Source organism: Pinus tabuliformis, chromosome 9, assembly GCF_031772625.1.
Source record: "Pinus tabuliformis cultivar Carrire ecotype Pingquan chromosome 9, CPIR1, whole genome shotgun sequence".
Lineage (NCBI taxonomy): Eukaryota > Viridiplantae > Streptophyta > Pinopsida > Pinales > Pinaceae > Pinus > Pinus tabuliformis.
In genome coordinates, this window is record NC_142307.1 from 89,166,124 (window position 1) to 89,238,212 (window position 72,089).

Consider the following 72,089-nt stretch of genomic DNA (forward strand, 5'->3'; position numbering starts at 1 on the left):
ATGAAGTTTTCCTTTCAGGTTCACCGCGAGATGTAGATGTGTAATTCCTAAAATGCAATCTAATGCGATAAACAGTCTTTTATCTTCTTTGTGCAATGAAAATCCTAGCTACTAAGGAAAGAGAGACAGTATTCTTTCACAAAGAGCAAAGAGCACACTCTAGATGCACTTTCCTAAATCAAACCAATCAAACAATCTAAATGCAAATGCACATGCATGTATTTGTTTTTGGCTTTCTTAGTACTTGAATGGAGAAAAGAAAGCTAATGCACAAATTTGAAATAATTTTCAAGCAACAATTACCAACAAGTTTCTTTTCGAAATCAAAAAATGGAGACAATCACAACACTTTACGATTTAGAAATGAATACTTGCTTTCGACACTAGAAAAATTACAAATTCAGACCAAATACAATAGTAACAGGATAATCGACTATCTACAGCAACCAAACTCTTTCCTATGACTGAAAACGACACTTGCGACGCTTTCAAATTAAAGGACGACAGTACGATTACGTTACTTTTTCAAAGGAGAACTGAAAATGACTCAACAAATACACAAAAACATTTACAGTTCTTTTGTACAAAGGAGGTGGAATAATAGCAAGGAAAAGGGGTTTCAAACATAGATATACTGATCACAGGTAGCAAAATTCATGAATAGAACTGGAAAGAATGAATCACGGAAACCAAAATTGAACAATGCCTAGTCTGATCAGCGCACCTGTAACACAAGGAATTTGAAATGCAGCGCACCTACTACACTCCGGAAGTGCGCTGAATTTCAGATTCACAGAACAGTACCTGCCCTGGGCCAGAGACGAGACTTTGCTTGGGTTCTAGGTCATAGTTTGCAATTCAGTTCATGGGTTTTGGCTGAGCAAATGGTAATCAGTAATGCAACAATCAGGGGTAGATCTAAGGAGGATCTAAGAGCTATCACAAGGGCAATCAGAGAGTTTGTAAATCAGTTGTTTAATTTATAAAAAAATCCCAGAGATTGACTGAAGCGACATTTATCTACTTTGCATTTGCATAGCAAATGCAGTTCGAAAGCTACCTGGCTCGACTTCAGGCTCTGTCTATAAGTTTATAAAATAGACAACAAGGAAGATAAACAAACAAACTAATTCGTCCCCAGTATGGTCGCCATTTTGTTACAGGGAAAAGTGTCTACACATAACTGCTTATCCCACTAAGGTGTGATAGCTACCTTAGAAACAAACAAAGTAAAGCTACTTTCATTTTTCCTTTACGAAGTATAGATGAGACAAGAACAAAGAAGACCAACCTCTGTCTTGCGCTAATCTCCTAGTTCGATTCCTCTCTCTCTTGATAGTTTTTCGCTACTTGTTCCCTTGTACGTCCAGCTTCACATAATACCTGTAAGATCACAGTAGCATAGCACTATACAAGAACATGGATCTATAATCATAAACAATCTAGGATCAGATGTAAATTGACCATACAAATGCAGCAAACATAAATGATACAAGAGTATGGAGGAAAACTTGAATAGCTTTTATTGATAAACAAGAAAGAGCCAAGGGGAGTTACAACCAGTTGTTCTGACCCAGCATCATCCTCTCAGCAAGGAAGCCCCTCTTCACCTCATACAAAGCTTAGATCACCCAACAATCTGATGTTGTCTCAAGAAACCAACAGCAATTCCTTACAATATGCAAATTTCCAGCCTCTGGATCTCTGGGATGAGGGATCCATATATAGATATTTGTAAGGGAGATGAGTCAGCTTGTGATTTGATTAGTGTCTTCCCTCTGATAGTTCTTGCTTCCACTTGGAGATTGATGATCTCTTAGTCATCCTTGGTCGAATTCAGAGAGGCAAGTGTCACAGGAGAAGTTTCTGGAAGTTTCCATGCCTCTCCACCTCGTGGAATGACACTGCCATTTGTCACTTCTCGCCCATCGCACCCCATAGAAGGGCTTTTTGAAATGAAACACACCCACACAGTGTGTTTAGGTGAGATGCAACGCACTTTGCCTATGGAGCAGCTGAAATGATCATGTTTTGACCAGTTTTGAGCAGTTTTTCATGGAGAACTTCTGGGAGAAGTTGTAATCAGTTGACCTTGTTCCTTTAGGGGTTAGAACAACACTTTTAGGGACATGATGGCAGGGGGTTGTCCAGGAGTGAAAATGGACATGAAGGCAATAATGATTTCATCAACATACTCACCGGTGATTTAGCGTAAGACACTAGATATCAGTGATATAATGTCTCGGCCAAGCTTGGTATGGGGTAGGATCCTTTGGTATGTGTTTTTCTTCCATAATGAAGGTCTGGAATAATTGAGCAAGTTTGGCAAGGGAAATCTTGGGGAATCTATCTAGCAGGTCTCCAATAGAAATGGGGGTCAGGTTTTGCCCTGGTTGCAACTATAGAATTTCATTGATGGATTCAACATTGATGGTGAAAAGTATAGTATGGTCAGGGGTCATCGCTGCTCTTAGGGTGGGACTGTAGTTCATATGGAAATAGTGGACAATTTCGAAGAAGATATGGACTCTAGGGAATTGGTATTTTGGCAAATTTGATTCCCAAAGACCTATTTTGTCTATGTGGTTTAAGTACTGGTCTTTGTACCTGCAACACAACTTCAGTGGGGATTCTTCGATAGTGGTGTCCTTGATTTGAAAATCTTTGTCCGCCAAAGGGAGATGGTCTAAATCCAGGTGGGGAGTGGTAATTGGTCAGTCATTCATTGCAACTGGAGCGACCATTGTTGGTTCTTGTGGATTCAACAATGGGGAAAAGGGTTTTCAGCTAAATTGGGGGCAAATTGGTTTAATTCAGCGCTGTTTGGGGTTGTTGGGTAATTCTTTTACTTATTTACTTGATAACTTAAAGCAATTGAGTAACAAGTTTGGGAATGAGACAGGGTTTCTTGGTGAATTCGAATAAATACCTAGTTTTTGGCCCTAAATGGGTTGATGGACGATTGTGCACAGTTCACAAGAGGTGTAGGTGACTAAAGGGTGGACTGGAAGTTTCAGTAGCTTCTGCAAGTTGGCGGTTGGACGTGGGTCGACAGTTGCACGTAGTCTGTAGCTTGCATAGAAGTCTGAGAGTCTTTTTCACGATAAAACCAAAAAACAATGAGTTTTTCAGTTTTATTTGCAAAGTCCACTGATTTGGCGGGTACATGGGGAAAGGTACATTTGACATTTAGCAAGGGACAAGAGGTTTTTTCGTCTAGCGGGAGGCGGTAAGCGGGTTTGATCACGCCGCTTTGGGCTGGAGTGGTTTCGGGGGGAGGCTGCCTGATGCCATTCATTGGGTGCCACGTAGCATCGGGGCCCAAAAGTAAACCACCCATATCAGGCAGGTAAAGGTCGTACTTCGGAGGCCACTCGATATGATCGATAGCCGTCGGATTAAAGAGGATCGATCGTACGATGGTCGGGGTTGAGTTTTGACATGACGTTTAATGGAGGGGCTCGACGAAGGTTTTAGAGCGGCGAGATTAAGTTAATCAATGGATTATAGTGGATTAAGGGCGTCGGAGGTGATTTCATTGGCGGAGGTTGATTATTAATTAACCGCAGATCGGTTAGTTAATTTCTTTTATCAGGATAGGGTTTTTATAAAGTTTATATTTCAAACTTTTCGGGGCGGGATATTAATATAGGGGTTTTATTTATAACTATGCGGGAAGGATTTAGTGCTTTTTTGGGATTTAATAAATATATAAGTTAGAATTTAATGTGGAAATGAAAGCGCTAAGTGTAATGTTGTTTATTTTATTGTTTATAACACATTATACTTAGGCTTGAAGTGTTTTTTGGGTTTTTTGAGAAAAGGGGTGTTTTGATGGGGATGATCACTTTTTCTAAGGTTATATCCTTAGAGAAAGGGGTTTTTTAGGGGAAAATGACTTTTCCTTAGAAAAATGATGTTTTTTCTTAGGAAAATGGATTTGTTGGGGTATATGAGTGAATTGAAGAGGGAGAATGTTTATGAGGGGACTTTTAGTCCTTAGGACCTATAAGTCATTAGGTCGAGGGTTCGGTCCCTCCAGAAGTCAGAGAAATGTTTTGAGCCCCTTTGACTTAAGATTTTAAGTACTTAGGACTTTCTTGGAAATTAGTTAAGTGAAAAATGTAATGAGTGAGGGAGGTTAATCATTTTGACTTTTTGAACTTTGATACATGCTCAATTTTCATCCATACTTAGAACTTTGATGATGAAGGTGATTAATATGCTCTTATCTAATAATCATCACAATTCTGCAACCATTCTTCTACTTACCCACCTACTCATCCTACCATTTTTACTTCTCTTTAATAGGATGCACCTAAGCTCACAAACCCTTATCAAAACATTTTATTTTCTTTTACAATAGTAATCTATCTAAGTCTAACCTTATTACATCCAAGGGCTCAGATTAAATAGTTGAGCTCTTTTTATTTACTCTACCTATCTACTTATCTGCCAAGATTAAACAGTTTGATCAGATTTTATTCTCTATCTCTAAGCATAAAATTGAAAACATGAAATAGCCAAGTTTAAACATTTTGACTATTCATGGATTATGGCAAAGATAACAAGTTGCACACAATCTTTTATTCTGCATCAAAAGTACATAGTAGTGGCATTTTGACTTGCATACTTTCATGGTCTTTTTTCTTGGGGTTCATTTTTCATCTTCTTTTACCCTTTTATTCTTTTTGTCCTTTGATTTTTCTTTTAGGACATACCCTCTTTACATTTTTTAATTTTTTAAATATGGAAAAAATTTGCAGAAAGCAAAGATATGTTCATATTACAAGTTTAATCTCAGCCATTCAAAAATTATGACTCCTATTGCTATAGGAACCTAACACTCTAAATAGACGGGAGCAGATTTCTACCAATACCACCACAAGCCATATATAGACCAGGATTACCATAGGGTGGAAAGGCCCTAAATATATATTTTTGTTGTTTTATCATAGCTTTATCCAAAACATGTATATATTTATTTTTGCTGATATATAGACAAACAGTCTGAATATGTACAAGAAATGGCTTGGCCATTTATATTTTTGACACAGCTAGTTTCGAAATGGTCATGGGCCAACAATACTCGCATATGCCTCGGGCATCTACTACATGTAATTTTTCCACATAATGAAAGATTACGATTTTTCCATTGGAAAAAAAATAATAATAATAAAGGAGCCTTTAAATAACAACTTTAGTTGTCCAATGCTAAGGATTTCCTCCCCTTGAGAACATAACTAGTTCTCAGTTGCAACTCTTCCTCCACTACTACTATCACTTTGTTCATATTTTTTTCATTAGACATGTACTATTATAACTACAAGAACTTTGGAAATGTTGTTGGATCTTACTTCCACCCACATTTTTTTTCTTTGTGGAAGCATTTACCAACCTACACAATTCTATTCATAACTTAAATTTCACTTCTATTGAAGTTTTTTCTTCCCAAAAAGAATAACTGCTCTGATACCATTTGACACAACCCTTCTCACTTCTCCCAGTTTCTTCCCAAAAGAATAACTGCTTTGACACAACCCTTCTCACTGCTCCCAGTTTAATCACCTCTCGCCTTTGCTATGTATTTCAAGGAATATTCCCCCCTGCCATTTATTTGTGGTTTCATTTAAAACCCGCAAGGGCACTAACCCAATACTCAGACCCAATGTACACAACCATAGCTACGGGGTTAAATACTTTATATTTTTATATATTTATCATAGACATGCATCAACTATGCTTCTATTTCTAAGGCCTTAGCTACGGGGTTAAATACTTTATATTTTTATATAGTCATCATAGACATGCATCAACTATGCTTCTATTTCTAAGGCCTTGGCTAAGGCCTTGGGTCTCCAATTAAAATATTCCTAATGGTCGTGCGCTGGTGGTCATGTGTTCTACTAGCGTTCTCCTAATTTTCTATGAGGATATGATATGTATCCACATCAAAAACGAACATTCATTGCCCTTTCGTGTTTATTCGGCTAGTTCAGGCTATCCATGGCTCTAGCAACGAAATGTTGGGGTCCACCTCTGTTTCAGGGCTCCAAGCTTATGCGAGGGTTAGACTCCATTTGGGGCTTCGAGCCAGTAAGTACTAATTTCCTTGTGACCTTCCCTAAATGTCAAAAACCATTTAATAAATGACCTTCCCTAAATGTCGAAAACCATTCAATAGTGGAGGGTGAGTGCTGAGATCGATGATAAGCAATGATTTGGGGTTTCAAATCGAAGATGGTTTGTTACCTTGTAACCTCTCAGAATGGTCGAAAATGATCCAATGGTGGAGGATGAACGATGAGATCATTGGTTACCAGTCCAACAGGAACCGACCAACTATGAGCTTGAACGATTCATCTCTCATGTGATTAACGGGGATTGGTCGAGCGCATGTGGCCCAACCCTTTTTCGATGACTCTTTCAACCTTTAAGAAATGTTTCATAGTGTTACAAAACGACGTATTAATTGAATAGGTGCCACATGCCTTACTCTGCTTTCCCAAAAGCTATAAACTCCTTTGAATGGGAATTAAATCCTAGCTTTGGTTGACAAAACTTGATTCATGAGACTCTCATGCAAAGTTATCAACTCATGTCACTTCTCTAATATCGGTCCCCTATGGGCGTTCCTTTGAGATTTATTCGGTCGCCTATTCTGATGTTCCTCGTCGATGTCCTTCATTCCTTTGTGATCCCAATTTGGGCTTTAACTAAGTGTGTACATAGAACTATGCAATCTTAATTTATTAGGACTCAATTTTCCAGATAAAATGTGAACAAAATTGAAAAGAAAGAGATGTAGCTCTCAGGTGTGGCCTGCACCTGGAGACTACACTCATAAAACAGAGAGATCACTCTCGTACACTCTATTATTCATCAATGAAAGATTACATCATTAAATACAATACTAGGAATTAGGAAGTTGCACCCAAACCCCTAAATTTTAGGAACTAATCCTAAACTAGGGAGAACGTTACAACAATGTAACCATTTTCTCCATTAATACAAAATAATATTAATTATTTTTAACTCCCCCCCTTAATGGAGAAAGGGTTCTCCTGGACTCCTGGCATCCTTCTAAACAATTCAAATTTCACTCGTGCAAGAGGCTTTGTAAAAATATCAGCCACATTGTCAAAAGTTTTACAATATTCAACAGCAATTTCTTTTGACTGTATTTTCTCTCTAACAAAATGGAACTGAGTGTCTATATGTTTGGTGTTTTTGTGAAACACTGGATTGTATGCTAATTTAATGGTGCTCTGGTTGTCGCTTTTGATGGAAGTGGGATTCTTCTGTTCTTTTTCTGCATCTTTGAGAAGCCTTCTCAACCAAATCGCTTCACACGTTGCTGCACACAATGCTTGATACTCAGCTTCACACGAAGACAAGGCTACAATACTCTGCTTCTTGCTGCTCCATGCTATGACCCCGGATCCTATGTTGAATGCGTAACCTGTGATGGACCTCCGATCATCCAAGTTACCTGCCCAGTCTGAGTCTGAAAAACCTGCTAGAGTAACATCAGATACATCAGTGTATAAAATACCATAATTAACAATACCACAAAGATACCTCAACACGCTCTTTGCTGCTACCCAGTGACTTTCAAGCGGTTTCGACATGAATTGGCTCAACACACTAACAGAGTATGCCAAGTCAGGTCTGGTTGTTGTAAGATATATCAAGCTGCCAACCAGCTGTCTGTACATTGTGGCATCAACCTCTTTAGTGCCATCATCACTGCTCAACTTCAGATTCTGCTGCAAAGGTGTCGCTACTGATCTACACTGATCCATACCAAACTTTTCCAACAGATTTCTGGCATACTTCCCTTGGGTAAGAAAAGTTTGCCCAGTATATCTGCATACTTATAATCCCAGACAGTAGTGAAGGCTTCCGAGATCTTTCATCTCAAAAACTTGTGCCATAAGCCTTTTGATTCCTCTGATTAAATCATCTGCATTTCCTGTTATAATCATGTCATCCACATACAAAGAAATCAAAATAATCTGCCCCTGATTATTGTACTTGGTATACAAATTTGGGTCATTTAAACTTCTATGGAAGCCATGCTCTAAAAAGAAAGAATCAACCTTTTCGTACCAAGACCTAGGTGCTTGCTTTAAACCATATAAAGCCTTTTTCAATCTACAAACAAGATGTTCCTGCCCCTTCTTTACAAATCCTTCTAGCTGTACTAAGTAAATTTCCTCTTTTAAATCACCATTTAAAAATGAAGATTTAACATCAAGCTGGTGTAATTCCCAATTACATTTAGTAGCTAAAGCAATAAGCATTCTGATTGTATTTAACTTTGCTACAGGTGCAAAAGTATCATCAAAATCTATACCTTCCTGCTGTGAATATCCTTTTGCAACCAGCCTAGCTTTTAATTTCTCTATACTTCCGTCTGCATTCATTTTTGGTTTAAACAGCCATTTACATCCTATGGGTGTTTTATTCTTAGGCAGCTCAACTAAATCCCAAGTATCATTTCTAAGAATTGATTCCATCTCTTCATTCATTGCAGCTCTCCATTCCTTAAATTGACTAGCTTCTTTGTAATTAGAGGGTTCTACAATGTTCAAAACCTTTGACATCAAAGCATAGTTTCTCAATTTTAATGGTAATTGAGTCTTCCTACCTGATCTCCTTGGTAGGGGACTTACCTCAAATTTGTTTTCTTCTGCTATAACTGGGCTTGCATTATCACCTTCTTGTTGTTCTTCTTTTTGCTCTTCTTTCTGCTCCTGCTCTCTTTCATCCTCGCTGCTTTCCTCCAACAACAATGGAATGTGCCAATCATCACCAACGTCATCTTTCCCTTCCTATACATGTTCATGAAACACTACATCCCTACTTGCAAATGTCTTACGAGACTCAGGATTGAATAATTTATATGCTTTAAATTCTGTGCCATAACCAACAAAGATGCATTTAACTGCTTTAGGGTCTAATTTCTTCCTATCAGCTTTGGGTATATGGGCAAATTCTTTTGACCCAAATGCTCTTAGATGGTTTACTGCTGGTTTAAATCCATATAGAGCTTCAAAAGGGGTTTTGAAGCCAAGATACCTGGTAGGACTTCTGTTCTTCAAATATACAGCAGTGTTGATAGCCTCTACCCAAAAACTATTAGACAGACCCTTACCTTATAGCATACTCCTTGCGCACTCCACCAAGGTTTTGTTTTTGCGCTCTGCAAATCCATTCTGCTGTAGTGTTTGTGGCACTGTATACTGCTGAAAAATCCCGTGAGATTTGCAGAATTTCATGAATTCCTTTAGCTTGTATTCTCCCCCTTGATCAGATCGGAGAATTTTTATACTCTTACCAAACTGTTTTTCCACCAAGGTTTTAAATTCTATAAAGCACTGGAAAGTATGACTTTTCTTGTTCAAAAAATAAACCCATGAATATCTAGTGCAGTCATCAGTAAATAACAGAAAATAATATGCTCCTCCTAGTGACCTTATCTGCATAGGTCCGCATACATCAGTGTGCACTAGTTCTAAAATGTCTGTTTCCTTCCTCCTATCATGCATAGGAAATTGTTCTCTATGTATTTTTCCTAAGACACAACCATCACAATTTAACTGAATATTATGAAAGATAGGGAGTCCCTCGACCATATCTTTCTTCTGCAATAACATGAGGTCCTGCAAATTCAAATGACTGAACCTCTGATGCCAGAGTTGTTCGGCTGTCGATCCTCCTGCAACCATGGCTTGCTTTGGTATACTTTTTGCATCCAGTCTGTATAGGCTTCCAACTCGCATGCTTGTTGCAACTATTTCATTCCTGCAATCCTTTATCACACAATGAGTCTTGAAGAACTCGACTTGCATATCTTGATCAACCATCATGGATAAAGATATCAGATTTTTCTTAATTCTAGGTACATATAAGACATTTGTAAGGTGACTAATTTCTCCATTTGGTAACTTAACTGAAATCACCCCATGACCTTTAATCTCGTATTCACTATCATCTCCTAGATATATTTTTGATCCATTTATACTTTCTTTAAGACTATCAAAAAATTCCTTTTTACCTGTCATGTGAGAGGATCCTCCAGAATCGACATACCAAATATCGTCCTCAATAGATGTTGAAAGGGCATAGTCGACTGTGAACTGTCAAAATTCATGACTAGATTCCTCTTCTTCAACAAAGTATCCTCTGTGCTTTGCATTTTCCTGCCTCCTCTTTGCATCATCAGCCTGCTTCTTATAACATTCACTCTGTATATGACCCTTCTTTCCACAATAATAACATTTCTTTTCAGAATGATTTGCAAGCATACCTTTATGAGAATGTGAATTCTTATGTGATGTTCCTCCTTTCTGCTTTGATTGCTGTTGTGACTGCTTTCCTTTGAATGATCGTCGTTTCGCCATCAGCGCAAGATCATCACTCTGGGGGTTCAAGTTCTGCCGCCGCTCCTCCTCTTGCTGCAAGATCCCTGTGAGATCATCAAATGTGGGCGCTTTCTCCCTTGCCGACACTCCAGTGATGAACGTTTGAAAATCATCTCGCATCCCGTTCATTGTGATTGCAACAAGATCTTCATCAGACACCGCCACTCCGATGGCCCCCAATCTGTCTTTCACATCTTTAATTTGCACAGCAAATGCAGTAGCAGTCTCCCTTTCGTCCATCCTCATTGAAAATAGCTTGCTTTTAAGTGCCAAGACTCGGCTTGTATTCTGGGTCTCATACAGATTTTTGATTTTCGTCCAGATGTCCGCGGACGTTTTACAGTCTCTGATGTGCGCAATAACATTGTCCTTCACAGACATCTTCAACAAGACTTTGGCCTTGTTCTCTCATTTTTCCCAATCTTGCTCCTGTGGCCCTGCGTTCGGCTTCTGCTCATCGCCTGTAACTATGGACCAAGCATTCGCACCCTCGAGCAAGGTCTGGATCTTAAACTTCCAATTCATGAAGTTAGATCCATTAATTTTACCAGACTCGTTAAGGTAAGATTCCATTGTATTACTCATTCTGATTAGATCTACAAAATGAATCTACCGAACAACAAAAAACAATACCTGTCAGATCGATCTGTCACCTCTGCCACCGATCTACAGTGTCTGGAAATCCCGCTCCAATGAGCAAATTCGGCGTTTCCAATACAGCCGAAGAATTGATCTAATCAAAATTGATTCGATCAAAATTGATCCGATCTGCCTCTCCCGGATAGATCTGCAACTTCGCCGATCTGCACCCCTTGCAAACCGCCAAATGAAGTTGAGGCTTCCCGCAGATCCCCTTGAAGGAAGATTGGCACGTCCTCCTTTGTATCGGCGCTTTCCCGAGCGAAAAATCCGCGCCAATTAAAAATCGGTTAGAGTAATTTTGCTGGCGCGATTAATCCGTAAAATTCCGCGCCAATCGGATGTTCTGGCGCTCTGGCGCGATTAATCCCAAAACATCCGCGCCAATTCCCCTCCTGGCGCTTCTGTCAGCGTGAAAAGCGCGCCAATATCCTTTCTACTCAGAAAAAAATATCCGAGTCCGAGCCAGGTGTTCTGCAGTCCACCTGCTCAATTGAGCACAGAGCTCTTGTGTACACGCGGCCACAAAGGCACTTCAAGCCACACAGGCAATTCTACCACACAGGTAAGCTAGCTACAAAGGCACTTCAGCCACAAAGGTGACAAAAGATCAGGCTCACCCAATCTGAGCTCTGATACCAAGATAAAATGTGAACAGAATTGAAAAGAAAGAGATGTAGCTCTCAGGTGTGGCCTGCACCTGGAGACTACACTCACAAAACAGAGAGATCACTCTCGTACACTCTATTATTCATCAATGAAAGATTACATCATTAAATACAATACTAGGAATTAGGAAGTTGTACCCAAACCCCTAAAATTTAGGAACTAATCCTTAACTAGGGAGAACGTTACAACAATGTAACCATTTTCTCCATTAATACAAAATAATATTAATTATTTTTAACTTTTCCATCACTGTGTTGATGCTTGGTTAATAAGATGTGATTCATATAGACTCTCATGAATTAAACATAATTAAACATACGCATATGTGCAAACATACATAAAGAAAAATAGAAAACATTATATTACTTTAACAGGTGATATTTACATGGGTTCTATTTGGTCTCTTTGCCTAAGCTCACTAAGGCTCCTTTAGCTTTGTTCCATCGAGCTAATTTTTATCAGACCTTCCCGAACCTCTATCTCACTCTACTACTGAGAGTGACCCCACACCATTGAATTTTAACTATACATGCAGTTTTTCTGCTAGACAGGAAAATATCCTAACAAACCGAGACAAATGAACATTTGTCCTAACAACTCAAAAACTAGCTAACACCTTAGGTTGTCACTTGGCATTATTACAAAGGCTCATTTGACCATAAAGCTCCAGCTCCACAAAAAAATTAACGACCATAAGAATCCAAATTCTTTTGAGCATGGACACATGTAATTACATAAAATTTCTAGATTTTATACAAATTAATGTTGGAGAAAATCTCTCCCTCTCAAAAAATCTTATGACTCCATTGGGTATAAAAAAAATGGTTTCTTGAGGTTAATTCTCCTGCATCACATAGGCCTGGTGTCGAGTTAATTCCTCGTAGACTATTGTTTCTTTTTCCTTCTTGGAACTTGTTTGAAAGATCCTTACTTCCAAATATTTTGAGAAGATATAGATGGTTTAGAAAGTGGTTGAGATGTTTGAGTATTAAGACAACTTTTGGCAAACTTCCCATACTCATAACAAAAATTGCATTTGAAAAGAAATTGCTCATTATCCATAGTGTATAGATCTCTCCAACACTTCAAGTCAAATTGAATCACCTCAGGATTGCCTTTTACAAAATCTATTTCTACAAAAATTATGTCACATGCGAAGATATTATCCTTAAGCTCTACATGACTAATATAATAGTGCAACTAGTCATTGATAACTTTGATAATTGTCTTCTAGCTGAATTAATTGCTTTCCTCCAAGCCAAGGGTCAACATACCTTAGCACAGATTGTTGATGACAATAACATCACTTTATGGGGTCAAGGATGGATGATGTGTCAATAACTTCATCTCCCTGATCATTGGTTTTGCATTTGGCATAAATTCACTGCAAACCTTAACGCGACCCATTTCTGAATAAGAGAGTGAAGATGCACTGATCTAGGCTCATGCCTTTGGAATTTACTCTATGAAATATGGTTATGTCTATTAATTGAAGAAAAGAAACCACCAAATGTGTTTTGGTGGTGGTGGAAGCTCTAGAAAATTGCTTGCTTGGCAAAGGCGAGGCTATTTCAGTGGTGCTTACTAAAAAATAGGTTGCCTACAAGTGACATACTCTTAAGGCGTGGCATCATTGGATATTTTAGTGCCCTTTATGCAAAAGGAATGTTGAAACTATAAATCGTCTTTCCTCCTACGTCCCTTCACTGCCACTGTTTGGGAGTCAACCATAGCGGCTTTAGATATAATATTTCAGTGGAAAGGTGAAATGTATAATGTAATGTGGGAGCATCGGTGGTTTTTTGTTCATCCATAAAAACAAAATTCTTCCTTTACTACTATCAAGGAGCATACGGTTAGCCTGTAATGCAGAAGTATTCTAGGATCGATCCATGACTTTGGATAAGGTGACTGTGAATGCCTTGCCCATATATGCATTAATTTCAAATTCAAAAACTATTACTCACCCCTGCATAATACCTGAAGAAGTCATTGATCGTTTCTGCAGAAGGAAGTAGCGAGGGAGGAGCAGTTCTACATTTGTCCAAACACCACTCATTTAGGATGAAATCTGGTCTAGGATAGGGAACAAATAATTATGTAGAGATCATAAATTTCCAGATACCATATATACACTATAAATCCTATATTAGAAGAGATCCTCCTCTTAAAGAAATCATTTAATGCCATATTTGTATTTCACATTTATAGGGAGAGAAATAGTGAGGTCAATGCTCTGTCTAAAGACGGTGTTGCATTAGATTTGGGCACAAGGTGTTGCATTGGATTTGAGCACCTGGCATAAGGTGTTGCATTGGATTTGGGCACAAGGTGTTGCATTGGATTTGGGCACCTGGCATATAGTGGATTGACACAATGATGTTGAACAAGTTTTCAACTCCATAGGTCCTTCAAGGAGGGAAACCTAGATGCAGTCTAATTATCTCTCTTCTTCATAGTGTTGGCAATTTATACAGGACAATCTGCATAGAGCCAGTGTTTTTATTTTTTTCTCATCACGGACAACTTCTATATGATGTATTTATGCATGGATAGATCTCTGGTCAGTTTCGATGTGGGAAATAGTATGGTAACATGTTATATGAAGCTCTTATGCTTACCTAGTTTGGATGAAAATGATGCAGATAACAATATGGTAACATGCTATGTTCTCTCTCAGTAGTCAGATTGTATCAACTATGGTTTTGCGACAAGCCTTGGTGTGGACAAGGTGGCTTTTGACTCAGTCATGATCTTCACAATGGGAGGGTGCCCAAATTTATGCTTGACTATTGATGAAATGGTCTTTTCATGTATTTTTCTCTATTGTAAGATTATGTTTCATCGCAATGTATCTATGTTTATTTTGATAAGTTATACAGTTGGATGGACCCTACAGAATGCTTATGTTACAGTTACAGTTAGAATGATTTTCTAAATATAATAGAAAATTACGATTTTTTTTCCTTGAAAAATATAATAATATAAATGTAACTCAGTTATGATCTTCACAATGGGAGGGTTGTAGGTTTTAACCCTGTATAGAAATTACCTGCATAGGAATTCTTAAACAAAGAAAATAAACAATGCGAGAGCATAACCCATAAAACACATATGCACAGAGATTTTTTTCCCTGGATCCCAAAACAGGGACTACCGGCTTGATTTTTCATTATGTTCCTTTCAATGTTACAATACATATTTATACATGCCGAAGCATCCAATACCATGGACCGAAAACCATCGCGTCCAATACCATGGACCGAAAACCATCGCGTCCAATACCATGGACTGAAAACCATCGCGTCCAAAAAACATGTGCGAAAATCATGCACAAAACCATAGGTGGGTCTGCCCAACCTAACATATGGTCCAAAACCAAAATTTTCCGGGGCGCTGCCCCAGACCCCATAAAGTGGGGTTACGGGTGCCCTTCAAACCCCCTATTAACTACGTGGAAAGAATATAACACAACCCAACAATCTCCCACTTGTTGTTTTCTTTCCACGGGGGCCACAGGAGAGCTTAGTCATTTTTTCAGCTCTGAGATTCCCATTGCTTCTCTACACCAAGAGAACTTCTCAGAGCTCACATATTTTGTCAATGCATCTGCAATATTCTTCAAAGTGTCCACCTTTACCAACAACACCTTTCTGTCTTCTATCATATCCCTCACAAAGTGATACTGAACATCAATGTGCTTTGTCTTTGAATGATAAGCAGGGTTCTTTGCCAAGAAAATTGCACTTTGGCTGTCACAGTCTATTCTTATAGCTCTCTGTACTAACCCCATACTTGAACACAATCTCTGCAACCAAACTGCTTCCTTGCTTGCATGAGTGGCTGCCATGTATTCTGCTTCTGTAGTTGATAGTGCCACTACAAATTGTTTCTTACTCATCCAACTAACTGCACCTCCAAATAGGTTAAACACATACCCACTTGTAGATCTTCTCTGATCCAGATCTCCAGCCCAGTCTGCATCAAAAAAGCCATGAATATCCAACACTCTGTCCAATCCTGGTCTTCCTTGGTAGCACAAACCATAATCACTAGTGCCACGCAAATACCTGAAAACCCACTTCACTGTTGTCCAGTGCTCCTTCCCAGGTTTTGACATAAACCTGCTCAATACTCCCACTACATGTGCAATGTCTGGTCTAGTACAGACCATTGCATACATCAGGCTACCCACTGCACTTGCATATGGAACACAAGACATGTCCTCTTCCTCTTCTTGTGTCTTGGGACACTGTTCAGCATATAACCTCACACCTACAGGAATAGGAACCTTCACCGGTTTACTATCCTGCATATTAAACCTCTGGAGTATTGTCTCGACATACTTCCTCTGGTTTAACCAGAGCTTCCTCTTTGACCGATCTCTTTTCATGTCGATGCCCAAAATATAGTTTGCAGCACCAAGATCTTTCATGTCGAATTTGGAGGACAATTGGGTCTTCAAATCCTGGATAATTTCTTTGTCATTTCCAACCAGCAACATATCATCCACATACAAGACCAGATAAATAATACGGTCACCAATTAATTTAAAATACACACAATGATCTGCTTTGCTTCTGGTGAAGCCAAGTCCCCGTATAAATGTATCAAATTTCTGATACCACATCCTTGGTGACTGTTTTAACCCATACAGAGACTTCTTTAACTTGCATACCAGTTCTTTCTTACCCTTCACCGCAAAGCCTTCAGGTTGCTTCATGTAGATTTCCTCTTCCAAATCCCCGTGAAGAAATGTTGTCTTCACATCCATTTGTTCTACCTCAAAATCAAAAGCAGCGGCAACAGATAAAAGTAATCTAATAGAAGTTACCTTGGCAACAGGAGAAAAAATATCACCAAAATCAATTCCCGGCACCTAGGAATAACCTTTTGCTACCAACCGAGCTTTGTATTTCTCCACCTTTCCTTCTGCATTTGTCTTCTTCTTGAACACCCATTTGCTGCCAATGGGTTTCCTTCCAGCCGGCAACTCCACCAGATTCCAAGCCTCATTTTTGTGCAAAGATGCCATTTCATCGACCATGGCCTCTTTCCAGAGTTTTCCATCCTCTGAATCCACTGCTTCCTTCACAGTTCTGGGATCATTATCAGTAACAGACAAAGAAAAATTTGAACTGAAAGCAGATGGACTATACCTTTCTGGCTGCCTTCTTTCTCGAACTGATCTTCTCACAGCCGGAGTTTGTGGTTCTTCATCTTCTAATTCCTCCTCTGCTGCAGAGTCTGATTCTTCCTCCTTTGGCTCAAACTCTATCTTCTCAGGTTCCTTTGGTTGGACTTCATGTTGAATAACATCTTTTACCTCTCTGAACAACTCATCTCGGCTGTACACAACCTTCCGTGTGACTGGGTTCCAAAGCTTATAACCCTTTAAACCATCCTTATACCCAATAAAGATGCACTTTTCAGATTTACTATCCAACTTGGTTCGTTTCTCCTTTGGAACATGTACATATGCATCACATCCAAATACCCTTAGATGTGAAAGAGAGGGTTTCTTACCAGTCCATACTTCTTGTGGAGTCTTATCCTCCAACGCTGATGAAGGTGATCTGTTGATCAGGTAACATGCAGTATCCACCGCCTCTGCCCAGAATTCCTGTCCTAACCCGGCACCACTGAGCATGCTTCTTGCCCTTTCCATCAACGTCTTGTTCATTCTTTCTGCGACTCCATTTTGCTGAGGTGTATATGGAGTAGTCTTTTGCCGTGCTATATCACACTTCTTACAAAATTCTTCAAATTCCTTGCTGCAAAATTCTCCACCATTATCTGTCCTCAGCACCTTTATCTTCTTCTCTGTCTGATTTTCCCCTAGAGCCTTAAATTCTTTAAACCTGTCAAAGACTTCAGCTTTCTTCTTAAGAAAATATATCCATGTATTCCTTGAGAAGTCATCTATGAATGATACATAATACACAGAGTTACCCAGTGATGGAACCTTCACAGGTCCAAACACATCACTGTGCACAAGCTCTAATATCTATTTCGTCCTCTTACCACCAGAGGGGAAACTCACCCGATTCTGCTTCCCATATACACAATTTTCACAGAAATAAAATCCAGAGAGCTATTATTCATACCTTCTACCATACCTTTACCATGAAGTATTCGAAGGCCCTTCTCTCCAATATGTCCAAGCCTTTGATGCCACAACATGATCTTCTCTCCATAGACCACTAGATTCTCTACTCCATTTTCAGGAACCATAGAACTATTGCACCCATCAACAACAGTGCTACCTTGCAGCTTGTACAGAGTTCCAATCCGAACTCCCCGCATTAATATCAGTGCTCCTCGAACCATCTTGCAAGTATCTTTCTCGAACACCGTCTTCACACTTGCATCATCCAACTTGCTTACAGAAATCAGATTTCTGGCCAATGCAGGAATATGTAGAACACCCGGAAGTGTTCTAACCCTTCCACCTTGCAACTTCAACTTTACTTTTCCCCGACCAATGATTCTAGCCTTCCTATCATCTCCTAAGAAGACATCACCACCATCGTATTTCTCATACTCGCAGAACCACTCTCTATTGGGAGTGAAGTGAAAGGATGCACCTGAGTCAATCAACCATGCCTCATGATCTACATGTGTACTTGAAGAAGCCAGGTACACATCCCCACCTTCATCTGAGGTGGTTTTCGCCTCTGCAGAAGGAGCATCATCAGATCCCTTTCCTTTATCAGGAGCTTTAGATTTACAATCCCTTCTGAAGTGCCCTTCCTTTCCGCATTTCCAGCACACCACCTTTGTAGGTTTTCCTGGAGATTTAGATCTCCCTCTAGATTTAGATCTCCCACTCGATGACTTATTTTTGTTTCTGTTCTGGGACCGTCCTTGTACAGACAAGGCATCACCATTCTGGTTGTCCATATTTTTCCGTCTCATCTCCTCCGTCAGCAAGGCTGAGACTATTTCATCAAACTGCAAAGCAGTTGCATTGCTACCTATTGCAATAACCAGACTATCCCACGAATCTGGTAGAGAACACAACAGACTGATGCACTTATCTTCATCTAAAATTTTGATATCAACAGATAATCACTGACTTACCATAGTATTAAATGCATTCAGATGCTCTGTCACCGAGTCTCCATCTTTCATCCTCAGGTTATACAGCTTTTTCCACAGGAACAGTTTATTCACCAGAGACTTAGATTGGTACAAAGTCCCTAACTTGACCCACAAAGCCTTTGCCGTAGCTTCCCCTGATACATTTAGCAATACTGAATCTGAGACACACAATCGTATTGTGCTCTTTGCCTTCCGATCCAACTTCTTCCATTCTTCATCGGTCACTCCCGATGGTTTAGTACCCGGATTTACCGCGATCCACTGATCTTTATCCACCAACAGATCCTCCATCTTGAGTTTCCACAATTCATAATTCTGACCATTGAACTTCTCAATCTCTATCTTTCCACTGCTCGCCATCTTCTTTCACCACCAGAATCGATCTCGCAGATCTCCCACTGAACAGGGTCTACCACAGGCCCGAGCGAAACCCCTCAGCAACAAAGGCGTCCCCTTGAAGCCAAAACAGCTCTGATACCAAATGTAGGTTTTAACCCTGTACAGAAATTACTTGCATACGAATTCTTAAACAAAGAAAATAAACAATGCGAGAGCATAACCCATAAAACACATATGCACATAGTTTTTTTTCCCTGGATCCCAAAACCGGGACTACCAACTTGATTTTTCATTATGTTCCTTTCCATGTTACAATACATATTTATACATGCCGAAGCATCCAATACCATGGACCGAAAACCATCGCGTTCAATACCATGGACCAAAAACCATCGCGTCCAAAAAACATGTGCGAAAATCATGCACAAAACCATAGGTGGGTCCGCCCAACCTAACATATGGTCCAAAACCAAAATTTTCCGGGGCGCTGCGCCAGACCCCATAAAGTGGGGTTACGGGTGCCCTTCAAACCCCCTATTAACTACGTGGAAAGAATATAACACAACCCAACAAGGGTGCCCAAATTTATGCTTGACTATTGATTAAATGGTCTTTTGATGTATTTTTCTCTATTGTAAGATTATGTTTCATCGCAATGTATCTATGTTTATTTTGATAAGTTATATAGTTAGATGGACCTTACAGAATGCTCATGTTACAGTTAGAATGTAATTTTCGAAATATAATAGAAAATTACGATTTTTTTCCTTGAAAAATATAATAATATAAATGTAATCATTCAATATCTAGGGCTTAAGGCTTGTTGCAGATCCAATGTCCAAAACACTTTGGGCATAGAAAATTCTTCGAGTTGTAGGTGCTCTAGTTAGGGATCCAACAAATATATGGGAAATTTGCTCAGACTTTCAAGGTAGTCTAGAAGAATTCACCACTATAGAACCTTTAATGTCCATCCATTGATCCATGGTCATTGCTATATATCCATAGTCTTAAGTAGAAGTTGTAGGTAATCCATATTGGGAGGTTGTCATGGAGGAGGAGTATCAATATCTAACGAAGAACCAAGCCTGAGAGTTGGCTCCCCTACCTCTTATTAGGAAACTTGTTTAATGTAAATGGATTTATCAAACAAACATGGCAATAAATGGACTTGTGGGTGAGTACAAAACACAATTTGTATAAAATGATTCTCACATGTTTAAGGCATAGACTACAATGCAACCTTTGCACATATCGCAAAGATGGATTCCATTGAACTTATGCTTGCCATTGTAGCTACTCATTGTTGGAAGGTTCATTCTATGGATGTGAAGAATGCATTTCTTCATCAAGATTTTGAGGAGAGGTATATGGAACAACCAAAGGAGTGTATCTAAAATTCATGTTTTGTATGTAGAATGTGGAAATCTTTGTTTGGCCTCAAGAAGGCACCATGAGCTTCGTATGTGAAGATAGATTCCTCCTTTTTGTCCCAATATTTCCCTCATTTTAATTTGGATTCTAATGTTTGCGTATATTGACAAGCGGACTCTTTCTTATTGACAATTCTTTAAGTAGATGATTAACTAATCATAAGGAGTTTAACATCATCTATTGCTATGGTTAAATCTTCCTTCATAATAAGTTTTCCATGAGTGATTTGGATTGTTGCATTCGTTTATTAATCTTGAAATCACCCAATCTGATTTAGAAATCAAGATTCCATAGCCCAAATATGTACTAGATCTACTCGCTAGATTTCAGATAACTAATTACCAATCTATTGTAACACTTTTTCTTTCAGTAGTCAAGCTTAAAAATGGGAATGGTGGTAACATCCCTTTGGTGGACAATGTATAGTATAAATGTTCCGTTGGGAGTTTGCTTTATCTCACCCATACTATACTTGGCATCTCTTAGGTTGTTAAAGTAGTTTCGAGATACATACACGAGTCTCATGAAATGCATTGTTAAAATGCAAAGATAATTATCGTTTGTGTTAAGGGTACTTACAACTTTGGGATACATTAATTGGAAGATTGCTCTCTTGATCTTGTTGGGTACGCACATTCTGATTGTGCTAGTGATGCCACAGATCATAATTCTACTTTTGGTTATGTATTCAATTTTTGTTTGAGTCCCATTCTTTGGTCAAGCAAGAAACACTTAACCATTTCTATATCAATTATAAAGGTAGAATATATAGGTGCAACCAATGCAAAAACACAAGCCATTTAGTTGCATCATATTCTCACTAAGTCTGACATTTAGTATTACTATCCTACAACCATATTTTGTGACAGTTAGAATACCATATAGTTCTATAGAGATTTAGTTTAGTGGTTGAAGACAAAGCACATCGATATTGAGTATTGATTCATAATCAGATCCTTGATCTGTAACACTATCCATCTAGGGGGAGGTTGGGGGATTTCCATTGGGTTTTCCCTTTTCCATCTTTTTTTCTGAGGATTTTTTTGGTACTTCGGTACCTAACATGGCTTGATATTGGTAATTTGGTACCTAACATGGATTCGCATTGGTGTGTTGATGTACATGCATCATTTTCCCTCACATGCATAATGATCTCTATGTGAGAGTGCATACCATGGGAAAATACCATGGGTAGCTAAAACTATGGCTTCATAAACCGTTGTTGGTAAAGTCCACTTTATCTTAGGTAAATTCTTGTTTTCTAGGTATAAGTGTGCACTTGATGAGGAGTTAGAACCTAGTTTCTAGGAATGAAAGCACATGACCTAGTTGAGTAATTGTTCTCATGTTTGGATAATTTATTTTCAACATATTAGTGAGAAATACAACAATAAACATCCCTTTATTTAACTTCATAGATTAATCTTTCTTTTAATCTAAATCTTTATCTTAGATTCTAGCATATTCTTGTTGTCTCATGTACATCAATTGATGAAATTTCAAATATTAACTACCTTGCGTCTCCAAATTCATGTTTTCTTTTTTCACATTTACTTAATCCAATTGTGAAATTACCATACAAATTATCAAATAACAAATGAAACCATGTGAATACCTGAGTCTATAAAATTAATGGTTGACATGACCTTATTAAAAGGTTAAACCAATCTTGAGCACCTAACAACCAAAAAGTAGGGGGTTGTGTTAGTTATATTGCTTCTCAATTAGATTCTAGATCCTTTTGTAGATTGATTAGCCAAATACGATAATATGAAAAATAATTTTAATGAAAAAATAAAATGTTTCTATTATAATATCAAATTTATAATAACATTTAACTTATTACATTATATACATGAAGCTGGTTTTGAATGAACGAATAAATAAATAAAATAAAGAGAATAAATATTATAATCCTTACATAAAACAATTTTTTTGAAAAGGGTACTTTAACTTTTCCTTTTTCAATTAAGCTCTCTAAAATTACAAGATTTTAAAAACTTAATAATCTACCACTTTTTGGGCATCCATTGATGAGAATGCTATATTCTCGATCAGTGTGGAGGAGGATGACTTCCAAATCCATGGAGATGGAGGATGCACTATTAAACTAGTCAGAAGCACTGACATGGAATGGAATGTCAAAGTTAACTTGTACCTTAGGGTGTGACGCTTCCAAAGTAGCTGCTGGAAGTAGATGCGTCGCACTTGGGTAGCCACTGAAGGATCTTAGCAAATTTGTCCATCATCACGTTCCTTTGTCGCTTGAGGGTTTCTTCGAGCAAGATTTTGAAAGGATCTCCTCCACCCTCGTCTTTCTTTTCTTCCCCCATGGGAGGCCGTTGGGATTTGCGAGGTTGGTCTTGCAAATGTTCGACCAGTTCAAGCCCTAACTCCTTATATCCCGACCTTGTTGGGGACATGCAAAGAAAAACAAAGAAAGAGCAGACCGCTCTAATACCACTGATCCAAATTTAAACGGGACCACAACAAATTACAAATATAACCATAAATGCAAAGATGCAACAAAAATAACTACTTGGGTGAAGGTAGCTTATCTCTAAGAAGAGATGTGGTAGCTACATGCCTTTGAACTGTGTTACAATGAGGCTCAACGACCTATTTATTATTGAAAAACATGAGAAAACCCTAAACAACCAAAACCCTAACCCCAAGAGATGTAACACCAAGACTCTATGGGCCCCATTGGGGTTAGTTGGGCAGCCAACTTCACGGGGTCATAACTTGGTCATATAATCTTCATTTGGCGCATACGATACCTTGTTGGAAAGGTCTCTCAGAGTACTACAAGATTTTCTGCAGGCTCTACCTTTCACCATGGGCCAACAGTGGGCCTCAAAAAAGCGTCGTTTAGGAGGTCAAAACTGCTCCGAAAGTTTAGGACCCGAAAAACTGCTAAAAATAGTAAATGTTGAAATAAACATGGAAACAAATGAACCGACTGAAGGTCTAGGTGGGATAGGTGGGTCGCTACCAATATCCACCTAGATCAAAAGCAATGCCCACTGTTCCTTCAAGTGCTTCCACAATACCAACCACTACAACTTCTACAGCAAAACCCCCATCATATAGCATTTCAGTCACTAGGCCTAGTAACACCAGCTCATGGAGACCACAACAAGGTTAAGCATTTTGGGGTCCCTACTAGGAACAACCATAGTCCGACCAAATGCATTCATGTTCCTCTAGATCCCGAGCTCATTACAAACCCACATTACCCACCTTGCAAGGATGAACCTCCCATGGAAGGAGAAGCCATACCCCCTCCTAGCACTCCTTGTGCTCCTTCACCAATTGGGCAAGGTTCTCCCTTTCTACCTCCTACAACCAGCCCACCTAAGGTAGTGCACCTCCAAGGGGCTAGCTCCCCTTCATCTGGTGGTTCTCCAAAACCAAAACTTCCGCCATTTCCACCAATATTTCTCCCACCACCTACTTCTCCTTCCTATGGTGGCTCTCCAATATCAAAACTTCCACCATCCCCACAACTATCACCCCCACCACCTACTTCTAGGTCTAAACCTGCTCTCCCTTCTCCCACCACCACTTCGTGTCCTAATCCTCCACAGAGGCATCCCATCAATAGACCCCATTCTCATCATAGGTCGTCATTGCTTGCATCACCAGCACCAACAAATCCTGAAACTCTTATTAACCACCTTACACCGCCAACCTACACAAATCTGCCATGACCACCACCACCAACAAATTCTGAAACTCCTATTAGCCACCCTTCACCATTACCCTACAAAAATCCACCACCTCCCTCTGGTTCTCAGCTTCATTACCCACTTCCATCATCGTCATATTTGAAGCCATCTCCCCGCCTCAGACCTCCACCTCAGCCTCCTTCCAATCCCAAGATGCCACCAAACTCCTCACCACATCCCTCCACCTCAACCTCCCTCCACTACCATTTCCCCACCCACCTCCACCATTCTAATGTCATAAAACCTTAATACAACCTCATCTTTCCAATTAACCTCTCAACTCATTCCCACTACCACAAACACCACACCACATCCCTCCACCTCAACCTCCCTCCACTGTTCCACTGCCACTTCACAAACCTGTACCATCTAATGTCACAAACATTAATATAACTGCCAGTCCGAAGTGTCCAAATTCCACCAACTCATTTCAAATACCGCTCGGCAAGCCTTAATGCTCTAACACCCTCCCCACTTTTAATGTTTCTCCACTCTTTGACACATAATACCTCATGGCAAGCTCTTTCTAATGAAAATTTGTTATACCAATGTGTGCATTGGCATACGTGTGGAGCAGCTGAACGACTATTAGTAGAAAAATTTTCAGAATTTTTGTATTAGTGTCTATAATGTTAGTATTTTAAATCAGACCGTATGTTCTGAAAGTCATTATCACTTGCACACCGATAGAATTTGATAGCTACTAAATACTGTTACTGCTATCACCAGTAACAGACTAATGGTATATGATAGTGGTGTTACTCCGATCACTCTGTGTGTTGTATATATACCTGCACTTAAACCGGACTGAAATATCTATCTATGTTGGCATTATGAATTTATTAAAGAAAATCTGCAATAACTTAACATGAATGGTTATCACTATTTAGTTTCGTTGGTTTCATAATTCAAAATCTAAATGCAAGTAATATAAAATATTGGTTATGTTTACAAAAGAAAAAGGATAACAAATTGTATTGCACTCTGTTACCGGGAATTAAAATCAACAACTAATTTACAAAAGACAAAGGATTATAGATTGTATTGTACTCTATTAACGACATGAAATATATCCTATCAAAATAAAAATCGACTTGAAATAATCTATCAGAGATGTTCTAGTGTCACATCCCATCGATAACTTAAGGAACTATAAAAATCGACTTGAAATAATCTATCAGAGATGTTCTAGTGTCACATCCCATCGATAACTTAAGGAACTAGAGTGTAAGCACAACTGATGGAAATCAATGAATGCAATGCTTCCCTTTTATGGATGTATTTCGATTCTGGCCTGACATATTCCTTTTGGAGCTTGGGAAAGACTAACGTGTTTGTATTATATGGCTCTCGATAGCGTAGATTAAGGAATAACATAGCGCTCTCAATTCCAGTTGTTCAAAAAGAGCCCGGATTTATTCGTTGTTTTCCCATGGGGAATCATTTCACTTGGGCCATAGCTTGTTATACTTTGTTTAGAGGGGATTAAGAAAGAACATGACCTACTTTCTATGGGATTAAGGAAAAACATGGCCCTTGATCCCACTTTGTCCACGAAAATACAAGCAATTTCTTAATAGAGGATTAAGTCAAACATCAATCTCCATGTATGCAAATTCAATAAATAAAACATTTCACATATCTCCATGTTTTAAGAAAATGTTTTACGCATAGTATTGAGATTTCCAATGCAATCAGAAGAGAGTAAGATTAAAATGGTTTTTGATGATTGAAAAACTTCATTAATAACTTCATAAACTCATTCCTATCATGCGTGCTAAAGATGGCATACAACCTGAGGAAACTGGGTTTGGGGAAGAGATGATTGCGTTTGGGTTCATCTTTTTGGCTCTAGTTGTGTCTTGGTCTCTTTTGGATTTGCCACAAAGCTTGGTCGTCTCCCTTGTTAGGTTATTCTGGCCCACCATTACTGCGAAGGCATGATTTTAAGCTTGGGTTTCACTGGATTGGCAAGGTTAGGATCTATTGGGTTGCTTTTGCAATACTCTTTAAGTTTGCAAAATTGAGAAAAAACACTATATTCATAAGGAAGCACTACCATGAATAACGAACAACATATGGTGAAAGAACAGAGCGAGCAGTATTAACATATGAAGAAATGCATCTGGCATTGCCCTATAGGGTACAAATATTTCTTGTCTAAGAATAATGTAGTGTATCTGGCTTTATAGTAGAGGCCATTTCCTGAAAAAAGACAAAGGCAATCCTTTGATGAACGTTGAAAGCTCTGTACAAATTCAATGCAGTATTAACATATGAAGTAATGCCATTGCACTACAGGGTACAAATATTTTTTTGTATAGGAATAATGTAGTAGTTTATTTGGCTTTGCACTAGAGGCTATTTCCCGAAGCAGGCAAAGGCAATGCTCTGATGAAAGATCTGTATAGAGTCAATGCTTCAGATGGTTTACTATATGGAACCTCGTGTCCTGCACCCTTGACTGTTGCGTAAGTCAAAATACTCTCAGTTTTGCCGTTCACTGAATGTCCGTATGCTTGAGTCCATCCTGCCACCTGCTCAATTTTGAATTTTAATCAGCGCTATCTACGTAAATGCCGCTTATAACCAGAGTTCTTACATAAAAAAGATGAGAGTTTACCTGTTGGTGATTGTACCAAGGGGCATATGAAATGACTGTGTATAAGTTAAGCTCCTTGGCCAGGTTCTCGACAATGGTTCTTGTCGCTGTAAATGGCACCTTTGAATCTTGATCTCCACTGTAGGTTTGACTTTACTTTCAGTAAATCCAATGTTGGAACATAATATAGTGTTATTAATAATGCTTTCAAAAACACGATTTACCTGTAAAGCGTAATGCGTAGACCTGCCTTTAGAAGATCAGAGAGGACTGGTATCATACTGATTCCTCTGTTTGTTTGATCATAGAGGAATTTCCTAAATCCAATTTTAGTGTTAGCTATTGCAAAATTTATCAGAATTCAATAGTTAAACTTTAAAAAATATAAATTAAGTAGCACAAAGCAGAAATGTTAATTTTCTTGTGGGGGAGGGGAAGTGGAGGGGGATTCTCTGTGACTGAATTTTGGCCCCATGATGCATCTTTCTTGATATAAATTTTGGATTGCTTAGTAATGAAATAAAAATGCATAATCCTAAATACAAAACCAAACAAATATATAAATGCTATAAAACATACCGAGAGCAGGCTTCCCAATGTAGATTAGTGTTTGCATGAAGTGCCTTCTTCACCTCTTGCTTGTTCAGATATTGGTTTATTTTGAAGTGTATGCACAGGTCAATCTTATTGAATGTATGTTCAACCTGTCAAACAACAACAGAGATCAATCCTGAAGAATTCTGTCTAGCTGAAACAACAGTGGCTGAAATCAATGCTACCACATATTGATTATCAATCTCAACATCAAATTGTATTTATGATGAGTAAATGACTTACCTGATGTAGAAATTTCCTTGGTTTTCTAGAACCTGTTGCCTGGGATCCTCCAGCATCTAGACATAACCCCAAGGAAACATCTTCCAAATTTATATTTCTAGTTTCACTTCTCACCTTGCTGAACACATATTGGCAATCCTCAGACAGATTGTTAAGAACATATGTTTCCCTCCACCTTTTGGAATTGTTGCACATAGACTGTGTCAGTTGGTAAGTTTCATCTGAGATGAGACTATTTGACCACAAGAATTCATCGTTGCTTATGCTGATATCTATGTCTAACAAAGGATTGCCCATCTGCAAGCAATTTAAGGGGCAAAGCAAATGTCAGTACAAAGGATTGAGCACTGATAGACAAACAAATAGATTAGATTTGATTACAACAATAAAAACAAAAGCCGCCCATGAGAAAGAACTCATTGTTTCACGATGAAATGCACATTCTCTCAACAACATAATATTACTCAAATCTCCTTGGTGATTTTACCCTTGGTACAGGCCTTACAAGACTAACATGGAATGGAGTTACATTTCAAGCTGGACCTTGAGCCTAGCAAGCTTAAAATAGAAAGCAAAACCCATGTTTAATAGGGATTGCCCAATAGCACGATTAGAAATGAAAGCCCTTAACCTTTTCATTAGCTACATTCATTATGAAGGTTGTCCCGGTTGACTGACCCTTTGTAGTTAATGAATGCCATAATCACATGAGCTTTAGGTAAACAAAATCTACATCATTGGAAGAATCCTAAAATGATTGTGAAAGAAGATAGACATACAGCAATTCCTTTGAGGTTAATGGGCTTGATGTTGGGCTTTTTGTTGTGCTCCATCACAAGAGTTGCTAATTGAGGCACATAGTGTCCTGCAAGATTACATCAACCAACATAGTTAGTGTTAAACAAGATACACAACAACCCACATGAACAGCTTTAAAGAGCTCAAAACTGAACAAGTGAGCATAAATATATGTTAAAAGATAACGCTAGGTCATACCTCCATAACTCTCCCCTGTTATGTAAAAATCTACACCTCTGTATTCCGGAAATTTCTCAAACCAATTCAAAAGGAAAGACAGGTTGTCTTCAGCTGCATTAGTTGACACTTGCTGTTCAGTTATCATCTTATTCAATATTTTGCCCAAAAACTACAGTCGCCATGATCATCAATCTAAGAACATATTTCATTGCAGCAATCAAAAAGAAATATGGATAACAAATAGCATACCAGTCATTGCATCGTTATAATACTGGTAGTCTGAACTAGTGTTGGAATAAGAAAACCCCACACCAACTGGGCTCTCTAGATATAGCATGTTTGTTTCTGTCATCAATAAAATTGCACATGGTAAATGTCATGGTATATAGTTAGCTTCTAGTTATGTTTGAGCCTTCAAGTCATGGAAATTTTTGCTAATCAATCCAAGAAAAAACAGAGTTGTTACCTGTATTCCAAGAGTACTTATTTCTCAACAAAAGTTCGCCATTGTGACCCCCGGGTTTAAAAGGACCATGCTCCATGAATGCTCCATACCCAAGTGATGAGCATCCAGGCCCTGCATTGTCCTCCATATCCATATTCAATTCAAATTTCAGCAACGTCTTAAACTTTTTTCAATAAGGAAAAACAACTTACATAAAATAGTAGTAGTTACATTTGCATGATTTTATATCATCCCCTTGCATCATGATCCCCATATTCTACCCCTCCAAATAAAAAATGTTGTCATCTTTCACTCTAATTCCTTGTAAAATTCCATCTATCTATTATTCATATGATCTACTTTCCTTAAAATTTCATCTGTTAGAGCCTGTCAAAGAGGGTGTGCATCCTGGGCGTATTAACCTCCTGGGTTTGAGGCTCTGATTTCTTGTTGGAAGGAAAAAAATCGTTGCAGAGGAGGCGAGCCAAATTAATGCGCGTCTTCCTGATTTCCGCTGCATTTAGGAAGGTGGACCCGTAATCGGAGGTGGGTCCTTCCGAACACTCCTCATTCCACAAAATCGAAACAGAGACCTAACGTGGGTCCTGCCGGTTTGTCGGCAGTCGAGTGAAATTAACGGTGGAGTTTAAATTCGATGCAAGTGTGTCATGGAATTTGAATTTATGGTTTTCTCCAACCGCCATACAAAGAAAAATCCATCCTGGGAACCCAGTATTGTTGAACCCTAAACCCATATTTCTATTTCTAGTTTTTATTGAACCCATCCGTTAATAGAAAGGAAGGAAAAGTGAATGCATGCATGTTTTTTCACCTCAAAAAATTACCCCCTTTTTTAGTTATTCAACAGAATTAAAATACAATTTTAATGGTATGATTGGCTGATTTCTAATTTCTGGAATTTTCATTCACCTTACGGCAAAACTGTATCTGAGAATTTGAAAACTGTATCTAAGAATTTGAAGTGACTAGTAACTGAACACTGGTTTTTCTCCAAGTTTCTAAGAGATTAACCAACCGTAATGTCTTAAACTATAAACGGGCTATATAACCAACGGTAATGTCTTAAACTATAAACGGCCTATATACTAGCATTTGCACCACATGTTGCAAAAGAAACGCCGTAAGGCATAAATGTAAATGGTCATTGAAAATAAGAAGCAATAAATAAAATTGCATGGTCATTGAGAATAAGAATCAATAAAGAAAAATGCATGCAAAAGTGGACGATAAAGCATAGATTGGACACTTTCATCTATATTCCATGAGTTAAATGTGATATTCATTTGCAATTATGCTTTCTATACATGGCTGCAACATTCGCAGAAGACCAAATTATTCATGCCAACCATGTGATTCCATTGTGGGTGGGAGAAGGGCTGCTGGCACGAAAAGATCACCATTAACTTAGCTACAACCCATTCACAGTGGGAGGGCTTTATCTCAACCTTTTGGCAGATCATTGTTTGATTGAACCCATTGTGAGAAGAATTAGCAGGTGCAGTCTTCTTCAAGATACACAACTTCCTGCACGATTTGGGAATCCGTGTTGCCGAGGCCAAAGAAACTTTCTTTTGCCATGTGGGTCAGGATTTGAGCACATTGAATGAAAATGAATGTTCTGGATGCAATCAGATTTTATTCACTAATAACGAACTGTGTTTAGTCCCTGAGTCAACGAAAGTTCCGACAAAATGTTCATTGTTAATAGATGGTAACAAATGTTTAACAAAAAATCCAAAAAGAGTTATTGGGAGAATGGTCTCTCTTAAGGTTCTGGATTTGAGTGGTACATTAGTGTAGTGATTACCGGAGAGTGTGGGGTGTTTGAAATAGCTAAGATGCCTCTTTTTATCAAGTATGCCCATCAACTTTCTACCTGCATCTCTTACAAATCTTGGAAACCTGGAGATCCTTGATCTAAGCCGCTCTAGAATCACAGAATTACCATCTGGCCTTCATAATTTGAAATATTTAAGGCATCTAGCCATGGATAAATGTGGTCATTTGCAGTATCTACCTTGCAGCATCTCAAGGCTCACCTCTTTACAGGGTTTGACAATATATGGATGCACCAATATATGGGAAAAAGGTGAGCCCAAGAAATGGAAAAAAGTGTTGACAATATATGGAAGGACCAATCTATGGGAAAAAGGTGAGCCCAAGAAATGGAAAAAAGTGGCCAGCATTAGCGTGTCTGGCCAACTTAAATCAACTCACCAAGCTCCATTTAACAAACAATGGGGGCGTTATTAGGGAAGGCACATTAGGGAATATGATTGAAATGAACACCCTCGTGTTAGAGCTCACAAAGGTGAGATCTCTGCCGAGTGACATGAATAATATGTCAAAGCTAAGAAAATTGTATATGAGAAAACTGTACATGGAGTGTCCTGACTTGGTTAGAATGGAAAATAGTTTTTGTGCTTTTCAGACTATGACTAGTCTTATATTATACAAGTGTAATATGTTGGAAGAACTTTCACATCTGCATAAGCTCAACAATCTACGACGATTGGAAATAATTGAATGCTCTAGATTAAAGAGGTTTCCTCGGGAATTCGGTGACAAGAAGGCATTTCTTTATTGAAGATATTTTCAATTGTTGGGTTACATGAATTAGAAGAGTTGCCAATCGTAAAGGAAGGAGCAATGCCAGTACTTGAAACGTTTATCATAGTAGAATGCTCAGTATTGAAGGTATTTCCAAAGAGTTATTTCAATTTGGAAACACTTCATATAATAAAAATCTATGGTTGCAGTTCCCTGATAATGGAAGATTTAAGAGAACTTAGGGAATCCAATAAAATGATAGAGGTGGAGACTATGTCTATAGAAGACACCAGAGACTCAAGAAATAGGTACTCTCAATTGATGACGGAAATGAAAAGTTGGCTCTACAGAGAAATTTGGAGCAATAATGATGTGTTCCTTTTCTTAAGAAGTCTTTATACACTTCTGTATATGGTGACTTCTAGGAAGGGTAGTCGATTAAAGTTGACTAATATAGACCAATCAATACTCAAAATACATAATAGTCATAAGAAAAACATATATTCCTCTATTATGTATATTTATTTACTATGTGGTTTTGAGTGTCGTTGTTGGAAAATATAATCATTAAATTAAAAGATATATTCATCTATTATGTATATTTATTTACTATGCGGTTTTTTGAAAGACTCTCATGTCATTTTGTTACAATTGCATTGTACACTTTAAAATCAACCTATCAATCCAGTACATAGTTGGTGTATATATTATTTGTTAGTATGTGAAAGATATATATGTCTTAGCATTACAATCCAATTTGTACTAGTTTACTTTTAAGATGTAAGTTGTGATGGCTAAAAATGTCTAAGCTGATATGTAGCGAATAGTAGTTTGAGAACTTTGAATCCAACAAAATTCGTTGCATTCAACAAAATTTACAAGCAGAATTTCATGTCATTTTGTTACAATTGCCCTGTACACTTTAGAATCAACTCCTTTGCTAGGAACAATGGAAAATACAACACGTAAATAGCGCCATGTGGATCCTAATCTTGGGATTGCCAGGTCTAGAAGCAAAATTCTGCTCTGTGAGCAGAAGAGGAGTGCTTCCAAATTGGATGTCTAGTCACTCAATTTCAAAAACCTTTTTTTGGGGCAAGTGGCATAGAGATAATCCTTTAGGCAAACATTTTTTTTAGGTATACATCGAAGATTTTATTTGGATAACTTTTCATTGCAGGGTTGATGCATCTTCATTTGAAGATGGGGATGGATTGACAACAATGTGCCTTTCAAGATGTGAAAGGTCTGTACGACCTGAATGCTGCACAAACTTTGCAGGTGACAAGAATGTGCCATGGCACACACAAACTCTACTAACCTCATCTCTGCTATAATTGTACAAGAATCCACTGATTGTTTTCCCATTTGGGCCTAGTCCAGTAGTTGAAACACACGGCATTTTGGGCAATGAGGATTGAGTTGGAGGCCTTTTATCTTCAGAAATATTTGGATTACCTGTTTTTTGTGTTGTAGCATTTGAAGTAGATACTCGTGGGAGGACTTGGTGAAAGACGAGGTTTCTGTGAGTTGTCTTTCATGTGTGGTTGTTTTCATTGAAGTTGGCAGTGCAGATTGAGCTGTAACAGAAGGTGCCTTTTCAAGAGCAACATTAGTGGATTTAGGAGGCTCTAGTTGACTAGAAGCACTCAATTCTGACGAAGCCACAGTTTGTTCCTAGCCATAGATAATCTCATACCTGAATATAATTCACATTGCAATAGAGGCTTGTATTGCCATAGAGACTTAAAATGAAATCGAATTAAACCTTTCAAAGGAGTTTAGTCAAGTCATAAAAGGAGAACAGAGACCTTCCTTCTTCAATTTCGATCACAGATATTTCCATAGAGATGCACATTTCATGACAGCTTCGGCTTTCATCTAGAGTTATTACTCCTTAGAATGTTCGAGTGAGTATTAAAGAGATATAATGCATGAATCGCTATCGGACTCGACTTAAGATAAAAAGATATAATGCCACATGGAGCTAGGACCTTACCACAGAGAAATTCAGATCATAGAACTAGGATCATGGTCCTTCATTCACAGCTTCTTTATTCACATAGATCCTCATCTTCGCATCATTCCTTATAGATTATGGCCTTAACCTTCGTGTTATTCCACAACGCACACATAGAATTTTGATACCTTGCAACTCAGGAATATGATCCTTAGAGTTTTGCACCAATCTACAGGAGTTGTGTGCCTCAGGAATCCCATAAATTAGATGCTATAGAAGGCTTGCAGTAAAGAAGACACTGATTTCGCACAGATCTTATATAAAAGAGTCACAGAACTTGCTCGCACACTTTGTCAAGATGGATCACAGAGTCTGGATCCATATTGGATCATCGATACAGGGTATTAACATTTGTAATATAGCCTTGGATTCAATGCAGACTATAGAGAGAGCTCCGTAGAGACAACAATTCTCAGAACGTCGCATATCTTAGAGCTAGATAGGCCACCGAATAGGTCACGGATTCAAATGCCTTTAGGGAATCGGAGACAATTCAGTTAAATCCCAGACCACCCTTATCTTTCGTTAACTTCAAATTGTTCTTAGATCTTCAACCCTACTCTAAACCATGTTCACTGTTTTTAGATCTTGAACTCTGCTCTGAAACCATGTTGATTCTCCAGGGTACATTAATTTTTTCTACTTCCAATGATCAGTTAGCATTGCTTCCAACGATCATTAGCACTAATTCCATATTAGTTCCATATAGAATTCAGTTAACATTAGTTCCATATAACATTCTGAAATAAATCTTTATTTCTACATTGTGTATGTTAGTGGATTTATTGCATTGAGTTTTATGTTTTGAATAAGCAATTACAAGTAGTTGCACGATTACAATTAAGATCTATGTGGGTGAGTCCAATAAGCAATAAACTAATGAATTACACATCTCACAATTTAAGATACATGTTAGATGTTTCCATTGTTTCTATTGAAAAATCCCTATGTGAAAACTTAGAAAGACAACAATATTCTCAGCCACTTAGTTCAAGTGGCCAACATGGCAAAGGTCAACAAGTTTCGTGTATTTTTATTACTCGATCAAATCAAGCCCAACGAGACAAGAGAGGAAGTTCCAACACAGGTCTTAATATTTCAAAGATATGATAATAATAAAGGTATTATCATGATAATTGGTGATGGAGTTAATGTGAGTTTTGAGAAAACAGAGAAATCCAAATCCTTCTTGTTGTGACTGGGTAAACTTAGAAGTTCACTAGTAGCTACCTGTGAGGTGAACTATCAGATTCCTCATACAACTATATATATATATATATATATATATATATATATATATATATATATATATATATATATATATATATAATCATTATAATTTTGGAATGGGAAATAATTCAAGTTCTCAAAAGAATTATGCCTTAGTCTTAACCACTTCCAAGATTCTATCATGGCTCACCCTTAACCATTTTCAAGATTCTATCAACACCATATCACTGGATTACTAAGAATGGTCAAACGTTAAATTCATTTCTTAAACATTTAAATATTTCTTAAAATCCATACCCACAGGTTACAAGATCCGTTACTGCATCTATTCAACGATGTACAAGAGCAATCTCACAAATAACCAAAAACAAAGAAAAATACATGCTGTTGCATCTATTCAACCGTGTATAAGAGCAATCTTACAGATAGATCTTCAACCCTGCTCTGAACCATGTTCATTGTTCTTAGATCTTCAACTCTGCTCTGAATCCATGTTGATTTTCTAGGGTACATTAAATTTTTCTACTTCCAATGATCATTAGCATTGCTTCCAACGATCATTAGCACTAGTTCCATATTACTTCCATATAGAATTCAGTTAACATTAGTTCCATATAGAATTCTAAAATAAATCTTTATTTCTACATTGTTTATGTTAGTGGATTTCTTGCATTGAGTTTTATGTTTTGAATAAGCAATTACAAGTAGTTGCACGATTAAATTTAAGATCTATGTGGGTGAGTCCAATAAGCCATAAACTAATGAATTACACATCTCGCAATGTAAGATACATGTTAGATGTTTCCATTGTTTCTATCAAAAAAATCCCTGTGTGAAAACTTAGAAAGACAAAAATATTCTCAGCCGCTTAGTTCAAGTGGCCAAAATGGCAAATGCCAACCAGTTTTGTGTATTTTTATTACTCGATCAAATCAAGCCCAATGAGCCAAGGGAGGAAGTTCCAACACAGGGCTTAATATTTCAAAGATATGATAATAATAAAGATATTATCATGATAACTGGTGATGGAGTTAATGTGAGTTTTGAGAAAACAGAGAAATCCAAATCCTTCTTGACTGGGTAAACCTAGAAGTTCACTAATAGCTACCTGTAAGGTGAACTATCAGATTCCTCTCGCATACAACAATATATATATATATATATATATATATATATATATATATATATATATATATATATATATATATATAATCATTATAATTTGGGAATGGGAAATAATTTAAGTTCTCGAAAGAATTATGCCTTAGTTTTAACCAATTTCAAGATTCTATCATGGTTTCCCCTTAACCATTTTCCAGATTCTATCAACACCGTATCACTGGATTACTAAGAATGGTCAAACGTTAAATTCATTTCTTAAACCTTTAAATATTTCTGAAAATCCATACCCACAGGTTACAAGATCTGTTGCTGCATCTATTCAACCATGTACAAGAGCAATTTCACAAATAACCAAAAACAAAGAAAAATACATGTTGCGGCATCTATTCAACCGTGTACAGGAGCAATCTTACAGATAACCAGAAACAAAGAAAAAGAGAGCACAGAGATAAACAGATTTGGTTGACGAAAGGAGAGCATTCCACTCCTTGCATACACTGCAAATTCTACAAACACATTCCACTCGAAGCCACACTAGTATTTTGTAGTTTAAACCGTCAGGCAACTTGGTCAATTCAGGGACCTCCGCAGAAAAGCAAACAATTAGGCATTTTGGATTGGGTATTTTGTAGAACTAGCCATGGCATACTGTTGGGGGCCGCTTCTCCCCATTTACTTATGAATTTGGTTTAGGAAAGGAGAGCATTCCACTCCTTGCATACGCTGCGAAATCTACAGATATATTCCACTGGAAGCCACACCAGTATTTTGTAGTTTAAATCGTCAGGAAACTCGGTCAATTCAGGGACCTCCTCGTGCTCGCTCATTATAATTATAATTAACACTGAGAGAAAAGAATAAGATGAAGCTCAATGGATTGTAAAAGAATTTCATGTCATTTTGTTACAATTGCCCTGTACACTTTAGAATCAACTCCTTTGCCAGGAGCAATGGAAAATCCAACACGTAAATATCGCCATGTGAATCCTAATCTTGGGATTGCCAGGTCTAGAAGCAAAATTCTGCTCTGTGAGCAGAAGAGGAGTGCTTCCAAAGAGGAGTGCAATAGAGGCTTGTATTGCGATAGAGACTTGGAAAGAAATCGAATTAAACCTTTCAAAGGAGTTTAGTCAAGTCACAAAAGGAGAATAGAGGCCTTCCTTCTTCAATTTGGATCACGGATATTTCCATAGAGATTCACATTTCATGACAGCTTCGGCTTTCATCTAGAGTTATTACTCCTTAGAATGTTCGAGTGAGTATTAAAGAGATATAATGCATGAATCGCTATCGGACTCGACTTAAGATAAAAAGATATAATGCCACATGGAGCTAGGACCTTACCACAGAGAAATTCAGATCACAGAACTAAGATCATGGTCCTTCTTTCACAGCTTTTTTATTCACATAGATCCTCAGCTTCGCATCATTCCTTATAGATTATGGCCTTAACCTTCGTGTTATTCCACAACGCACACATAGAATTTTGATACCTTGCAACTCAGGAATATGATCCTTAGAATTTTGCACCAATCTACAGGAGTTGTGTGCCTCAGGAATCGCATAAATTAGATGCTATAGAAGGCTTGCAGTAAAGGAGACACTGAGTTCGCATGGATCTTATATAAAAGAGTCACAGAACTTGCTCGCACACTTTGTCAAGATGGATCACAGAGTCGGGATCCATATTGGATCATCGATACAGGGTATTAACATTTGTACAAATAGTGATATAACAGCACAAGGCTACGCATGCAGGGAAGAAAGACATGAAGAGTCTGTGCGAAGAGTCTCATCGCCAGCAGGCAGTCTCTGCGAAGAGTCTCATAGCCAGCAGAAGAGTCTCAGCTCCAGCAGGCCAGGCCTGGTTTCATGGCCCATTACCATGGAAAAAACCATTTTTTTAATGAAAAAACAGATTAAATGAACGGCAGAAAACACTCCAATCATCTAACACACATAATCAATGGCTCAGGATCGCACACTTCACATTTTAGGGATGTCTTTCTCAGAGGGAACGCCTTATGGCTTAAATATCTTCAATTACTCATGGGAAACAATAATATATTAAACCATATTCATGTCCAGCAAGCCGATCACATTAACACAGTTTAAACATTCTCCTTCATACAGAGATTGACTAAGATCCTCCCGCAGAAGTTTGTGAAAATAGATTGAACAAAGACCGATAGGTTATGTTCGAAAACAAATCAAGGGAATGCCGAATTTGTGAGTGACGTCAAATGAACAGAAAAAATCCAGTCTCTGCTGTGACATACAATAAGGGAGACTCTATCTTGTGGAGATTGTGAAGTTTTTGTTCCAACTCCTCTCCCACGTTATCCAGGGTGCATAAATTCAATGAATCCAACAGACCAATTGAAATCGAAAGTAATGTATCGAAATTTTGAGCAGAGCCAATATGAATGCCCATATTAGGTTTCTTGCTTAGCAGGATCAACTTGTGAAGTAGTTTAAGAAGTTACAGTCTAAGTTCTAACTATAAATTTGGGTGAGCCAAAATAATTCAAACGAATTTAATACTCTTTAAAACCTGTAAAAAGTTTTAATAACTTACTAAAATACGTAAAAAATAATAATAAAGGTAAATATGAGACATTGGAAAAAAAGCTCATTCACAAAGTATATGTGGCCTTGCTTTGGGTATGGAACCATAAGAGGTTGCAACAGGATATCCAAATGCAAAAGAATGGTTATGGAGTTCAGAGTAGGAATTTCAAATCTGAAATATAAGTTGAATTGGTAAATATTTGTAACTTTAGCCTTGGTTTTGATCTTTTTAATTAGTGTGGACCATATTTAACAAGATAATCACTCATGGAAGACAATTAGCTCGTCAAATTCAGTCCCTGATAGAAGTATGACCGTACATCCTCTAAGTCAATCAACAGGCACAGGACTTGGTGGAACTGAGGGTAACGGAGCTTGGAGCAGGCAGCAATGGAATCTGATAGGTCAGTTGAAGGATGGAATTGGATGGGTAAATTGTTTATAAGAATTGATTTACTTATTAAATATAGCGAATTTTTTTTCTTGCTTATCAGTAATTTTTTGTTGAAGTAATCAAAATGGAAATTAGAATTTCATATCTTCAAACTAACTGGTTTTTCAGATTTGAAATTCCTATTCCAAGTCTAGGTCATTTAATAAGTAAATTTTTTAAAACTAACAACATTTTTTATTAAAAATTAATAAAATCCGTATTATAGAATTATAAAATTATAAACATAGTTAAATTAATTAAAAATAATAAAATTAGTTATAAAAATGGTTGTAAAAATAGTTTAATTAAATAAAATGTTTAATTTTGAATGAGAAGGTAACTGAGTGAGCTTGTGGAATCTCAGGCACAAGAATCCGAGGAGGATGCCTAATAAGAGCCCAATCATTGTTAACTTAATTTGCATCATTTTTCTTTGTTTAATGTATAATTTGTTTTTCCTGGATATTTTTATTTATTATTTTTAAAATAAAATAATTTACAAAATTTGAAACGTAAAAATAAATTAATATACTAAATTTATTTATACATTCACAAACAAATTTTAAATAACAAATAATCTCCCCTAAAAATGTATTAATTTTTTCAAAATACCTATAACCTTGGACTCCCTGTGAAAATCTCCCCCACAGATACACCAAGCTTCTCTTACTACAGTTATCAATCATCTCTGACTACAAATATCGAGGCAATCCCTATTTGCTCAATTGCCCTCTCAAATTGCAAGAAGTGAAAGTTTTGTAAGGAGCTCGATAGACGGAGTAACGTACGCAATGCCCAGTAAATTTTATAACCAGTTGGAATTTCTTTCAAACTATTTGTTTTATGTTTTAGTTTCTGCTTTTTGGAATTTGAAGCTATGATTATAAGTTTATTTGGTTTACTAATTTTTATTATAATTTCTAATAATTCCAATCATATCTTTAATGATCAAATAGATTAAGTATTTTATTTTTTTTTAAATATTTAAATTATGTAAAATATATAATCCATTTTTTTATTTTTTATTAATTTTTTTAATGATGAAAATTAATTAGGAAAAAACAGGTCTGAGAACTTTAAAAAATTTTGAAAAAAAATATAAAACTCAAACTTTCAAGTTTAATCAATCTTTTTTGGATTTTTGACCAAAGCTAATTTCAAGAAACTTAAAATTTGGAATATTAACTATTTTTATTTAGCTAATTTTTATTTGGTTACAGAATTTTGGAATATTCTAGATTCTGATAAACAAACAACATGAAGATCAATAAGATCAATTTACCTTATTGGTTAAATTTCCAAATATTCTCAAAATCGGCCATCCGAATAAAATAAAAATAACGGTTAAAATAGAAATTGATTTACTCATTGAAAACAATAATATATTAAGCCATGTTCAAGCCCAACAGGCCGATCACATTAAAGTAGCTTTTAAACATTCTCCTCCATAAAGAGAATGACAAAGATCTTCCGGCATATGTTTGTGATAAGAGATTGAACAAAGAACCATACGTTATGTTCGAAAGCGAAATCCAGGGAATCCCAAATTTGTTAATGACTTCAAATGACTAGAAAAATCCGGTCTCTGCAATGACACACAATAAGAGAGACTCTCCCTTGTGGAGATTGTGAAGAAGATGCTCCGACTTTTCCCCCACATTATCCAGAGTACATAAATTCATTGAATCTAGTAGACTAAATGAAATTGAGACGCAATGTATCGAAATTTTGAGTGCAGCGAATATGAATACCCATATTTCTTGCTTACTGGCAAGATCGACTTGTGGAGTAGTTAAACTATTTCTTTGGAGATTCAGAATACCTCAAATGAATTCAACACCCTTGAAATAGTCTAAGGGAATTAATAATTTGCCCAAATATGTAATCTAAAATAGTTGTAAAAGTAAATATAACACCTTTGAAAACAAGCTCCTTTACAAAGTACATGTGGCCCTGCGTTGGGTGTGGAATCATAAGGTTGGAACAGGGCATCCAAATGAAAAAGCGTGGCTTTGGAGATTTTTAAAGAAATTGAATGGCTGTGGAAGAGCAAGTTCCAACTTGCAGCAACATTCAAGAGTACAGTGCAAAACGTACGTCCTGTACGTCAATCAACAGGCAGAGGATTGATGGCATAAAGTAATAAAGTAACCAGTTTGGAATTTTTCAAAATGTTAAATCTATATAAAAAACCAATTTTAAATAACAAAAATTAAAATTCAAACAAATTTTTTTTACATTAAACCAAACACTCCAAAACATATAATATAATATTTTATAAAAATATCACTATTTTTATTAAAAAATTAAAATAATTAAATAATTAATAAAAATAATAAAATGAATAGTATAGTTATCAAAAATTAAAATAATTAAATTAAATAAAATATTTAGTTTCGAAATTCCAAATCAAAAAAACAAAATGACTATTGAAAATAGCCAAATCATTCCAAAAAAGACAAGTGAGCGAATTTCTTGAAAAACCCAAATCATTCTAAATTAACAGAGCCTAAAATTGATCTCATGATCTTCCCACCGAAACCGCTTACTGCTTAACACTGTATAAAGAAACTCTTCCAACCGAAACCGCTACAATCTTTAACGCTGCCAGAAAAACGGGTATGGGGAGGACCATTGCAGAGCTCGGTGCCGTAAGCGGCAGCAATCTGCCCTTGATTCACGAACTCGTATCCTCCGCGAAATTTGCCATCAATATTAGAACACCAACAATCGCTGTATCGAATAGTTTGGTTATTACACACTGGGATTCCCAGGCAGTGAAATAGCTGCCGCCTTTCGCAGGCTGAGCGGAGGCTAAAATGAGGCATACCGAAACAAACATCATGTATGTGAAGGGCTTGGTCTCCATGGCAGCTGATTCTGGAAAGACGCAGCAAATTAAAGAAACCGGGAGAAAATTGTGCTTTCAGGGAACCCTAATTTACGACATAGTAGCGTTCACTGGATGAAATTTGTTTTCCTCCTTCGCAGAATCCATGGATGGGTTTAATTTGATGGGGGACTGAAAGCGCACAGTTACAGCGGCTCAGGGCGATCTTTCACAGCTTTTTTATTCACATAGATCCTCAGCTTCGCATCATTCCTTATAGATTATGACCTTAACCTTCGTGTTATTCCACAGCGCACACATAGAATTTTGATACCTTGCAACTAAGGAATATGATCCTTAGAATTTTGCACCAATCTACCGGAGTTGTGTGCCTCAGGAATCGCATAAATTAGATGTTATAGAAGGACAAGGCTACGCATGCAGGGAAGAAAGACGGAAGAAAGAAATGAAGAGTCTCTGCCAAGAGTTTCATTGACAGCAGGCAGTCTCTGCGAAGAGTCTTATAGCCAGCAGAAGAGTCTCATCGCCATCAGGCCAGGCCTGACCTTTCATGGCCCATTATCATGGAAAAAACCATTTTTTTATGAAAAAACAGATTAAATGAACGGCAGAAAACACTCCAATCATCTAACACACATAATCAATGGCTCGCGATCGTACACCTCACATTTTAGGGATGTCTTTCTCAGAGGGAACGCCTTACGGCGTAAAGAACGCCTTACGGCGTAAATATGATAGTTAAATACCCAACATAACAGAACAGAGTATTAAAGTAGTAAAATTAAGTTATATAGCAAATTCATAGTTAAATATCCAGCAAATTATTGATAATATATATCATTACCTCCAGTGAGCCATAATGTTAATGGCCTTGATTGGGGATGGGTGGACTCAGCCTCCACAAAGTAGTAAAACAATGCTCTGCCATGTTGTTCATCAACGGTAATATATCCGCTGTATTGCTTGAAGGTGCTGCTTGAATGTGTTTGGCCCGGGAAGGCGTGCAGCAGATCAGCTTCAGGGGCAGCCAAGGCCCTTGAAGAGAGTATTGCCATTAATAATATAATAAAAACAACACCTAATATAATAGAAGGAGATGATACTTTGCATCTACCAGGTCCAAAATCCATGAATGATTATTATTATATCTAATCGGCAGCTTTAGAATATACAGTCCGTTGGTTGATGAAGAAATTTATATTAAGGTTGGAGTTGGAGGCAATTCACAATAACAAGGGAGTGTTTGCGGAATGGAATGGAATCAAATCTGGATTGTTTGATAGGCCACATTTTGTGATGTTATATAGTGATTACGGATGTTTCTTTTGTTTAATCTAGATTTAACATTTAGTTTAAGTGGTCCTTAAACATTCAGTGTAAGTGATTTTCTATTTTGAATAAATATAGATATAGTATAAGTGATACTTGATTTAAAATATATATAAATTTAATATTAATTTAAAAAAAAATATTATTTAAATAAAAATTAATATAGATTAAATTAATATAAAAAGTAAGATTATTTATTTAAATGGTAGACTTAACATTCAGTTTAAGTGGTCTTCTAAATAAATATATATTATAAGTGGTATTTAAGTGCAGATTAAATATAGACTTGATATATAGTATAAGTGATAATTGACTTAAAATTTAATATCTAATTTAAAATAACTTTATATATAAATATAAATTAAAAGGTAAAATTATTTATCTAAATTGTAGGTGTTAAAGTTTAAGTGGTCTTCTAAATATATATTATAAGTGGTATTTAAAAGCAGACTAAATATTATAAGTGGTATTTAAAAGCAGACTAAATATAGACTTGATATATAGCATAAGTGATACTTGATTTCTACTTTGCTTCTATGGCATAAACTTATCCGACTACTGCTAGATTTGGATCTGATTCAAAGTAAACAACCAACTCTATTGCCCTCGCTAAAGATACATAAATTTAATATCCAATTTAAAATAACTATATTTTAAAATTAATATAGATTAAATTAGAATAAAAAGTAATTTTTTTATTATCTAAATTATAAACTTAATATCCAGGATAAGTGGTCTTCTAAACATATATTATAAATGGTATTTAAATGCAGATTAAATATATACTTGATATATAGTATAAATGATACTTGATTTAATATATATCTCTCTCTCTCTATATATATAAATTTAATATCCAGTTCAAAATAATTCTATTTAAAAAATATTATATATTAAATTAAAATAAAAAGAAAAAATATTTATCTAAAATAATTTTGATTTACATTATATTTTAAATATGATGGTGATGGTGGTGGTGGTGGTGGTTAACGTCCACTGAGACCAAACTTTGGTCTATGGGACCTAAAGAAACAAATTATTTAGTTTGATTTAAGATTTTATTCCTATACTCAAAAAGCTTCGAGAGAAGCCTCCCGAGCTCACTATAATTTTGACATCTTAAAAGGCAAGGAAGATTAATATTGCAACAAAGATTATGAAACTGAGATCTAATGTGGTTGTACGCGGGGCACTCCAAAATGAAGTGGTTTTCATCCTCGATGTTCCTATTCTCACAGAGATGCAGATCCTTTCCATCCATGGTGTTTTAAGAATTGCCCAACGACCTGTTTCACTATGGAGCTCATGAGAGTTCGTTCTAATCTTCACTATATTAATTTTCTTCTTTGAGCTAGTTAAAACAAAGAGATACTTTTGATCTTCTAGGGTGGGGTTGATGACCTTCTTATAATAACTTAATTTTATTTTAGCTGCTAAATCTTTCTCACACCACATTTTTTCTTTGAACTTAGAAGTAACAATATTTTTAATGTTATTAATGTTTTGTAATGCATCATTCTCGTTGATATCCCAATGGTTTAACCAGGCCCTTGTGTCTTTATACCACCCCTGCTTGAGCCTTAGGTGGTTTTGCCTGGAATTTAAAGCTAGCTTAGGAAGTCTATGATCTCCTCTGTTATTGAGTTTGTGCTTGTACAACAGAAGCCTAGTCATAGCTAGGCTCTCGATAGGGGAAATACCTACTTCTATAAGGAGAATAGGATAGGGTGTATTGCTTTTAATTTTCAAGCTATACGTTATAAAACGCTTCTGGATTTCCTCAATCTTTTTCCAGGGTTCTCTAGAGATGTTGCAACCCCAGATCTCACATCCATATAAGATAATAGGAGTGACTAAAGTTTCAAAGAGGAACTTCTTTTTATCCCACATTATGAGGTTTGTCGTTTTACAATTATTTTCAAGACCAAAATAAGCTTTCCACCCCCCATTAATCCTTTTCTCAATGCTATAGTTCCAGTTGAGCTTGTGATGAATGTCAATTCCTAGGTACTTGTAAGAATACACTTCCTCCAAGTTATTACTGTCATAAATAAAATTAGCGTAAGTGTCCTTCTTGGATTTGATAATCATAACTTTTGTTTTGTTAGTGTTAACAGTCATACCCATGGTAGAGAAGAAATCCTTAAGAAGCCTAAGTTGCTTATCTAGATCAGATGGGCACCTTGCGAGAAGAACAATATCGTTAGCATAAAGAAGAAGGATGATAACTATCCTAGCTAAGATCGTGCCCGCACATCCTGCTTCCTCTAAATAACCTTCAAGCTTGTCGATGTAAATTCCAAATAGGGTAGGGGAGAGGGGGCAACCTTGTTTAACTCCGATATTACATTTAATATCTTTCGACCACCCCTCATTGCTTTTTAGCTTGGCAATTACATTCTCGTATAACCTTATAGTGGCAGCCCTCAACTCGAAAGGAACCTTTAGCTCTTCTAATCTATTCCAAAGGTTGTTTCTAGGAACCGTATCGAAAGCCTTTCTAAAGTCCACAAAGCAACAAAAGAGATTGGATTTATCATTACAACATTCCTCCACAATGATCCTAAGCGTAACGAGGTGGTTTGTTGTTGAGTGATGCCTTCTAAAACCCGCTTGGCCTTTAGCCTACTTACCTTCACTTTCAAGCCATATGCTCAACTTCTTTTCCAAAATAATACCATATAAGTTGGCTAAGAGAGTGCTGATCATAATCGTCCGATAATTATAGGGGTTATTTGTATCCCCACTTTTAAAAATAGGGATAATGAAGCTCTCAGACTATGGTTTAGGGAACCCTTGCTTGATTGCTTGATTGAAAAGCTTTTGGATGTGGGGGATGAGGACAGGACCTCCAATTTTTAAGATTTCTGCCTGGTAACCTTCAATGTCCTTAGCTTTCCCCTTTGCCAGGCGTTTAACCCCAAAATCAATGTCTTCTAATGAGAAAACTTCTTTTTTTGTGAGTAGGGTTTCAAAGTTATCCATGACATTTGGAGATTCATAAAGATTTTTAAGATAAGAATTCCAATCATGTAAAGCAATTTTATTATTATCTTTAGTTTTCCTAGTCAGGATCTGCCTCCAAAATTTCTTAGGAGCTACCATAGAGAGGTGTAAGAGATTCTCCTATCTTTTACGAATGTACTGCCTCCTTTTCCTTTTAGTTAGGGCTTTATATATTCTTATCTTGCCCATTTTAAGAGATTCGTCAACAACTTCCTTAATTGCTCTCCTCGCACTTTTACAATCTTTGTCATACCATGGGTTGGTTTTGCTATTTCTTTTATTATTTGAAACATAAATTGAGAACTTGTTAATAGAATATGAGAGGGTTGTAATAAAATTATGATAGAGGTCTTTTATGTTGTCTATACTAGATAAAGGAAGCAAATTAGTTTTTAATTCATTTAGAAAAATATCGTTTTTATTTCTATCAAAATTAAGTTCTTTTGGCTATAAGGATTATTTTTTATGGTATCTCTATGCATGACAAAATTGAGAGTTATAAGTAAAGGCCTATGATCAGAGTCAGGCTCGTGGCCATTTAAGATGTCAAAATTTATTATTTCGTTGTATAAAGGGAGATCAGAAATAACATAGTCTGCCACGCTGCTACCAAGCCCATGGATGCAGGTCATCTGGCTAGAATTGGGCCACTTCTTTAGACCATTGCAAATTATAATATCTTGAGCACTACAGAGCTTGACTAGCTCCGACCCAAACAAATTCTCCCCGAGGTCTTCAGAACTCCTTTTGTACCTACTAGCGAGAGTAGGGTCTTCGTCTAACCAAAGAGGATTAGGGTTGGAATGATTGCTTAGAATAATAGCTTGGTTGCTTGAAGTTCAAGCATTAAAGTCACCTATTAAAAGGATATTACCTTCATTCCTTAAGCTAGAAATATCATTCTCTAAACCATCGTAAGGACTATTTTTATCTAGATTCTTCTTCTTATAGAAGTTAGAATTGATGGGGGGAAAATAACATATTGCTATGTAGGTCCTTTTATTATTAATGTCAGTGATCTCTATCCAACTATATTGGTTGTAAGGGTCATTTTTTATAAATCCTAGCATGGGGGGAGATGTTCTTCTTAATGTAACAAGCTATTCCCCCAATGCCTCTATGGGAGGATCGCTTGTTCCAGGTAGACCATAGCGTAAAGCCATCTATGTTAGGGACCTTAGATTCTTCGTGCTCCCAAGTTTCAACAAGCAAAATAATATCAACATCATTTGAGATCCAACTTAGCTTGGGGCCTTTGTTCCATGGAAAACTCCGACAATTCCAAGAAAGAATTCAGAGCATGTTGAATTGCTATTTATTACTATATTTTTGGTTTCTATCTCGAATAAAGGCTTTTCTATTTACGATTATTGCCCATTTTCCTTCCTTCCTAGCTTCTTTTACCTTTTGAACCTCCTTTCTTAATTCTGCTTGATCTTCTGGAATGAGATCTTCATTTATAAATATTCTAGTTCCTTTTAGACTTGAGGTTTTACTAAGTATATCATACTTATGATCAGTAGAGCTCACCTTTATTCGGATCAGTCTTCCTTTATTCTCAATTAATTTCCCCAACCTTGTTGCTTCTGTGAGACACGTTGTTTCAATTTGTAATCTATTATGTAATTCTGTCTGGGCTATGGCTAAAGTATCCTCATCTACCTCCTCTTTTAAACCGAAGATTATAAAAATAACAACTTTATTATCCTAACAAAAATGTTGAATTGATTTTAAAAATACCTTAGAATTATATTAAATTTTAAAATATATAAAAAAATAATAAAATTTTACAATAACAAAAAATACATCAAGATAATAAAAACTTTAGATTAATTTATTATTTAAAAATGATAAATTATATTATTAAAATTTATAAAATTAGAACCATGTTAAATTTAAAAAAAGTATATATAAATAGAAGTGGCGGTAAATAAATACAAAAATTACAAAAATAACAAAGTGGAAAGTGATTTATTAAAAAAAGGCGTAAACAATTTTAATATTTTTGGTTTTTAAAATTTCTAATAATAGAGAAAATAAAATTGATCTTTCCAAACCTATAAAATAATATAATTTGCACTTTTAAAATAATAAAAAATAAAATAATATAATTTGCACCTTTAAAATAATAAAAAATAAATACAAATTTAGATTGATTTAATTTTTAAAAATTATAATTATATTGTTAGATTTTAGACTTTTGTGATCCATATTGATAATAAGAGTGTTTTTCAGATTAATCACATTCAATTTTATTATAATTATATTATTAAAAATTTAGAAATAACTCATAACGATGTTTTATATCTATCTATCTATATATCTATATATATATATATATATATATATATATATATATATATAGCGATGGATAAATAAATAACAACCGAGTTTGATGAAAACAAATACAAAAATAACAAAGAAATGGCAAGATATATATAAACGTAAATTTGTGATAGCGCCTTATGGACCTTCTTTCAAAACATAGCAGCAAGATGGTAACAAAGAAGAGATAACAAATTTTTTAGCAAGAAATCATGAAGCAAGGTCAAAGACTCAACTATCAATCATGCATGTCAAAACAAATAACAATCAAGTCAATCATGAAGCAAGGTCAAAGACTCAACTATGAGTCATGCATGTCAAAACAAATAGCAATCAAGTCATACCCAGGTTTCCTTAAGATGAGTTTGTTACAATTGCAGAGCTTACCTATGGAAACAAGGACCTGAGTTAGGGCCTATTGCGGAAGATAGAGATATAATTTTACTCATAGAAACACATAATCATGAAGGGTGCAAGACACCTTTGTTTGAAGGGTAGTGGAGGAATGGCAAAGGACACGAGGTATCGTGGTATTAGTGAGGGAAAAAGAAGGCCATTTCATTCAGATAGAAAAAGAAGACTCAAATAAATAGTTCATTTGTTTTAAAATATCAGAAAATGGAAATCACATCAAAATTGCAGCATGCTACTTTGCGCCGCAAGTTTCAAAAAATTACAAAAGTAGAGGGCTTGACCACAAAGATCTCTTTGCAACCTTAAAAGCGGATATTGCAACATATTCTCAGCTAGGTGAAGTCCTTATAGTGGGTGATTTCAATGCTAGGACTGCAAGTGAGCAAAATAGCATTCTAAGTTGTAAATAACACTGCGACCCTATATGGGTTATAGAAGAGAGGGGTTGCAATTTCTTTTGTGAACAATGAATAGAAGGGCAAGTGGTTTATTATTTGGAGAGACCAATTTTATCTGCTACATTATTATAGATTAATAATTAAAATTCTAAAAAGTCTATTGTTGTAGTGTTTTCCTCTCAAAGATGTACGAAAAGAACCCACTTAAGATTGTGGATGACAAACAATCTCAACAATATAAATGGCTCCTAAACATTGTAGATCTGCAACAACTGTTAGAAACAAAATCTGCCAAATTCCGGATCTATGCCACAATCATAGTTAAACAACAAAAAGAAAGAGTAATAACTCCAATCATCCAATGGAAACCAGATATGTAAAGAATAATTTTATTATAACACCTGTGAAGAGAACAGATAAATGTTACCAGTCCCCCTCTATGGGATGGGTTCTTGGCTATCCTCAAACGTCTTCAACTTATGTAGAGTCTCTCTCCACTATAATGCATAAACCCAACAAAAATATGGTGTGCGGCAATGAAAATAATCGCAGTTACAACAGTGATTGCAACAATGAAAATAATCAAAAGTTAATAATGAATGGAAAACCCTTCTATTTATAACAAAATATTGAGTTATCCTCGAATAATGAGCAATAATAAAATATTATTGATCCCATTCTTGGAATAACCACCTAGAATATTTTATTATAAAAAATAGAATACAAATTTAGATTGATTTATTTTTTAAAAATTATAACTATATTGTTAGATCTTAGACTTTTGTGATACATATTGATAATAAGATTGTTTTTCAGATTAATCACATTCAATCTTATTATAATTATATTAGCCCCAAGGGTTAGCTCAGTTGGTCAAAATCAGTGCCTCGCCATCGGGAGGTCACAGGGTCCAATCTCCCCGAAGCCCTTGGGGTCAGGTCTTGCTAGTGGGCCGCAGGGCTAGATTCCCTTCGGGGTCGATCAGCCTAGATATCTCCATGGACGTAGCGCCACCCATTGACCAGGGTGTCTGTGAACCACAGCAAAAAAAATAAAAAATTATCTTATTAAAAATTTAGAAATAACCCATATATATAGCAATGGATAAATAAATAACAACCGATTTTGATGAAAATAAATACAAAAATAACAAAGAAGTGGCAAGATATATATAAACATAAAGTTGTGATAGCGCCTTTTCGACCTCCTTCCAAAACATAGCAGCAAGATGGTAACAAAGAAGAGACAACAAACTTTTTAGCAAGAAATCATGAAGCAAGGTCAAAGACTCAACTGTGAGTCATGCATGTCAAAACAAATAGCAATCAAGTCAATCATGAAACAAGGTCAAAGACTCAACTATGAGTCATTCATGTCAAAACAAATAGCAATCAAGTCATACCCAGGTTTCCTTAAGATGAGTTTGTTACAGTTGCAGAGGTTAACTATGGAAACAAGGACCTGGGTTAGGGCCTATTGCGGAAGATAGAGATATAATTTTACTCATAGAAACACATAAGCATGAAGGGTTCAATACACCTTTGTTTGAAGGGTACTTGATCCAGGTGGATATTGGTGGCCACCCGCCAATTCCACTTGGACCCCCACCATTGATTCTTTCAGTTTTTCAGTTTCCTCAATTGTAGCACAATTTACTATTTTTAGCAGTTTTTCGGGTCCTAAACTTCGAGAGCCGTTTTGAGGTCCTAAATGACGCTTTTTTGGAAATCTACTGCCTTTTTTGGAAATCTACCGCGATTTTCTATCTAAAATCATCTTTTTCGTCATAGTCCTCAGAGAGATCTTTCCAACGGGTTATCATGCACATCAAACGGAGATAATATGACCAAGTCACGACCCCGGGAAGTTGGCTGTCCAACTCACCCCAATGGGGCCCATAAACTCTTGGTGTTACATCTCCTCGGGTTAGGGTTTTGGTTGTTTACGATTTGCTCTTATTGTTCAATAATAAAAAGGCCCTTGAGCCTCATTGTAAGGCAGTTCATAGGCATGTAGTCGCCACATCTCTTCTTAGAGATAAGCTACCATCGCCCTAGCTGGTTCATTTCCATTTTTGTTTGTAAGCGTATTTCAGTATTTTACATTAATGAAATGAAGTATTATTTCTATTGCATCTCTGTGTTTATGGTTATCTATGTAATTTGTTGCATTCCTGTTTAAATCCCGATCAGTGGTATTAGAGTGGTCTGTTTTTTTTCTCTGTTTTTCTTTGCATGTCCCCAATGAGGTCAGGATATAAGGAGTTAGGGCTTGAACTGGTCGAACATTTGCAAGACCAACCTCGCAAATCCCGACGACCTCCCATGGCAGATGAAAAGAAAGACGAGGGGGCAGGAGATCCTATCAAAATCTTGCTCGAAGAAGCCCTCGTGCGACAAAGGAACGCGATGATGGATAGCTTTGCCCAGATCCTTCAGCAGCTACCTAGGGGCGACGCATCAGCTTCCAACAGCTACTCTGGAAACGCCACATCGTTTAAGGTACAAGTTAATTTTGAAATCCCCATATTCGAGGGTCAGCTAGACGCAGATGCCGTCGATAAATGGTTAAATCTACTAGAGGGTTATTTTTCTGTTCATGAATTTTCCAGTCGGGAAAAGATTATTTTCGCTCTTCTCAAAGCAGCCCCCCACGTTAAGGACTGGTGGGAAACCTATTGCGAGAAGAAGGATGAAAGTACAGGCTCACTATTTTCAGCTGCACCCACTTGGAATTCATTCCGGGATGTCATCAAGGAGCAGTACTACCCTGTCGGAAGCTATGAGGATCAATACATAAAGTGGACCACGTTGCAGCAGGGAAGGGACCAAGATGTGCCGAAGTTTACCAATATCTTCCATACCCTTCGCACAAAGTTGGGTATCAAGGATTCAGAGCAACATTTGGTACTCAAATACCACGACTGCCTAACAAGTACATCCAGGAAGAAATAGAATTCCTGAACATCTCCTCGCTCGGCATGGCATACAAAAGCGAGACTTTGGATCTGCGAATCCAAAGCAAGGGAAAGGTGCCCCCAAACCGCAGAACAAAGGACAAAGCCAAGGTGGGGCGGCCCAATACAACCCACCAAAGCTGCAAGCAAAGAACAATGCCGCGAAGCCGAAAAAGGACACGGGAAAGTGGTGTGAGCTCCATAAGAGTTCCACTCACAACATAAGTGAGTGTCGGGCCAAGCAGTCACTAGTGGCCAAGCTAAAGGTTTCAGAATCAGATGCATGTTTCGACTCTGATTCAGAACCCGACAAGGGAAATGACAAACGGCAGCATGTTATTGACACAGAGCTCAACGCCACCGTTGCCACCACGAAGATCTAGAAGGAGGAACCCGAAGATCCAGAGGAGGAGGAGCATCTCTTCCACTCCTAGATGTGGGTAAATGGCTCTCCGCTACAGTTCATTATCGATAGCAGGAGCCAAAAGAACCTCATTTTGGCAGAGGTCGTGAAGTGGCTGGGCTTACTGACCACAACACATCCACAACCGTACACCATCAGGTGGCTTCACCAAGGACGAGATCTTCGTGTGAGCCAACAGTGTCACCTTCCATACAACATCGAGCCCTTCACGGATGAGGTATTGTGTGACATTTCTCCCCTTGAAGTTTGTGATGTATTATTAGGACAACCATACTTGTTGAAGCGACATGTTGTGTATGAATCAAGGCCCCGTGTTGTTATTATTACTTTGGGAAAGAATTTGTATAGGATACCAGAGGTAGCACCACCTACCGCCATCTCTTTGGTTACTGCAAAACAATGTAGTAAGCTCATTTCCAAAATCGTGAAATTTGTTTTCTTGATGATACGCCCTCAAGGAAAGAAGAAGATGGTGGCCAAGACCTCTAGATAGGGCCCCTCCGCATGACAACTACAGATGGACAAGGTCGTGGAGGAGTACAAGGTCATCTTCACCTCCCCCGCAGGGGTTCCTCTGCACTGTCAGGTCAAGCACTCCATCGATCTGACCCCAGGTGCGTTGCTGCCCAATGGACCAATCTATCAGTGCTCCGTTCTGGAGAAGGATGAAATCAAGAGGTAGATTCAGGCGCTGCTGCAGAAAGGTCACATCCATCCAGGTTCATCGCCCTGTGGGAGCCCGATCGTGCTGCTACAGAAGAAGGATGGGACTTGGAGATCCTGCATTGACTATCGGGCGCTAAACAAGATCACTGTCCGTAATAGGTACCTGATCCCACGAATTGATGACCTCGTGGACCAACAAAAGGGGGTAAAATATTTCAGCAAGATCGATTTGAAGTCAGGATATCACCAGGTACCAATCGAACCCTCCGATGTGTGGAAGATTGCCTTCAAAGCCAAGGAGGGCCTTTTTGAATGGTTGGTTATGCCTTTCAGATTGACGAATGCTCCTGCAACCTTCATGAGGCTAATGGATGACATCTTGTGGCCATTCACCAACTCATTTGTAGTGGTATACTTGGATGAAATGTTGATCTTTAGCCGGAGTTGGGAAGAGCACCTACACCACATTCGACAGGTTCTCCAAACACTGCGGCAACACAAGTTATGTGCCAATTTGGAGAAATGCACTTTTGGCATGACCCAGGTTCAGTATCTGGGATACATTATTGATGAACAGGGGGTGCATGTGGATCCAGCCAAGATCCAAGTCATTTGGGATTGGCCATCTCCAACCACTCTGACAGAGCTCCGCAGCTTTTTAGGTCTTGCCAACTTCTACTGCAGGTTCGTGTTGGGATTTTCTCATATCACTTGGCCCTTGAGTCAAGTCACCAAGGGATGAGAAAAAGCAAATTCTTTTGGTCTGAATCTCAACAGAAGGCATTCACAAAGTTGAAAGATTGCCTCTGCTCGACACCAGTGCTCGCATTACCAGACTTGCAACAACCATTTGAGATCGAGACAGATGCCTTTGACTATGCTATTGGGGCAGTCCTTACTCAACACGGGCATCCAATGACATATCATAGTGAGACACTTTCAGACACAGTCCGGAAGTATCCCACTTATGACAAAGAGATGTATTCCATTGTGCAGGCCTGCCGACAATGGGAGCATTACATTTTGGGGAAGGAAACGGTCATCCACACAGACCACCGACCCCTGCAGTTCATACACACCCAAGGGAAATTACACAATGATTGCCATCAAAAGTGGTCCACATATCTGCAACAGTTCCATTGGAATATCAATTATAAGAAGGGCAACACCAATAATGTTACAGATTACCTCAGTCGACCACCGATCATGGCGTTAACCACTGTGGTCAACTCTTGTGGGCACGAGACTTCTGATTGGACACTTCTCTACAAAAGCGACCCTGAATTTGGCCACACATACCAGACACTCTTGGAGGGTCAGCATGTTCCAAATTTTCACCTCCAGGATGCCCTGTTATGTCACCTGGGTCACCTTTGTGTTCCTTCAAGCGAGCGTGCCAAGATGATTTGGGAAGCACACTATAGTCAGGCTGTTGGGCAATTCAAGGTCGAGAAAATGGTGGCAGTACTGCAGAAGTATTTCTATTGGCCGAATCTTTGACAGGATGTCGGGAAGTACATCAGATCATCCACTGCCTGTGCCATTGCCAAACCGACCATCAAGAAGCAAGGCCTCTATACCCCGCTGCCTACCCCTAGTCGACCTTGGGAATCCATCTCCATGGATTACATGTCAGGCCTTCCTTCCACTAAGCATGGAAACGACTGTGTATTTTTGGTTGTCGACAGGTTCTCGAAGATAGCCATTATGGCGGCCTGCAAGAAGAATATCATAGCTGAAGCCACTGCTAAACTCTTCTTTGAACGAGTGTGGGTACAATTTGGGATCCCATAGTCTATCGTCTCAGATCGGGACAACAGGTTCCTCAGTACATTTTGCTCCAGTCTCTGGTCGATGCTGGACACCAAACTCACTGAGTCCACAACCTTCCATCCTCAAATTGATGACCAGACAGAGGTTGTCAATAGGATGATCATACACATTCTGCGCATGTACAACTCAAAGCATCCACGCACATGGGACGAGAGCCTCCTCTATGTTCAACGTAGCTACAACTAGCCTCTCCACAGCTCGACTGGCCACAACCCTTTTCAGGTGGGATTGGGATTCCAGCCACTATGTCCCATTGATGTGGCCATGCTATTTTCAGCTACTCAAGCAGATTCAGCTCATGTCCAATCCAAAACAGATAAGGAAAACAGCTTCATTGAGCACATCCAACATATTCGCTAGCAAGTCCATGACATTCTATAGAAATCAAATTCCAAGTACAAGCAACGACATGATCAACATCAGGTGCCACACAAGTTTCAGGTGGGCGACAAAGTTTGATTGCATTTGCAAAAGGAAGGCCTTACCGGAGCCTATCGGAAACTCAGACCACTCCGATATGGTCCTTACACCATTACCAAGGCTGTGGGAGACAATACATTTGAGCTTAGCATTCCCCCATTCCTTGGCCTACATCGTGTGTTCAATGTGGACCGCCTTCAACCATACTTTCCACCATTACTAGACACATTTGACATTGCAAAACAGCTCACATCCACAGAGTTAAATCCAGATTGCATGGAACAAGCTGCAACTGATTGGATCATGGACACATAGATCCAGCACACTCGCCAGCAGAATATCCAACTGAATCGAGTTGTCAGATACCTCACCAAGCTCTTCCCACTGGCTCAACCTTTTGGTATGACAAGTTCTCCATCACTAGAACCTTTTTGGCCTCCTATTCTCTTTCGGTTGTTGCACCTATTTCTCACATTCTAAGAACTTCTCTTGCTCTCTTTTCCTTGAGGAATTCCTTTGTTCCCTTATTCTTTCTAACCTTAGCCGGAATTATTCAAATGTAGCCTCCTTGTTGCAAGGTTTTTTTGCCATAGTCCTTGAGAACACTACTAGTTCTATTCTTAAAAAATTATCACAAATTCTCCTACTGTGAGGGTTTTTCTGCCACATTCTTCTCTTTTTCCTCTAAGAGTTCCACATGCTCTTCTAGTTCATCTATCAAAAATTCTAGGGTTGTAATGGCTACTACCAATTTCTTATCCCTACTACTACTCACAATTGTTAGTTTCCTTAAAATAAATCCTTTAAATAGCGATACGAGATATATATTGTAATCTGAAATTTCTATTTGTATGCATCTTTGAAGTGAAAATATCTGGATTAGATGTAGGTAGAAGTGGTACTTCCACCATGATACAAGATTCGGGGGACTAATGGCGCGCTACAACTCCACCTACTCTTACCCTAGCCGTAATACTAATTATGGTTAGCTGCAGTCACCGTAACCTCCGAGACAACCTCTGCAACCCACCGTCCTCGCCTACACCTGCTTCCAACTGTCGACGGTTACAGTGTACCATTCCTAGGTTCAGCATGGAGCATATGGAGCTGGACGCCATGGATTATTCGCTTGATCCTTACCCGAAGCAGGCTATCTTCTGTAACCCTAACCCTAGAACGGTTCCCATTTCCTCTGCGCCGTCTAGCTCGAATCCGGTGCTGGTTGTCTCCCTCCCTGGGCTTATGGTCTCCACCCTTCACATTGGGACCCTTTCCATCGACTCACCAGCTATGGACTGCCCGCCACTGTCTCCTAGAACCTAAACCTTCTACCTACCAGCTCGTCCCCTCTTTTCGACCCTGCGCCCCCTACAGATCATTGTTTTACCAAAAATCCTACATCTCGCCTGGGAACTAACCGTGATGTAGCCGCAAAGACACAAAAGACCTTCGACCACCCCGGTTACAGTGAGGTGACACAAGTCACAGATCCTCCTTCTGGCTATTTCGATACCCCGGTAATTCAAGCTAGGTCGGTGGAGCCACACCCAGAAGAAAGTTGTCCCTCGGATCCGTTACAGGATCACCCTGCTGTGCCGTGTATAGGGAAGAGGAAAGCAAGGTGCGTCAAGGCATCTGGTAAGGATTACACCATAAATTTTGGGGAAGAACTCACCATGGGTGAAGTAGTCAACAAAGCAGGGAAAGTCCTGGTGGGTAGGGTTCATGGAAGAACCTACACGGCGGAGTGACTAGGGTTGTGGGTTAAAGAGATCTAGGGACAGATTTTGATACAACTCCCGGATGTTCAGATACTTCCTTGTGGGTGGTTTGCGCTTCATTTTTCCCTTGAATAATACACAAACCTGGCTCTTGCATGATATTGGAATATCGAAATGGCTCTGATGCTGCTCAAAAGATGGAGCCCTCTCTTCGATCTGGAAAGAAAGCAGATAGGAGCTGGACCTCTATGGGTATCACTACCAGGTTTAATACTCCAGTACTGGTCTGAAGAAGTGTTCGTGCGAATTGGGAATACCCTTGGCACCTTCCTGGATTATGAAAAATCCATAGTACAGTCCAAAAATCAACCCTAGCTTGCATTCTAGTGCATCTGGACACCCAGGAGGTTCTGGAGGAAAAAATCGCTCTGAAATGGCATAACTTCACTAGGGTTCAAATCCTTGATTACGAGGGTGTGTGTTTTAGATGCTGGCGCTGCCACAAGGTCGGACATCTGTATAAGGAATGTCCTCCAGTCTCAAAACCCCTGGAAGCAGTTATGGAAAAGGAGGAAGGCATTGGTAGGGATACCTTTGACATCCCTAGGAAGACACCATTTGCAGTACCTGCACCATCTCAAAATACAACCCCATCTCAGCCAGTCCAGCAATCTACAGGCAATTCTTCGGGTCCCCCATCTCCACATCTTACTCGAGCTAGGGTAGCAACTGAAGCGACTCGAACATTGGGTACTCCTCTCCCTTCCATCCCTGTTCTATCTTCTGCTTATGCATTTTCTGCACATTATCAACATAATGCATCAGTACAGGATCAATCCACCTCTCCCTCATCTACTCCTTGCCCCCTTCTCTCCCATCACCTGGTTTACTCCACCACTTCCCCTTCCATAAATCCGGAGACCACCTCTTCCCCATCATCACCTCCCTCGGCATTACTTTTCTTTTTACTCCTCAAATTGTACTGTTTATGCATTTTGAAGATAGCATAATCATACCCTTGCTTGTAATCAAAAGATTCTCCAAATTGGGTCTGCATCTACTAAAGCATGTGTAATTCCTGATCATCTTAAATCAGACATACGCTTTCTTCTTCTTCTAATTCCATTAAATTAATTTGAGTGTCTTGCTCAGGGTCTTCTGAATGGGAGGTTTCAGCATAGTTTTCTTGGAAAGGAGGTCTAATATTCTCATCAGGCCCATTTTTTCCAGTATTTTAGTTTTGATTCTTCCTAAAGTTTGGATTTCTCACTGGAGGCGCCTGTTGGTTGTCACAGTGGGGTTTCCTTTCAATGTTTTCTATATTATCCATCAATTCTTCCATTCCTTTGGCTAAAGCATCCGTTTTAAGGTCATGTTAGATACCTATACCAATAGGTTTCATATTTCATGATTGGCAAAGAAAGTTCCAAATATGCTCTGCTTTGGTGATGCAAAGATCCCATATTTTCAAGAGAAGGTAATATGTGTACATAGCCTGATATTGACTCAATTTTGGATGGGTGATCCAACAGCTTAATCTGGATCATGCCATGTTTCAATTTCTTGTTGTAGAATAGAGAAAGAAGTCTGTCCAAACTGTTCAATCTTGGCAGACCAGTAGTTAAGTAGAGAATTAAGGTTCCCAACTGCTTAATCTGGGGCCTTGGAAGCAATAAGTTTAGCCCTAGATAGAAAATCAAAAGAAAAAGCCAAAAGAAAAGAAAAGGCACAAAAGGGTTTGCAAGTCTAAGTGCACCCTCCTAGAAGTAACAAAAAATGCTAGGCAATAGAGTGGGTAGGTAGTTGGGGTTGCAGAAAGCATGGTTTATGGCATTTCACCGGCCCAAGCAAAGGCAAAACATGGTGCCAGTGCAGGTCTCTTATTCAGCAGTTTTGCAGCAATACAATGAAGCATGTCTAACTTCCTAATTACCCCCCATCACTTTCATCACTAACATCCCAGTATTACCCATGTGCATGAAAGAAAGTCAAAGTCTTTTGTTGGTTCTTATCTCTTTAAGAGCCACATTTCTTGTGTAAAATTCTTTTCATTTTGATCTACTTCCTAAACTAAGTTGATTTCATATAAAACTTAGTGTTTTACCCCCTCATACACCTTCTCCACTCATATTAACTCCTAACTTCTTATTATCTAAATCCCCTATGTTCCCCTTTCCCCTACTATGATGAACACTATGGTGTATAAACCCCAAGCAATGTATAAATATTCCCTTCCCTTGGCATTATAGCCATATGTCCAAAGTCAGGGATTAAATTGACCTTTGTTCAGTCTAATAGCCTAAACCCTCTTTGTCAATAAAGCCTTGAAAAAGCCCATTATTACCCCTAACCCGTGTTGTTTGCGAAATACGCTAAAAACCCACTTTTCCGCTTTATCCAAAGTTTGGAGGTCATGTGCATTTTACACAGAAAAAACATTAAAAAACCCACTTTTTCCAAAGTCCTGTCGGGCGCACGTTTCAAACAAATAATAATATTTTATTGGCCCCGCTTGACCGTATCGTCCGGCCACCTCTGCCTCCCGCCAGCCGTCGGATCTGGGCTTTCCCATCCGACGGCCCTTATCAATTTCGGAGCAGCCCCGATGTACTGCAGTTAGCTTCCGAAATTTGTCAGAGGGTGACGTCAGGCCTCTGCCACAAGTCACCCCAAAATCTTATCGGGCCGCCCTCTGACAATCCTGCTTCCGTATAAAGAGCGGTGCGATATCATACCGCTTACCGTTTCCGGTTTTCCGCTGACCGGTCATGCCAGCGTCACGCCACCTCACCACCGCGTCAGCGCCCCTGCCCGCCATCGCTCCGACATGTCCTCCACCTATGAAGTCCCCGTGGACCACTCACAGGCCGCCACGTCACCCGATGACGTCATGCTGATGTCACCCGACCTTGACCCCACCTGATGACGTCATGCTGACGTCATCCAAATTTTCGCGCCAACGCCAAAAAGTCCATATTTGGCCGAATTTTTTCATTTTTAAGTTCTTTTCTATGTTTTTATGCTCTGCCTTCTGCATGCGATTTTACGTCCTTTGCTGCCGCACCTCGCCAAGAACATTCGGAGCTGCTGTCGCCCAGCATTCAACTGCAACCAAGCTCTAATACCGCCACTTAACCAGGTATTTGTCAAACTCCCCAACTGCGCCCTCTGTTTCGTCCTTCATTGTTAAAAAACCAATAGAATTGACCATTTTCCCTGGAGAAATAGGCCTACTACGCCTTAAAACTAATTCCCTCAGCTTTTAACCGGCCAATTGTGCCCAATTACACCCTTGTTGCTCAGAAACAGGCGGTAATTCAGAAAACTACCTAACCTACCGCGCAGGACGGTATTTCTCCCATAGATAGTCAGGATTCAACCCAAATTCACTTGAGAAACATGGATACACCAGTAGCACCTGTGGCCCTGAATATTGCTCCATTGAATGCCCCTCAGAGAGAGTTGGAGTGGAAAGCATTAGTAGATCTAGATTATCAAATATCAGAGGAAATGCTAATGCATAGCAAGTACCACATTCACTTGCTAAATGAATTGAAGCTCAAGCATGAGAGTGGAATGGATGTATTGGGCATTTGGGACTCTTTCCTCCTTATCTTCAAGCTCCCTCAGGTCAACCAGTTTCCTGACCTAATCCACCGATGTGCTGACTGCTATGACCCCACTCAGAGGGTTGTGCTTGACCCTTCAGGCTCAGTTGTTTTTTATGTCACCCCTGAAGCCATCAGAGAGATGCTACACTTCAATACTGATAAGAAATTAGTTCCTTTATCACTGATAGATCTGATAAAGCAAGGAGCTAAGCTGACAGATGCTCAAGTCACCAAGATGAATGAATTGTACATTGACTCTGACACTGTGTAGTACCCTCCCATTTCTCATGTATACCTCAACCAATTGGGCAGAGACCTTGTAGACATGATTAGTCCCATATTGGGCTATAGTTCAATAGAATATGTTGATGAAACTGTGCTGGTGATGATGCTCATGTTTTCCCTTGGCAAGTCCCCAATCTGTTATGACTATGCCACTTACATATCCAATAAAATACATGAGCAATTGATGAACTTGGCAAGAGAAAGGGTGTTCAGATACACCTCCTATATCTACCACTTAATCTTATATTATCAGCATGAGAAATTTCCTTTTCTTGTGAAAAGAGTGGATGCACAAGGCAATCCAAGGTCAGTGGTTTATTGGTCCTCTGCCTTCCACTGCAGATCTTGTTCCCCATACACTTATTGTGAGTTTATAGACCTCTTCATCCACCCAGCCATGTCTCTGCTTCTGAGCTCACCTCCTCCAAGACTAACTGATGAGATGCAGAGGATTCTTCAGTTGTCTAAGGTATACAACATTGGGGATTGGTACTATTACCAAAACCACACAGTTATCAGAATATATGGGTGTGAGTTGCCCCCATACAGATTACCCAAATATGTGCCTATGAGATTGTTTGCCCTCGAGTACTTCAGGCAATTTGGGAATGCTGATGTACTCCATTTTTCAGGCAAGGGCAAGAAAGCACAGCTCAAAGTCAGAAACCAATTAGGCCACTTCATTTACAATAAAAGGGAGGAAGGTTGGCAAGAGGCAGATAGAATGCTAGAAGCCCTTGGCTTACAGACCAGCTTCCTTTGGAAACCATACGACCCCAATCATTTCATAAGTTTAAGAAGGGTCAGATATAGGCTGGCCAGTTATGACCACTTAAGGTTGCCTCACATAGAAAAATATGCAAATCAACTAAAGTGGAGGGAAGGCACCTTAGAGGAGGCTGCCACACAAGAAGAACTAGCTCAAAGAGCAGTAAAAAATCTCCAAAAGTTGGCTGACTTAGAGCTTTGTTCACAGGTATTTTCTCTTCCAGGCACTCAAGTGGGAGCAGCTGCCTCATCTTCTACAGCACATCAGCAAGCAGCCAAAGATACTTATCAGGCTTCCAGCAAAGGCAAAGAGAAACAGATGGAGCCAGAAAAGCCTCCTCATGAAGAAGTACAGCAGCAAAAAGAACAACAAAAACAGGAGCAGCCAGTGCAGCAAGAACAAACAGCTGAAGCCCCAATATCCACTGGGCAGCAGGCACAAGACACTGTGCCTCCTAGGCAGGAAACGACAGTGGAGGCCTCGGTCCTCCAAACCCCACAAAATGAAGACAAAAATCAGAAGAGGGATAGAGAGCAGGAGACTCCCCTCACCACATCCACAACTCCAGGGGAGAAAAGACAGAGGCTAAATCCCCTTTCAGAAGAAGAAATGCCTATTGGGCAATCTTTGGGCATGGGCCCACCAAGCATGGAAGCATCTGCAAGTTCCTTTCAGCAGGAACAAGAAAGGACAGTTGGAGGAGAAGTCAGCTCCTCAAGCCACCAAAGGGGAGCTGAAGCAGGCATCAAACAACAATTTATTGATATCAAAAAGAGGAATGAGCCACTCAAGATATAGCTCTACAATCACTTGTTGAAAATGGCTCCTACAAACCAACAAAGGTTGATGTCTGCATATGATGTACATGAGGGCAAAATGGTAATGAGTCATTTCATGCCAACCATGCTGCAGCCACAGTCAGCTGCAGACTACATAAGGACCAACCTTGAGGTCCTTGCAAAAGACATCCACCCCATGGATCAGATTGAATTGCACAAGCAAACGGGTGAGATGGTATATGCCACCCTTGCAGACAAAACATTGGTGAATTATAGGCTGGAAAATAGCCTAAACAACACAGCTACCCAACTTGAGTTGGAGAAAGCATCCTCCCAGGCAAAAGACAACCGAATCAAAGCATTGGAGGATATTATTATAGAGCTTGAGCATGATCCCAAGGACATCAAGGCTGTACAAGCGCTATTGAAATTAAGAGATGCAGATATGGCAGCATTGAGAAAAATGATCAAGATCCCAGCAACTCTTCATCCTCAGACAGAAGAGGTTGCCCAGCTAAGGCATGACCAAGATGCAGCGGCTATGCTGGTATCATTATACAAACAGCTGATCCAGACACAGGAGAAATTGGGAGAGTCAGAGGGTGCGCTGCAGGCAGCCCTACAACAGAAGGAAGGAGGCCAAACATCACAGCCCCCTCCACAAATAATTAACCTTGAGGAATCTCCTCAAACTACTGCTCCTCCTACAGAGCAGACAACTCAAACAGCGCCATCTACATCAGCATCAGCACCAACAACAGAGCAGGCTCCAAGCCTTGATATGCAGAAACTGAAGAATGAAATTCAGGCCTTAGAAGCCCAAATGGTAGAGTTAACTGCAGCCAGGGAGAATTTAGCTAAGCTAAATGAAAAATATGACAAGTCAAAGCAAAGAATAGCTGAAAAGGGAAGAGAAGTGAAGGCTCTCAAAGAGAAGATAAAGGAGCTGGAGAAAGAGCTCACCCTTGACAAAGTGGTGGCTGAGCTCAAGACAGTTTTATGGGCCAACATTGGCCAATCAATCACAGATCAGTGGCAGTATATAGAGACCATTCATGAGCAAATGGAGCTCATAGGCAAAGCACACAAGGAAGTGCAAAGATCAAGGGCATCTCTAGGCAATATGCCTGAGATAGCAAACAGAATGATCAACGTTCTCAATAACCGCACAGGTCCTCAGCTGGCAGCAATAGGAATCTCCAACAGAACTGAAACCATCCAGCTGATAAAGAGGGTCCTCACATTGAGAAGCCTGGTACAAACACTGGAAAGAAGAAGCCAGGACATGCAGACAGAAGTAAACAAATTCATGGACAAGTTTGCAGCATTACAAAGCAGAGGTCTTCCTGGCTTACTGAACAGCGCAGGGAGACTACTTTCACATGAGAACTATGCTAAAAGGGTCAATACATTTGCTACCAATCAGATCACTCAAGGATCAAGTACCTCAGAGGTAACAGGGCCAGCATCTGGGCAAAATCTCTATGACAGAGTAGAGAACTTATTTTTCATTATGAATGAGATCAAACATTTGTTTGAAGTGCCTCCAAACTTCTACAAATACACAGAGGCAGATGAAACCTTAGATGCAATTTTGAGGCATCAACTGCCTACCCAGGAATGGTGGACCAAAATGATACAGCTATTACTGTAAACAAAAGGCTTTCATCAAGTTCTTTCATCAAAAAACATAAGTTATCATATACAGGAAAATTTGATGCATTCAGTATGTATGAAGAAGAGTGGACTGAGCCAACTCAGCAGAAAGATTCGGCCACCAAAGCAATACTGACAGCTGCAAATGACAGGGCCGAGAAAGCTACAGCATGACAAAGCCATAAAGACACATCATTCAGCATTAATACAGAACGCTCAACCGACTCAGTGGCCTCCAAAGGTCAAAAAGACTTCTGACAACATTAAAGAGCATTCATTTTGTATTAAGAGCAGCAATAACTTCCTTATCTGCTATTCTGTAAAGTTGGTAAACATATTTATTTCTCAAGTGACTCAGCGGTTCAGATATTTGGTGTAACCGATTGTATATATTCCCCCTCGCATAAGCTTACAGGGGTTTTTGATTTTCTCTGGAAGACATCCTATGCTGTAAATATTCAGAGTTTAATACAAAGAGCTGATGGAATTTCGAAAGTCCTGAGTTGTTTGATGCGTTATGGTGTGTTTGCTGAATGCTGCAGGATTCCTGTGTATTTCATAATACAATAAGTGTCTATAACCTCTTCGTTATGTATTTCATTCCTTCATAATCCATTCATGTTCTATGTTCTACAAGTTTAATAGCAAAGAAAAAGAATAGCTTTCAGGATTTATTCATGGAATACCCTGAGCTCAATCTATGTTGTTATGAATGTTTTCTTCAGTTATAGTTATGATAGTGTAATTCTTAATTGCTGCACCTTCAGACTATAATTTTCATAGTGATCTTTGTTCAGGAATTCAAGCCTGCTCCTGTGCAATATATCTCATCCTCAAACCCCAGTTTAGTGGGAAATTCTTAATTGCCTTCCACTGGCTAATCATATTTCATTTCCACAATATTAAGTTTGTTTCATGGAATATTCAAAAGGCCCTGCAGTTTAAACAATCCCACTCAAGCATTTCAAACAACCCACAGCCATAGACTCCATTGCCCAATGGACTAGAACTGTCTGAACATTTCACCTTAGGTACTAAAAGACATCATTCAACCAAAATTCAAACCAAACCCTCACCTCATATCTAGCCTAAAATCTTCACAAAGCAAAGCTAAACTTAAAGAGAGAGCCCTCTCTGATTATAGGTAGGCTAGGACCTATAATCCAAAGCTTGGTTAGTGGTTACCCCGGCCGTATTCCCTTGGGAGTCAAAGGGAACAACCTGGGTGTTAACATAAATGGCGACTCCACTGGGGACCTGGATGAACTTTGCAACCTCCTATCTGATTCTTAATGCTGTAGATAAAGCCTGAGTGAAACTGCCTCTGCTTTGCATTTGCAGGAATATATAAAAGCTGCCTCAGTCAATCTTTATTCAGTATTAATTCTCATATAGCTGTGCTATAACTGACCAATCCTTATCAAAAGATCACTACTTCCTTAGAAATTCTCAGAAAGAAAGTTATAGAAGCTGGCTCCTAAGAAGAAAACTCGTTACACAAGATCAAACCCAGATCCTGATCCAGCACCTGAGTTTCTAAATCCAAACTTGATTGCAAGAATCCTCAAGAGACACAAATCAGAAAGCAGTTTATCAGGTTCAAGTTCGGAAGCAGGTCTCCAAACTGACATTCCAACCCCTGCTAAGGCTTCTCTGCATCCTCATACAACTGGCCCACAGTCTCCTAGTTCTTCATCCACTTCACAAGGTATCCTTTCAAACACTCCATCAAATACACACACCCCTTTCATCCCATTTCCTCCACTTGTCCCATTCATCCCTGTTATCCCTGTTGTCCCACCAAACATGGCTAATAGATATGCCCCACTGTAGTTACCGGCCAATCCAGCTCCTCTGCCTCAAGAGTACCAAAGCAAGATCTCATACTTTGATGGTACTGGCTCATATCCAGCCCTTCAACATACTAAGAAAATGCAGGACTACTTTGAAAACTATGAAATAGATGATGATGGGGTTAGGATGAAAATTTTTGTGCAAAGCTTAACGGGGGATGTAAGAACATGGTTTAGGTCACTTACACCAAATTCCATAGCTGACCCTGAAGCCCTTTATCAAACATTTATCAACAGATGGGAGAAGAAGAAGGACCCACTCCATATATTATCTGAATACAACACTATCAAAAGAGGTCCCCAAGAAACTGTCCTGGACTACTGTGCCCGGTTTAACAATGTCTACAATGCTATTCCCCAAAATCTTAGACCTCCACCAGATCTAGCTCTATATACCTTCCTTGATGGGTTTGATTCAGATATGGCATATCAATTAAGGGAAAGGGCTCCCAGAACTTTAGTTGAAATGCAAGATATAGCAGTAAGTGTGGAAGCCAATCTGATAGCCAAGAGAAATAGGACAAGAACTGAGAGAAAGACCACCTTCAAAGAAGAGCCTTCAGGCTGGGATCAAAAACTGGATGCAATAATCACTGGTATGCAGAGATTAGGTGACAGAGTAGAATCAGTTGAGAGGAAATCATCATGGGAAGCACCACAGAATAATCCTATTAGGAATCCTAATTTCAGAAGAAACCAAAATCCTAATGTTGGTAAAGCTAATTATGAACCAGAGATCAGGCCTCCGTTCCAAGAAAATTATATAGAAGCATCCACTTCTAACGAACAAATAGATGACACCCACATTAACCTAATGGGCCTGAATGATGATCAACAAGTTTTCCTAAGTCAAGAAGATCATAAGGATGATGATATTAAACAGTTTCAAACCAAGTCAGGTGAGTCATTTGACTTTAAACAAGGCTATGACACAGCTGTTTATGAAGTTCATAAACAATACAAGCTAAGGAGCAGAACCATAAATGTGACACAGCCTGAGAAAACAAAGGACACTCCTCTGCCCAAGAAAACCATTGTCACAGAGCCAATTGACAAAACTAATTCCATTACAAAGGAAGTAACAGTTGAAGAAATAACTGAAACATCTTCCCCAAAACAACAAGCATTGGCTACATCACCCTTGCAGCCTAATCCAAGCATTACTTCGCAGAAGATGAGTAAGAAGGACAAGCCTCAAGATCAGAGTGAAAACCAAGAAGAAAACTTGAACAACAAAGAAAGGGTTGTCAACCACAACACCAAGGTCCAAGCTGAAAAACCCTTTGACTTAGAAGCTAAAATAGGAAAATTGAAGATAGCCATTCCTCTTTCAGAACTAGCCAAGCATGGCATTTACAAACAAAAACTCAAAAAGTCCCTTCAACTTACCCATAATAAAGATGATGTCAATGTGTTGGATGATACCCCAGAACTACTTTTCGGTCCAGAGGTTGATGGAAAGATAGCAGTTACAGGGATCTTACCTTTTTATGTCAGCTTACATGTTCATGATAAAATATTACACAATGCAATGTTTGACTCGGGTGCATCTCATAACCTTATGCCTAAATCAGTGATGGAGAGACTCAACTTAGACATTACAAGACCCTATAAGAACCTATATTCATTTGACTCCAGCCAAGTTAAGTGTTTAGGATTGATAAAAGATCTATGTGTATCCCTGGTCCAGTATCCAAACAAAACAATCTTAATGGATGTTGTAGTTGCTGATATCCCACCCAAATATGGAATGTTGTTATCAAGATCATGGGGGGCTAAACTCCAAGGTTCCTTACAATTAGACATGTCATATGCCACCATCTCAGTCTTTGGTCAACCCAAGAGGCTATATAGAGAGTCACTTATGAAATACATGGTGAGCAGTGAAGAAAAGCCTCAGAATTTCCCCATTTATGCAGTGCATTCAGATATGGATTCCTTTATTCTGTTCAATGATGATACAAGCCCTGAGAGTGATAATAAATCAGTCACACTTGAACAAAACATGCAAGAGAGTAAGCAACCAAGTCCCCAAGAGATCCAAATTGAGAAACCAATTGATGAGTTACTCCTAAAAGATAAACCAGATGAAAAACAAGAACTCCAACTTCTAATCCCAAATTATAGAAAGAATGTGGAAAATCCCTTAAAACAGGACATCTTATGGTTCCTTGAGTTTGATGGATCAGTCAAAAAATTAGGGGCAGGAGCGGGGGTTTGGATACATAACAAAAAAAACAGTCACGCAGAGGGCCGAGCCTACAGGTTAAACTTCAGGTGCACCAACAATATGGCAGAATATGAAGCCCTCTTACTAGGCCTCAAGCTAGTAAAATCCTTACAAGCCACAAAAGTTTCAATCCTAGGAGACTCAGACCTAATTGTCCAACAAGTAAAGGGAAACTTTGCCACTAATGACAAAAGACTAAGATCTTATAGGTCTGTTGCTACTGAAATGCTTAAAACTTTCACTGAATTTCAAATTACCAAAATCCCTAGAACCCGTAATCTTCATGCTCATAGTTTGGCTACATTTGCAAGCACTTGTAAACTACCTTTTGAACCCCAGCATTGCTTTACAGCTAAGATAAAACACAGACCTTCTGTACCAAACAATGTCAAGGATTGGCAAGTGTTTGAGGATGATACACAAATAAACAATTTCTTGACTTTGCAGCAAGAATTCTCAGGACTAAACATTGATACTGAGGCCGCAAGTGATTCACAAATACTAGGTGAACAGCAACAAACAAATATCTCACTCAAAACAGCAAATCAAATGCTTTGTCCAACAAACTTTGACCAGGAGAAAATACAAGAACTTGAACAATTACATTCTGAGGAAATAGCTGATGCTGAAGATGAAGTTATACAATGGAAAGACAATTTTCTTCCAACAGGCCTAGCCCCATTAGAGGACATTTTTGACTCAAATGATGTCCCTAGAAAACCGAAATTGCAGCCCCTTAATGCTGCCATTGAAGAGTGCAACATTGGAACTATTGAAAAACCCAAGATAATTAAATTGTCTGCATCTTTACCACCTGATCAGAAGCCTAAATACATTGACCTCTTCAAAGAGTTTCAAGATGTCTTTGCATGGAGTTATGAGGATTTAAAATCCTATGACACCTCTGTGATCCAACACACAATCCCTCTTAAGCCCAATCAAAAACCCTTTAAACAGAAATTGAGGAGAATCAATCCTATGCTTCTCCCTTCAATTGAAAAAGAGGTACAAAAGATGTTTAAAGCTGGCATCATAGCACCAATCAGGTTTTCTGATTGGATTTCAAATTTGGTCCTTACAAGAAAGAAAACTGGTGAAATAAGGCTTTGTGTTGATCTAAGGAACTTAAATCAAGTGTCCCTAAAAGATAGTTACCCCTTACCCAAGATGGATCACATCTTGCAAAGAGTAGTGGGGGCCTCAAGAATTTCTTTATTTGATGGATTCTCAGGTTTCAACCAGATCTTAGTTCACCCTGATGATCAGGACAAAACAGCATTCACAACCCCATGGGGAACCTTCAAATATGTCAAAATGCCTTTTGGATTGAAAAATGCAGGAGCTACCTTTCAAAGAGCAATGGATATTGCTTTTGCCAAAGAAATTCATGATTTCCTTGTCATCTATTTAGATGACCTCACACCTTTCTCAAAATCTGACCAAGAACATTTGAAACATCTAAGGCAGATATTCATAACTTGTAGGAAATATGGAATTTCCTTAAATCCCAAGAAATCCCTGTTTGGTTTGGAAGAAGGCAAGTTATTGGGTCATATTATTTCAAAGGATGGCATTAGGATTGACCCAGACAGAATACAGGCCATCTTGCAAATGCCCCACCCAAGAAACATCAAAGAATTACAAGCATTCTTGGGGAAGATCAACTTCCTAAGAAGATTTATCCCAAATTTGGCAGAATTGAGTAGATTACTCAATAACATGCTTAAAAAGGATTCAAAAGTAAAATGGACAGTAGAAGCAAATCAAGCTTTTGAAGGAATAAAATTGGCCCTTACCCAAACTCCAGTCTTAACAAATCCACAATTTGACAAAGAGTTTATCATTTTCTCTTTTGCCTCCCAGCATACTATTGCTGCTGTCTTATTACAGAAAGATGACCAAGGAAATGAGAGACCTATTGCTTTCTTTAGTAGAGCTCTCAGAGATGCACCCCTGAAATATCAGATCATGGAAAAGCAAACATATTCTTTGGTCAAAGCCATCAAAGACTTTAGGATTTATATCCTATACTTCCATGTTATAGCTTATGTGCCAAGTCCCATTTTGAAAGACATACTTACTCAAGAGAACTTAGAGGGCAGAAGAGGAAAATGGATTGCCAACATTTTAGAATTTGACATTGAAATAAAACCTACAAAATTGATAAAAGGGCAAGGTTTGGCCAAATTAATGTCTGAAACAAATTTCCAAGCCTTGGACATCAACCAACTGGACAGTGAACCGGAGCTGGCGACTCCAAAGATCAATGTAGCCTTTGAACAATCACTATGGTATTCTGATATCTGTTATATATTGCAAAACATGTGTGCTCCCCCAGGATTGTCCAGAACTAAATGTAGGTTCCTAAAAATGAAAGCTTCAAGATTTTATGTCATGGATGGCAATTTGCTTTGGAAAAACCATGAGGGTATATTGTTAAACTACTTAATTGAGAATGAGACTAACAATGTCATGAAAGAATTTCATGCAGGTGATTGTGGTGGACACTTGTATTGGAAGTCCACTGTGGATAAAATACTGAGGGCTGGTTACTATTGGCCCACTGTTTTCTCTGATGTCAAAAAATTTACCACTTCATGTCATAAGTGTCAAGTGTTTGAGGGAAAGAGAAAGTTACTGCCACTTCCTTTGAGACCTATTGCAACAGAGAGACCTTTTCAACAATGGGGCTTGGATTTCATTGGGGAAATTCATCCCTCATCTTCAGGCCAACATAGATGGATCCTCACAGCCACAGACTACTTCACCAAATGGATTGAGGCCATCCCATGTAGACAGGCAAATGATTCAACAATCATTCAGTTTTTGGAAAATAATATATTGTCTAGATTTGGTTGTCCTGATAAGATCATAACAGACAATGCTGCTGCCTTTAGATCCAAGAAGATGGTGAACTTCTGCCACAAATTTCATATTACCTTGGGCCATTCTACTGCATACTATCCCCAAGGAAATGGCCTTGCTGAATCATCAAATAAAAGCCTTGTAAACATCATAAAGAAGGTGTTGGAAGAAAATAAGAAGAATTGGCATAAGAAGCTGGTAAATGCCTTATGGGCAGATAGACTAACAACCAAGAGATCAATTGGGGTCAGCCCATATGAGTTAGTCTATGGATTAGAAGCCAAATTTCCTTCATCACTAGGGATCCCGGTCATGAAACTCCTTCAAGAAAGCCAGGCTGAACCAAATGATGTGCAAAGAAGGGTAAATCAAATTATATGTTTGCAGCAAACTAGAGACCAAGTTTATAGCAGAGTTCAAGTTTTACAAGAAAAGTTAAAGAAAGCTTTTGATAGAAGAACTAAGGCTGAAGATTTCAACATGGGTGACAAAGTCCTTAAGTGGGATTCAAGAAGGGAAGATAAAGGAAAACATGGAAAATTT

General features: G+C 38.5%; 1 protein-coding gene and 1 pseudogene across 2 annotated transcripts; both read right to left on the reverse strand.

Moving 5' to 3' along the window:
- Positions 1-26,736: 26,736 nt before the first annotated feature.
- On the reverse strand, positions 26,737-43,068 carry LOC149147235 (serine carboxypeptidase-like 46). Of its 2 annotated transcripts, none has more exons than XM_089438933.1 (10): positions 42,851-43,068; positions 29,230-29,340; positions 29,013-29,108; positions 28,782-28,874; positions 28,565-28,650; positions 27,786-28,082; positions 27,528-27,652; positions 27,195-27,265; positions 26,970-27,087; positions 26,737-26,883 (listed from the first exon to the last, which is right to left on the reverse strand). In XM_089438933.1, the coding sequence occupies exons 1-10, from the start codon at positions 43,059-43,061 to the stop codon at positions 26,847-26,849; spliced, it is 1,245 nt and encodes a 414-aa protein (XP_089295059.1). In that variant the 5' UTR covers positions 43,062-43,068; the 3' UTR covers positions 26,737-26,846. The 2 variants fall into 2 exon arrangements, with proteins under 2 accessions (XP_089295059.1, XP_089295060.1); XM_089438934.1 differs by lacking the exon at positions 42,851-43,068 and adding an exon at positions 29,440-29,540.
- Positions 41,646-42,506, reverse strand: LOC149147236 (antimicrobial peptide 1 pseudogene; annotated as a pseudogene).
- Positions 43,069-72,089: the final 29,021 nt, after the last annotated feature.

Excerpts from the sequence above, each read along its gene's own strand:
- LOC149147235 (XM_089438933.1), bottom strand. The coding sequence starts at position 43,061 with ATGGCAATACTCTCTTCAAGGGCCTTGGCTGCCCCTGAAGCTGATCTG. Across the intron at positions 28,875-29,012 it reads TTATAACGATGCAATGACTG|CTGAAGACAACCTGTCTTTC; the intron begins GTATGCTATTTG and ends CAACTAATGCAG. Across the intron at positions 26,884-26,969 it reads CTTGGTACAATCACCAACAG|GTGGCAGGATGGACTCAAGC; the intron begins GTAAACTCTCAT and ends AAAATTGAGCAG.